Raw genomic sequence first — 72,089 nt, 5'->3', positions numbered from 1 at the left:
TTTGTTGATAACCCAATGCTTTCTTCAAACATTGGGTTGTCAAAACATAACTTATTTCAAAACGTACATGAAAGTATTAATAGTAACATAATGATATGGATGATGGCTAGACAAAAACATTAAGTTGATCTGGACTGTATAGCTCAACAACACCTCCTTTCCCCAACAATTATCTCAAAAGCTATCACAATTCTGAACTTGGGCAAGGCCTTCAGGCATGTTCTGAGGCAGAGACAGAAATGCTTCCTTCATGAAACAGACATGCAAGAATTATTTTTTATATAAATGAATTAATGAAAAGTATTTACCTTGGTGAAAGTATAGGTTTTAGTATGAAAATCAACCCCACCTCCAAATAGAAAGAAGGAAGGATGGAAGGAAGCCTATAGGCACTAGAATATTGAATCAGCACCAAAACACATCTATAGCTAATCGTATCTGAGAAGAGATAGGGGTTTTCCCCAGGGTTTTAATTTGTCTGTTAAACAACAACATACTTGGCAGCAACAACTGTAGCCTTTTAATCTATGTTTCCCTTGGTACCAGAGGAAGTGCTAAAATTAGATTTTTTTTTAAACATTTACAAAGCCAACAGGCCTTGACTTCAAACTTGCGAATAAGTGGTAATTAGCATGATGCCTAGCTGAATTCCTAGGAGGATGTTATTATTTTAATTCACTGAGCTAATTTTAAAGTTCTTTTTTGAACTCCTGTATTGAATTACTGTAAACAACTAATTTGGAAACTTGGTTTTCAGCAATAGGACTGGTGCTGGTTGCTGGTATATAGATCTCTGGAGTCTCTCCGCTCATGTTTTCACCTCAGTTTTTACCATGGAGTCAGCTGTGTCAAAAACATTAGCCAGAGGCTGCCTCAGACAGCAAAAGTTTATTTAATTAATTTATTAAAAACCTTCCTATGCCACCCTGCCACCAAAATAGTGTCCCTAAGGCAGCCAACATCAAAACATTTCAATATTAAAATATCAAGACATTAAAACAGCATTTGAAATATAAGTGTATATAAATTTTTTTTTTAAAAAAATAGATAAACGTACAACACACACAACAAAACATCCAAGGAGGAAGGTCAGCTATAGTTAGTTGAGGAATGCCAAACAAAATATAAAAGTCTTCACTCAGTGGAAGACAATGACAGAGGAAAACTGTCAGAGACAGCTGTACCTGAGTTCAAGAAGAGCAAAACACTCCAAACTGAGTGTGAGTTCTCACCATCAACCTCTCTTGACTAAACCTTCCGCTGTGGAACTGAGGGGCAAGTCCCCTAGCCCTGCTTGGTTTTAAACAGGAAGTCAACCCTGCAAGGTAAGACCACTTTGCAAAATGAGTTCCACTAAACATCTATTTGGGTAGTTATGACCAAAATGGGTCAAAGTACTGGGTTCAGACTGAAGCTTGCAAATTCCCAAGGAACACAGAAAGTTATACTTCAAAGAGTTTATTAACAGAAGTGGAAAAAAAATACAGACAGAATTGTCTAGATAGGAAAACAAACAGAACTACCTAGTCTACCCTAGCGCACTTGAACAGACTTTTGGGGCCAAGCTACAAGTGACGAACGACACTTGAATGGCAAGTGGATTGAGTGGAGCACAAGTGGAGAGCAAGTGAACAGGGAGAAATACACTTGCCATTCAAGTGTCGTTCGTCACTTATCGCTTGGCCCTCAGTCTCACAACCCAAGGTAACCTTTGGGGCTAATCTAAGAGTCCACACAGAGTTCCAATCTCAAACTCCAGAGACACAAATCCTGGGCTGGCACCAATCCAAGTAAGCAGATCCAGAGCACAAAAGCAGGAAGCAGAAATCCTTCAGCAACCATACAAAGTCCAAAATAAATAGGGAACAAACTTTAATTAAAGGTTTCCAGGTGGTCTCCAGCACCATTTCCAGCACAGATTTTAAAAACTGTTCCTCTAGTTAAACAGTCAACTTTCACATAACACAGAACAACAACTAGAACCAATCAAAGCACTCAGATGAGCAATAGCACTGCTCTACCCAGTGATAAGGATGATTATATAATCATTACAAGATTATCACTCAGTAATGATGACATATTTGGTACTAGTCTCATTTCCTTGGTCTGCATTTTGTAGTGTTTTGTAATTTATGACTGTAAATACAATCAAATCCATTTCATTCTGATGAATTATATAACATCCTATTAAGAATATATTGCAGTCACTTTACGAACATATGGGGAGACTAGCCATTTGAAAAGAATACTAGTAAATAATGGATTGCAAACGACAAGGTATAATTTCAAGCAAAACACAATGTTATTAACATTGACAGGTAAAGTGTAAGAGCAAGCAATGATGGGGTTTTGAAAGATGACTCAGTAAGTCAGTAAATATTGAATATTCCTTCCCCTAAATTGGTACGAAACAAGATAGATTAAATATAAGTTGATAGAAGTACCCATCACAGATAGAGTAAAGGAAAAGCAGACTAGTGTATAAATATGTCACAACAAGCATACATTTATCTAGATATTTATATCATGCTTTTGACCCAATGAGGCCCCCAAAGTGACTTACAACATCATTCTCTTCTCCATTTTATCCTTACTAGATTAGCCCTCTGGGGTAGGTTAGGCTGAGAGACTTGGGTTGCCATGTCTCCATAAAGAGTCCAGTAGCACCTTTAAGACTAACCAACTTTATTGTAGCATAAGCTTTCAAGAATCACAGTTCTCTTCGTCAGATGCATCTGACGAAGAGAACTGTGATTCTTGAAAGCTTATGCTACAATAAAGTTGGTTAGTCTTAAAGGTGCTACTGGACTCTTTTTGTTTTTGCTACTACAGACTAACATGGCTAACTCCTCTGCATCTATGACCATGTCTCCATACCCTCCCTGTGAGAGGGGGGACCTGGTTCTCACCAGCACACGGATCTTTGTGCACACCCATGTGATGGCATCACTTCCAGAAGTGACATTGTTGTGTTTTGTGTGGCAATGCTCCTGTGCTTCTGTTTGGGGCCAAAATCAGCCTTTGCAAAGCATGGGAACTCTACTGTGTGAAGCATGATGATGTCATTTCAGGAAGTGATGTCATCATGCCTGCTGGGAGCATGCCTTCCACATGCTTGCCCAGATTGATTGCTGGTGGTGGGTTATCTCTAGGTGGTTTGCATCCTTCTGGCAATTGCCAGCAATCAGCAAGCAATGGAACAAACCACCAGGAGTTTGCCCACCACCAGTGGGCATCTGGGAACCTTATGAGAGACAGAGACTGGCCCAAGGTTACCCATGAACTTCTGTGGCAGATGGGGTCTCCCTGATCCTATTGTTACTGCTACACCAATCTTGCTTGACCAGAGGGGAAGCCCAGTTTTACTGTCATGCTGAATTGGCACCTGCTGTGTCAGCATTCCCAACTATGGAGTAACCCCCCCCCCCAAAGAATATCAAAGAAGCTAGTATAGTAAAGCTGGCTAGATCCATCTATCATATTTTTAAAAAATCCTGCCCTTCTTCTAAGAAGCTCAGGATGACGTACGTAGTTCTCCACATCATTCTCACAACAACCTCATGAAATCTGCTAGGCTGGGAGTGAGTAGCCTCAGGTCACACCATGCCATCCTAAGTACAGGCCAAACTAGACGGCACCACATCCCTGAGTTGACTATGGGATAAAGTCACTATCTTACAGCTTTTTAAAAAAGTTTGAAAACACTGCAGGGCCTTGATCCCGGTGGAAATCACACTACAGTGAAATGAGGAGCTCCTGCCCCCTCCCCCCACGTACGTTTGCCAAGTATCTGGTTTTTGCCTGGAGAGTCCATTTTTTTATTGAACTGTCCAGAGGAAATGAGGTTAAAATACTGGACGTATTTTTGTGCATGAGGGAGGATCAGCTGGCCTCTGGCCTACCAGAGCTGGAAGCAGCACCAGCAGGCCTTCCTGCATCACCCTCCTCCTCCCTGCCTCCAGGCCACCTGCCCAACGACCTGTGCATCAGGGAACCTGCCAGCCAGACCGCTTGCTCACCTGAGCATTGGGGAAACAGCCGGGAAAGTGGCTGGCTAGCCCACTCGCTCAGCCACCTGCATGCCAGGGAAGCAGGTGACCAGCCCACGCACACACCAGGGAAGCAGGTGACCCGCTAGCACGAGTGATAGCATCGCTTAGTAACATCATTGCACTGGAGTTGGGAGCATGCACATGAGGAATAAAAGTTGTGTGAGTGCCAGGGCTCCCATCCACTGGTAACTCTACCTCTGTACCATTTTCAGGAGCCAAAACAAGTGCTTGGCCAGTTTCTGCGATTGTTTATGTTCTTAAAACTTACTGTAAGTACTACATATAATAACTGAATGCCCCTAAACTTGTAAGTGTAATTTTTGAAGAAGAAAATGGACTTTCTTTTCTGTTGTGGTGAGACTCAGGTTCTTTGATAGAGTGATAGGTTGGATGTAAGATACAAAAGGCTGAGAATCACTGCTCTAGACATTGACAAGTTAGATCCACGCTGTGTCCTTTTGATGTTTTCTGAGCCTATGGCTGTAACCATTGCTGCTGTACTATGGTTTGCTCCTAGGGATCACATTCCCCTGGTGGGGTTGGAGGATTCTCCGCTCCCAGCCTCTGCCCTCCCCTCTCACTTAGCTAGTGTGTGTGTGGGGGGGGGGAAAGACTCTGGAAATGGGCTCAGGAGCCCCAGAGCGCACTTCCACATGGTCTGGCAAACTTCCTTGTTGCATCGGGAATGTCTATCCCCCAGTCTAGTGTTACCAAATCAGCACCGTGTGGGGGCCTTCACTTTCTTGTTGTGCCATGAGTAATTTCATTCCTGGTGTGACCAAGTAGTCCTTCAGAGCGCAAGCTGTGCACATACGCAACTGTAAGTGCTCCACATGTAGCCCTCCCCCCACAACCCCCCTCCAACAATTTCAAGCCACCCAAGCCTGGCAACTCTATTTGCTCCAAATCATGACTGACAATCAATTCCTGGAGAGTTGGGGATGTAGCCTGGAAAATGCAGAGTTTGGGGAGGGACCTCAGATTACACTGTCCAAAGATGCCACTTTCTTCAGGGGAACTGTCCTCTGTGGCCTGGAGATCAGTTGCAATTCCAGGAGATAGCCAACCCCCACCTGGAGGATGGCAACCCTATTCCAGACAGAATCCTTTTCTCTATTGCAGATGGAAGAAAGACTGGGAAGACACGGGGAACAGGGTGAGGTGGAGCTTGTCTTCCACTGAGCTTAATGGATACCTATCAGGAATCCTGTTATACAGTTAGAGGCAATGGAAATGAGCCTTTTCTTTCCACTCCGTTTTTTAAAGACACATTTTTTTCATTGCAGGAAAATTTGACATGAAGATAGATAAGTGCTCTCTGAGAAGAATTTTCTTCAGCAGAATGAATTTGTCATAAAGCTATTTCCCACCCATTGAGTGTTTTTCTCACTGAAAGCCTCTAAATAACATTACTGAAAAACTAACATGAAGCCTCTGGGCCCAGTCAGGCCAGAGTTTGACAACTTATATGCTATGTAAAAGAACTAGCTTTCCCTTCAGGTGGCAAACAAATCTGAAGTAGCAAATGGCAGCTAAAGCTGATGACAGAGACTTGTTTTATATTCATAAGATACGCAAGACAAATCTGATCTTCATATAACATTTCTATTCTTAAACAGGTCATTAAAAACATTTCTATTCTTAAACAGGTCATTAAAAACAGAACATCTACTGATTTTTATGCTCTTATACCAGAGTATCTCTGAATAGCAATTCTTTCAGAAGATGAATACAAAGCTGGTAGAATATGTGAACTTCTTCCAGCTGCCTGATTAAGGCTGAGAGGACTTTTTGGGTAAAAAGACTGACGAATTTGGCCTTGGAAGATACTAGTGTTCCATTCCTCGCTCAGTCTACGAGAGATAAGAACACAGGAGAGCCATGATGTTCACGCAGGAGTCGATCAGATGCCTCTAGGAAGCCTTCACAAGACACAGCCCCCTCCCATCCATGATCCCTAGCAATGCATAAAAAGAGGCATCCGATTCCTGCCTCTGGTACTGGAAGGAGCAGATATCCATCATTACTAGTAGCCTTTGATAGTTCTATCCTCCATGAATTTGTCCACTCCCCTTTTAAGGCCTTTCAAGTTGGAAGCCATCACCACACCCCATGGCAATGGCGTCCATAATTTAACTATACGCTGTGTAAAGAAGTATTTCCTTTTGTCTTTGGCATGTTATTATTTGTCATTCTCAATTTGTATCTGTGAAATAGGAAGATGTGTGGGATAATTATTGACAACACTTTGCATATTAAAAATACTACAAAACAATTAAGAGTCAAATAACTTTTGCAAGATCTTAACTAGAGGTGGGCACGATAAAAAAAATAATGATCAAGCTGATCATGGATCCGCGCGGGCGACAACCCCAGATCACCGATCCACCCCGAACAAGTCCCATTTCCGATCCGGGATTGGGGATCGGGGAGGCCAAAGCAGAGGGGCGCCCCCCCACACACTTAGAGCAGAGGGGGGGGGAAAGTTTTTAACCCGTCCCTGCCTCTCCAAATAGAGAGAGAGAGAGACACCCCGTCAACATGTTTCAGCCAGCTTTTAAAAAAATAGCAGGGATAGAATCCTCCATTCCTCCCCACCAGGTTTTAAAAGCAAGCAGCCAGTCTTCCAAAAGCATATTTTAAACAGGAAGAAAGTAAAACCAGGATCCACACGGATCCTCGCGGATCCTATGGTTTTTTAAATAGGAAAAACACAAATGAAACATCAAATCAGATATCACAGCCAAGTCCACAGACTGAAATATAAAAAACCCAGATCCAAAAATATTTGGCGCTGCCACAGTGAAAAAACATGAATCTGAGACATGGATCCTCATGAATTCATATAATTTTTACATTGAAACAAAACAAAAAGGCTGTCATATTTTAGATCTTTTGGTCCTGTTTGTGGCATTGGACATGATCTGGGACAGTATACTGGATTTTGGGTGGCCCCATGTAAAAATCAAGAGGATCCATGAGGATCCGTGCTTTTGAACCATGTTTTTGCACCGTGGCGCTGCTACAAAGTGGTGGATGAATGATTTTTTTGGTCCCATTTGTGGATATGGACATGATCTGGTTTTGTATGGTGGATTTTGGGTGGCCCCACATAAAAATCAAGAGGATCCATGCAGATCCGTGCTTTTTTAGCATGTTTTTGTGTCGTGGCAGCGCCACAGATTAGTGGATGCATGATTGTTTTGTTGCTGTCTGTAGACTGGGACATGATCTATAATATGACAGCCTTTTTGTTTTGTTTCAATATAAAAATCATATGAATTCATGAGGATCCGTTTAAAATCATCTGGATCCAGTTTTTACCCACTCCCTTTTAAACACACACACAGAGCCGTGAATGAGGTTTTCCCAAAAAATACAGTGTTTTAAAAGCAGGTTAAAAACAGAGAGTGACAGACAGAAAAACAGCCATTCCTCCTACAAAGCCCCATTTTTTTAAAAAGCAAAAAAGGTTTGGAGTGCCCATGGCTACAGAACACCCCCTTCCCCCTCCCTCCCCTGGCTGTCTTCTCCCAACTGGTGAGTGCATTGCTGCTCCGTAGAAGGAATCCCTGCTGATCAAGGAAAGCTGGGCTTCCATTCAGGTTGACAGAAGGAGGGGAAACACAGCTCAGGCATTCCCCTGGCTCCGTTGCCAGGGCAATAGATTACTCACGCCAGAGTGTCTGTATCCCCGATCTGAGCACGGACACCCCGATCCAGGCCCCTCCTGATTGCTGGATCATTGGGCATAGCTGATCACGATCTGCTGAGTCATGATCGCGCGATTGCCATTATCGTGCCATTATCGTTGCATTGCTGATCGTAATGCAGATCATGACCATCTCTAGTCTTAACTCAGAAGTCAGTCAGTGCAATGGCTCAGGAGGACAAGAATATGCTAGGCATAATAAACTGTAGATGTAATTCAGTGTTACTAATTCCATGACCAATGGAACTTAATGTGCAGCTAAGCATCAGGGGCTGCAATCCTAAACATATTTACCTGATTCAATTTAAATCTTAATACATGCTTCTGAATGAAGATAGTTATGCTAGTTAAGAGGATTTGTCAACTAAATTACAAAGCCCAACGATTTTCCTTGCATCTCTCTGGCACCAAATGAGATTCACAGATCTCTTGTAGGGTGAGAGCAAAAGAATTGCTTGGTGGTAATTATGTTAATAATCTTAGAAATTAATTTAAGGTGATATACAAGGTGTAAAGTCAATTGAAGCCAAATTGGGTAGTTTTACTTCACATTGTGGGTAAATTCCCTTATGCATAGTCTCTTTCTAGTTACATTCTCCTCCAGTTGATTCATTCCTCTTACATGAATTCCGGTATTTCCAAAGTAAGCAAAAGTTGTTTGCAACTGTTATCATCCAAAACCAAAGCACAGCCCCTGGAATATCTTTTATTAGGACCAACAAAAACAAACAGTGCAAATGAGACTGCCTTATATTGAGTCTGAACATCTCTCCTGGAAGCAGCTCTCGAGGGTTTCAGGCTATGACTGCCTGCCAAAAACCTTTTGTAGGCAGGAACATTTGAGGGACAGAGACTAGGGGAAACAACATTGCACAATGCTGTGACATCACTTCTGTGTAAGTGATGTCACAGTATTTACCAAAGATATTAGGGGAACTCCTAGAACATTACACAATGCCATCTCTCAGTTTTGTTCTCTTTGTTCTGCTGAACTTCTGCAGAATATTGCCCACTGCAGTTGGTAACGTAGTAAACAATTCAAGCTTAAGAAGTCTTTACCAATACTGCTGCCAGAAATCCTTTAAATTGAGTTGTGGAGATTAGTCTGAGGATATTCTGCATGCAAAACATGGATTCCATCAAGATATTCTTGTCTTGTCTTTCCTTTCCCTCAAGGAGCAAAAATCACCATTTTTTAAAAAAAATTTCTCCTTTTCATTCCTTACAACCCTGAGAGGACAATTAGGGATGAGAGACAAAGGGACCAGTACAAAATCATACAGAAATTTTCATGGGAGAGTGAAGTCCTGGTTTGATAGTCTAACCACTATACACACCATACTTCCCCCAATGAAAATGTAATTCTATAGAGCTTGCTGCAAAGTACCATGCATAGAATTTCAGCCTTAATGTTACTTGTAATGTTTATAAAATTTTTGTTATAAAAATTAATGAATATTCAATTTCATTTTATTTATGAAGAATTTGAATATTCATTTTATAACTTTCATTTTATAATTTTTCTGTCTGAAAAGAAATGTTTGCAGCATTCAAACAAGCACATCTCACTAGCTCCACATATGATGTATTTTACAGTGCTGTTATTTCATGTATGGATTCCATAGTTTGTACTTCCTGGTATAAATAAAATATTGGGAAATAATTGGGGATAAAAAGCTCAAGTAGAAAATCTGCTGGCCACTGGTTAGAGGTAGCCAAAGTTTACACCATTAAGTTTTCAGACCCATGAACTTGGTACAATTATTTGCCACAACTTGTCATGCATCATTTCCCATATTTAGAGCCCACCATAAAAAGGCAGATTGATATTTTAATGTATGTTTGGACGGAAAGAAGTATTTTTTGATTAAATTTTACTTTGGAGGCCTCATTGACTCCTAAGCAGCAAAACTCTTGATAGTCTGCTATGAATATGCACATATACACACACCTAAAGATAGCATCTGTTTTCCAGACAACTTGGTCTTGCTGCAGATAACACACATAAGATTATAAACTCTAAAAACACACATTTTAAAAAGGAGTATGTATGACATTCCAAATAATTATTTTAAGTAAGTGGTAAAATTGGATGTCTTTTTACAACTGTTGTTCTTTTCCCCAGTACTTCAGAGTTCTGGGCTCTTCCTAAGAGTCTTTTTACAAGAGACTCCTCGGCGTGTGTTCGTCAAGTGCAGGGAGATGCAATCTTAGCTGGGAAGCATAGTTTAAAAAGACAGAGCTGGCAGAGAATGTTCTTGAGGGTTTGTTAATTTCATCTTTGCCTCCTAGAAGGCTCTGTCACAATTTCACCTCTCCAGTCTAAAACTGTGTGGGATCGCAATCAGAGGGCAGCAAGGAATAGGCTGGAGCTACCTTCCAGATCCAGGCTTGGACCTGGGGAGGTTATAATGGGGTGAAGTTTCTCTTCTGGCATTTCACAGCCCCTTCACACAGCTCCAGTGTATAGCAAAGCCTTTGCCCTGCTGCTGGCTCTGTCTTTTTAAACTACCCTTCCCAGCTTACATTGCATCTGCTGACATTTGTTCTTCACATGTCAGATGTCTCATGTAGAGACTCTAAGACATTCTGGGAACTCTAGTGTGAGTGTTTTGTTGAAAAACTGAGTTCTGTGCATGTAAGTCCTGTTCACATATTGAGGGTTAATTGTGGTGAATATTCCTCAGCACGAATCATGAAAGTTATGATGTGTATGAAACTCTATTTTCATACCCAAGATCTGTAGAATTTCAGATTATATCCTATATATTATAACTCATTTGCACAGCTTACCAGGCTACTTCCAGTCTTATAGTTTTCATTCACAGGAAACCCCCAAGGTTTCTGCGCACAAGTGATGACTTTCTGTCCCCGGCAGAAAAAAAGTAGAAGTAAGTTATGAGCATAAACGTAGAAATATTTATGAACTAATACTAGCAAGGAATATATATATATATATATATATATATATATATATATATATATATATATATATGTATAAAGTGTTAGCTGAAGGAATGGATATTGGTGTAGGGTTCATTTTTCTTGTGCCAACTTCATCCGCATGACTTGTCATCTTGCTTGCTTCTTAAAAAACTCATCAGTCTAAGATTTCCAGTCTAAGAAAGTGCAGAGTTCATTGTTGCTTTTCATCTTATATAAAAAGGGGGCTGTGTTTTTTTCTCCTTCAAAGGCTTGCTTTGTCAATACAATCTCCATTTCTTCCACTAGCCGACAGTATTATCAGTGTTGTACATTCTCTTCACCTCTGGTTCTCTTGGGGATCTAGAGATGCTTGGAGTTTTAAGGAAAAGCTGATCTCACAGTCGCTGCAGCTTCCTGAGTGATTTTGACACTGCGGCAGTTTTGATTTTTCCTACTATTTAAAACACTGAGTGTTTTAACAGTGCATTAGAAACTGATAGTGTTTTTGGGACTCACATTAACTTTTCTGAAAGGTTTTTTTGTGTGTGTGGTTCTCACATTACTACTCAACTTTACAACAGCTCGAGACTAAATGAAAGTCATCCTCAATTAGGAGCATTTGACAGCTATGGTCCAATTTTTCCTTTACAATAGAGTAGGAAGAGCATGCGCACAACAGGTAAGGAGCTTACCCCAGCCTTAAGTAGTATTAGCATTGTGTAACTAAATGCACTGTCAGGTGCAGAGTTTAGTACTCCAGCAGATTGTCAGCTGAGTCATTGATTGTTAGCACACTAACAGTGAATTGGGCCCTCCCACCCATTCTGAGAAAACTCATCTGTATTCTCCAGCAAACAAAAACAACAGCAAAGAACATCGGCATCTGTAAGAAGGACCAAATGCCCAGAATTCTCTTCTGAACAGCAAGCATGCAAGACACCAGTGAAAAGGCCAAAAGCAGGTCATAAAATTCAAACAAGCAACTTGTGAATATTTCCATTGTTTTGTAGACAGTTTACTTTCTAAAACTTTTTTTTGTCACACACTGGAGCACTCATTTTATCTCTACTGCTATATATATATATATAACTGTGTAATCTACCTTGTGTCTCAGTGAGAAAGGCAGATTATAAATGACATAAATAAAATCTTTAACAGTTTTTTTTAAAGCTGTGCTTTCCATGGTCATAGATCCAGAGAAGTTAGCTGTGTTAGACTGTAGTTGCAAAATACTAAAGCGTCCAGGAGCACCTTTAAGACTAACCAACTTTATTGTAGCATAAGCTTTCGAGAACTATAGCTCTCTTCATCAGATGATGGAGAGCTGTAGTTCTTGAAAGCTTATGCTACAATAAAGTTGGTTAGTCTTAAAGGAGCTACTAGACTCTTTACTATTAAAAAAGCTGCACTCTCTTATTAAAATTAGCCTATCTTCCAACTTAATTGAAGGAGAGGAAAACAATGTAAGTTGTTCACTTCCCTGATATCTGGTTCAGTCTGTGGCTATGGGTACCAAAGAGGTCATCATACAAAGCAAAATTGTCTCATATTTTCTTTAGTAGTAATCAAGTTAGAGTTCTACCCTCAACATGGAGATGTTGGAAACACTACTAAGGATGGCCTTAATGGAGTAAAATGCCACAGACCCCCAACCTCCAAAGCCACCAGCTCCTCCAGGATAGATAAAAACTGTTCAATGGATTTCAGTTGTAATGGTGCCACATGAAGGTGATAGCAACCCTTCTATGGAGAAACCTCCATAAAATAATACCACAGAAGTCATCCTTCGAAACTTCTATTGTCTCCTAGATAAATATGATCTATCATGTGGGGGTCATTTATAATTCTGTGATATCTCCATAAAGGTTGTCAACCGTAGTAAGGAAGGGCACAAATAGGGTATAATGCCTCACAGAACACCTTAGAATCCTCTAAGATTGTTAAGTTCTGTCATTTGGATGTCATTTTTGATTTGGGAAATCTTGAGGTGGGTTGGCAACCACTGTAAAGAGGGGCTTCAGAGAGGAATACTGCCACAAGCTCCTACCTCCAAAGCCACCATTGTCTCCAAGATAAAATCTGTCATATGGAGTTCAGTTATAATAGAAAGAGAACTCCAGATGTGAACTAGAGGTGCTTGCAACTATAATATGGAGGGTCCTCAATGGGAAATAGCCCTGACCTGGATAGCCCAAGTGAGCTTGATCTCATCAGATCTCAAACGCTAAGCAGGGTTGGCCTTGGTTAGTATTTGGATGGGAGACCGCCAATGAAGTCCAGTCTCACGGCGGTTGGCAACCAGTATAAGGAGGGGCCTCAATGGAGTATAATACCACAGATGGCAACCTCCAGTGCCACCATTGTCTCCGAGATAATTAAAATATGTCATATTGATCTCGCTAGTAATTGATTAAGATCTAAAGGCCCCACCTGGAGATTTTGATAACCTAACATGAAGGGCTCAGTGGGGTATAATTTCAGAGATGTAATTCTTCAAAGCCAACTTTTTCTCCCAAATAATTAAAATCTGTCTGATCTCTGTCTCCCACTTAGAGGTGTGGGCAACACTATTATATTTTCATTTCTAAAATCTTGTTCTCTGGTGTCTGCAATGCTTCCCACTGTTTTTGTTTGTTTGTTTGTGGTACTGTCATTACTTTTGTGCCCATTCTGGCTCGTTCTGTGGTGTTCTGAAAGCCTTTTGGCACAGAAAGGGATAAAAAAAGTGTATCAGTTCAGTGTTTTCACTTCTAAAATCTTTTTTTCTGCAGTGTCTGTATTGCTTCCCACTGTTTTTTGTGGTACTGGCATTTCTTTAGTATCCATTCTGGCCCATTTTGTGCTGTTCCGTGAGTGTTTTGGCACGGAAAGGGTTAATAAAAGCAAGCGACTACAGTGTTTTCTCTTCTAAAAATTTTTTCTCCAGCTTCTTTAACACATTCCGTTGCTTTTTGTGGTTATAGCATTCCTTTAGTGCCTGTTCTGGCCCGTTCTGTGGTGTTCCAGGACCCTTTTGGCAGGGAAAGGGTTAATAAAAGCATGCCAGTTCAGTGTTTTTATGTCTAAAATTTTGTTCTGCATTGTCTGTAATGCTACCCCCTCCTTTTTTGTGGTACTGGCATTTCTTTAGTGCCCGTTCCGGCCCATTCCGTGGTGTTCTGGGAGCATTCTGGCAGGGAAAGCGCTAATAAACACGTGCCAGTTCAGAGTTTTCATTTCTAAAATACCGCTCTGGAGTGTCTTTAACACATCCCACTGTTTTTTGTCCCGCTATTTGTTTAATGCCCGTTCCAGCACATTCTGGCCTGTTCCGGCTTTTACCCCGTCCCTTTGGGGTTACCCCATGTAAAAATCTGGAGGATCCATGAGGATCCGTGCTTTTGAAGCACATTTTGTTGCCGTGGCAGCACCATGAAGCAGTGAGTGCATGATTTTTTTGGTGCAATCTGTGGCAATGGACACTATATAAGACTGTATGGTGAGTCTTTCATGACCTCACATAAAATCTGGTGGATCCATGAGGATCTGTGCTTTTGAACCACGTTTTTGCACCATGGCAGCGCCACAGAGTGATGGGTGCATGATTGTTTCAGTGCTGTCTGTAGACTAGGACATGCTCTATAATATGACTGCCTTTTTGTTTTGTTCAATATAAAAATTATTTGAATTCATGAGGCTCCGTTTAAAATCATCTAGGTCCAGCTTTTACACATTCCCAGTACTAACCACTGTACCAAGGGTTTGTTTGCAAACGATAGGGCACTAATACGGAGGTGCCTCTGTCTCTTTAAAAGAGAAAGGGAGGCGTGGTAGAGCGTGTGGAATCTGCGGACGGCTTCAAAGTAAATTTAGAACGCGAACGTTGAAACTAATGGTGTGAGACGAGTCTATTGAAGAGGGTGGGTGGGGAGCTAGGAAGGAAATTAGGGACGAGCCCAAAGAAGCCAGGGGAGGGGGGGGGGTTACAAAGAGCTGCGTAATGATTGTGTTCCCCCCCCCCCGCCTAATTAGACTGTTTCGTTCTTCAGCTAGTCTTGAGTGACAGCTGTCTCTTTCTGTATTATCCGGAAGGGGCTGAAAATGTTAATTATTTCTTAGTCTCTGTTTTCGGAGCCAGGGAGTTCTAGACTACAGGGCTCTGAAGGATAAAAAGGTATTTCACGAACGTGTTCTCTCTGTGGTGAAAACCGTTGTTCTGGGTCGTTTTGGTAGCTCGCTGAGGGAGAAATGGGCATCCTCCAAATTTAAGAGAGCATATTATATTTTTTCAATACTTTAGAATGGCATGAGCGCCCTTTACTGATCTTCCGCCCCCCCGCTTTAAAAGTTGCTGAGCTATTAACTATTGTCCATCAGTTAATTTCAGAACAGAAACTAGGTCTAATAGCCTCAAGGCCTTTAAAAACCAAGAAGAGCAGGAGAGTATCCCTTTAAGCGACACTTAAATATCAGATAACGCCCCCTCCCCCGCAACAACAATCAAGTTTGAAGTTTAGAGGGGAGCCAGAGATGGGAGATTATTGCCCAGTGAGAGCTGTTCGCAGACTGTGTTCAGTCAGTTTCAGAGGGTGCTAGATCAATGTGATAATAATGATTTAAATGCAGTTATCTGACTGAGCCTATTAACTTTGTTAGCATTGTACAAAACCTCTCAGTGCTGAAGCTAAAGCAGTAGTGAATTATGATGTCTTAAATCTCTAAACTGCTGGCGCAGGCATGGACCTTGTTAACAGGGCCTTAATAACAATTTCTGGCTGATACTAGTTGGCACTTCCTTCTTGCAGGACTGAGCCATCTTGGCATCCGGTTTATATGTATTGCTATATTTTGTCTACTGCACATTGATGTGGTCAGAAGGGCTGTCAAACTTCCACTTTGTACGTACACATTTATTATAGAAAGTCCTGGGACTGGATTATTGCTGAGGTCTCCTGGTTACAATCTGGTTGCCACCCTCCCTGCCAGGGCTATTGGGACTTTAAAAGCTGCAAGCTATTCTATGTCTCTGCCCTTCATGCCGGGCTCACATGCTGAATTTCTGCCTTTTATTGGGCAGCTGAAGGCACAAGAACCCTACTTGGGGGAAAACAGTAATCTGAGGTTATTGATCGCATGAAGAAGTACTGTGATATTCTCTTCAGTGTTGCTGTTGGAGTGGTAAAAGGTTGTTTGGGCTGTTCCTGGTACAACCTTTTTGCCTTTGGAGTTTAATTTTTTTAAAGAAAAGAAAAGAAACACCCTGATCACAAATGAATGGGGGTGGGGTGCTTTGTTACAGTTCTGGGTTTAGTAGGGTAATGTGAGTTGTTTAATATTAAAATCACTGCCTAGCCTTCCTAAGAATAAAGTGAACTAATCCCATGTATACCATGTTCCTCAAAGAAAGGTTGGGGTACAAATGTCATTCATATAATTTAATGTATGTGCTAAAGAAGGTAAACCTAGAAAAGCCCTTAAGCAGATTCCAATTAAGAAGTTCCTGGTAATGAAAATATCACAATTACAAGTAAAAAAACTCCTTCAAAGTAAGCCATTTTATTCAGTGATATGTACTTGCAGGTTGATGTCAGCATATTTATGAACATATATCTTGTATCCAATCTCCTACAGGGTGAATTAAATTAGGATGCTCCCATCTGACTAAAATCAAGCTGGCTACTTTTATAAGGATTCTTTGGAACTGAATTGTCCACTTGTACATATACAGGAGATAATTCTCTTCTTCCAAAGAACATGAATCTGGTATACTGAAGTCAGGATGGAGAGAGGTATCTAACAATTTAATCTATTGCTGCTTCCACACACGTTGGATAATGCATTTTCGTTGCACATTAGTGATTGTTTGCAACAGGATTTTCCTGTTTCACACAGGAAAATCCAGTTGCAAACAATCACTAATGTGCATCGAAAGCGCATTATCCAACGTGTGTGGAAGCAGCCTATGTTTATAGCTATAATTATCAGTTGGTTTATTGTTATGCTACGAGGAATTCATAGCCTTGTTAAAATTGATAAAATTATTAAGATATTAAACCAGCTTCTTCCTTAGTTTGCATGCTGAAGCACAAAATTTTGTCACCTTGAAGGTGGTTTCATTAAAATGGTCAACAAGAAGGAAGGCAGTATAAAATTTATCAGACCTGCCCAGTTATTTAGATAGAATTGGGGTAATATATATTTGTTGAATGTCCTTATAATAAGAACAATACAGTAGCAAGTGTATGACTGTCTTAGCCATGCCTGATTGGCAACAGTAGATAAGTTGGGAGTACAGAATACATGAGCATCTCCCTTCCAGGAGGGCTGATGGCCACATATTAAAGCAGGCCAAAGTAAAGACTCTGCGATATTTTAAGAATTTTAATTTATGTATTTATTGATTTATTTATTTCACTTTTTAGCCTGGTCTCCCGCAAACAGACTCATAAAGGTAGTCTTTTGGGGCAAGCTTTTTGCCACAATTCCTGTCCACTGGAGCAGATGAAACCTATACTCTATGAACTTTAAGAGCTGTATCCCATATTTGTTCATTCTTCCTTTAGCTCCTGAGAACCCAACATGCTGTAGGGCTAAGGGATTAAACCTGTAAAGTTGTAATTTATCCACAACAGCTCTCACCCATCCTGAGTTATAATTATCTGAGAGCTAAACTACAAATGATAAATTACATGAGGACACACACATGAAGGGAGTCACAATGTTAGCTGGGAAGCTGAGTTTTAAAAGACAGATCGGAAGGCTTTGTCAATTTCCCCTGTCTACAGAGTCAGCAAAGACAGCTCCTCAGAGGGTTTGTTAATTTCCTCTTCGCCTCCTGAAAGCTCTGTCAGTTTAACCTCCCCTTCTAGGTTGCAAAGAGGAAATAAACAAACCCTCTGAGACAGGATCTTTGTGGATCTGTAGAGAGGGGAAATTGACAGAGCCTTCTGATCTGTCTTTTAAAACTCAGCTTCCCAGCTAACATTGCAACTCCCTTCATGTGCACATCCTCATTCAATTCTTCTCTTGTAGTTTAGCTCTAAGAGAATTAAGGACATTAATCAAGGGGGGCTGAAATTTAACTTGAGCCAAAAGCATATTTCTTGAAACCAACCACATGCTTTGAGTGGAACCAACCCCAGCTTTCGTCTGAGAAGGGCATTGAGCACACACTGTGGATCCCGCAATATGGATCTAAGAAATTTGAACTGGATTGCTTCCAAATAGGGAAAATCTCTGAATAAACATCTGTAGCCATACATAAGTTGGGATAACACCTTACCTTAAAAAACTTTAATTACTTAATGTATGTACTCTGGTTTCTCTTCAAATGGTGTAATTCTGTGAAAGTTCTTATTGGTAGCACTCCAGTCCATACCCTACAAATAATTGTCAGAGACAGATTGTTCTAGAGAACAGTTGGTCATTTTATTTTCTCATTCTGGAATCTAGAGAGATACTTCTGGTATAAAATACAAGAACAATATGATGCAAATATGGCAATGAACAAAGAATTCAATATGTATGCTTCTTTAAACAGAATGATGTTTATTTTGTACTTTCAAAGTGGATTGAGTGCTGAGAAGGGTTTTAGCCTTTATGATAACCCTGCTAGATGTCCATGTTTAACATTTTGTTTTGTGTTGTTTAACAGTCCAGTTCTGGTGTTCACTGGAACATTGTCTGCGTGAAGTATATTGTAAGGCTGGCAACCAAACAAAGCACTTAACGGCTAACCACTTGTAATCTGCAAAGAACCATCTTTTCTGGCCTTGCCTTAAAAGTGCAGTTCTGGACATAAGAAATAATACAGGGTGATTCTTGTAATGTTTGTGTTAAAAGTCTTTCCATCAAATGTAATATATGAATACCTCAAGTACATTAAGGCCTCTGATTCTGTAGTTGCTGTCTATTGATTCAATTCTATTATCTTGTTGAAGGAATGGGCTCAGAAACATCCCTGTTCCTTCTGATTGCCCCCCCCCCCAGTGGTTGGAAGAACCCCATGGCTGCTCCAAACTTCAGCTTGGCAGCGTCCCCCTTCTCCTCTCTTCTCAAAGGTGGCAGTTCCAACCTGGGTAACCATGGACTGCCACCAATGATTCTTAGGAGTATCTCCTGCCAGACAGAGTCATACATCTAACACTTTGTACCCATGTTGCTGTTTAGATGCCCCATGTAATTGCTGTACCTCCTGCTATCCTCCTGTAGTCAGGTGCTAGGTGATCTATTGCAAGTTCACACTTTAGAGCTATTGTGCTCCAGGGATGTCAAGCTCCTCTGCTGTCTCTCCCTATTACCAAAATTTAGCTAGCTTGTCTGAATAGGTGTGGTAAGTTTTCAGAGATTAAGCTTAGAAAGCCCAAAATATAAGAATGTTTAATAAATGATTAAAAGAATACACATGTTCTGTTCAAGTTTTCGGGCAAAGCAAGGGAACAAAGAGAAGAAAGGTGAAAGGCCTCTTGATTTAGGACAGGCAAGCTTTACTTAAAGATGTGATAAGTTAGAGTTCATCATTGCCTTAGCTCTCCATGTTGGGGCTCTCATTGTCCCCTGCCTCATGGGCAAATGGAGTCCCTAGGCAAAATCTTAGTCCATCATGGTTTACGCACATCTGAAGAGCTGCCCAAAATGGAAGAAGAGTATTCTCTCTACTGTCTAGAGTTTTTATAACCTCTTTTCCTCTTCGCCTGTACTCAAAAGGAGAGAAAGTCTTCTGAGCTTTATGGCTCAAAGTGTGGTTTACTAGCAGGGGATGAGGTAGTAAGCCATTAGCATAACTAAGAGCTTGACGGTTCCTATCTTCAAACTCTCTTCTGCCAGCTATCATTCTGCATCAGTCTCCTGTCCCCGGACAGAGCAGTACAGTAATTGAAACATTGGGGTGAATTCTTGGGTGGAGGGTGTTTCTTCACAATCCTCTTGTTCAGTTAGTTAATTAGATTGCAACTATGTCTTAACAGCTATTTTTTTAAAAAACAGGTAACCTCCACTGTGTTACAGGATCAGTGGGAATCTTAAGTGTGGTGTCCCACAACAAGATGATTTGTTTTTGAGCTTGTGCTGAGAGGACTGGAATTGCAAATCTGTTTTTCAGAATAATGTGGGTTACCAAAAGTATGTACAGATTGCAACGACAACAGATTTGCCTGAAGCAGGCTGGACTATACAACACTCTGTTTCTTAAACTCCAGCATTTTGGGGCTAATGCTGATAGTTATTACAGTTTGCAAACTGTCCGTGGTGTAACTACATGCAACGTAAGTATTAAATTACTTCTCTGTTGTTAAGGTTGTGCATACTAATTTTCCTTCATGCTAACAGAAAAGACCATTTAATTAGTATTGTATCATACAGTTTCTGAGGGCAGCATTCTGTTCGTTAGATTTCTGTTTGTTGCTTTAAAAAACTTACTCCTGCCACATTCATTTGTGTGTGTAAATGGGACTTGATAAATCTGACTTTTAAAGAAAATGCATACATGACTGAGTACTTTAGGAAAGAGGAGGGGGATATTTTTATTCTTTGCATGTTATCATATGTGAAACACAATTTTGTAGATGGAGAAAAATGGGCAATTGCTATGAGAATATGTTTAGAAGCATGAACAGATCTGGAAATTTTATTTTTCTTACAGATGTGTGGCAGATCAGCCAACCACAAAACATTTAAGAAGTTGTTGAAACATTAGATATTTGGTAGGAAACTAGGTTAATAGTACAGAAAATCAGCTGGAACAGCAGTAGAGTTTTGGATAGTTGTCCTTGAAGCTGATTCGTAATTTTCACTGTGTGAAAACTTTAACACAGCCATACAGAGAAGTAGAGAAAGTTAACTAGTTTTACCATCTGCATGTGTCTACAAGGGATAAGGGCTTAAAAATTGGGTTTGGCACGATATTTTACTGGAACAAATTGTTATCGAGGGTGAGTGACTGACTTCAAGGCTGTTTATTTTACCACGTGAGCCTAACTTGAGTCTTGTATTTTAATAGGTTATTAGCAAGTGCAGGGTTGGTCAGGCTACCTGGTATGCCACAGTTGGATTCTAATGCATGTTTCCTGTTAGGACTTGGAGTTTACCTGCTCCTGTCTCAGTGTGATAAAAAATGATTTTCCTTAACCCCCCACCCTTCACACTGCAGATCCCCCCTTCATCATATCTAGCATAGTTTCTAGGGTTTCCCTGAGCCCTAGGAATTGTGCCTCAGTAAGTGCAGGTGGTATAGCAGAATTAAGAGGCTGAAAAATTCTGGTTGTGGTGTTCCACTCACAGACTGTAGGATGCAATCTATAATGAGTAATCACCAGTTTTATAACAGAATAGAACAAATCTACAATAGCGTAAAAGGGTGCCCATTAATAGTAAAGTGTTTCGAATTCCTGGAATCTATAAATCAGCCACATTTCCCCCCAAACATTAGTTTTAGTCATTACTTTGTTAATTTTGATATTCTAAGAATGTTAACACTCTAATTGTATGAGTAGGTTTCCCCAATACAAAATACATGGCTCATAATGGATGTCACGTCAGCTGTCAACAGAAGAAGCAGCAATACAGTTTATGGAATAACATGTGACACACCACATGGAAGAAGGCAGCGTGATATGGAAGGTACTTTTACTATTAATTCTGTTTTACATAGACATCTTCTGCACACATAGTTGTATTTGGAGCTCTGAAGGAGATTTTCAATAGCATGTTAAAATTCAATTACAATCAATAAGCAGTAAAGTAACATAATCAAAAAACATGAACAAAAACATGATTTTAAAGCTGTGGAATTTTACAATGTGAATATTACATTCTTGTAATACAAAGCACTAAACTTAATTAAGCAGTAGAAGCAATGCAAGCAGGTAACAAAAAGATATTTAAATGATCTCTTAAAACCAGGCAATCTAACAATAACAAAATGAGCTTCACAATCTTGTAGCAGGTTGTAAGCATCACAGATTTGACAACATGTTCATGTTCTTGATTGGCAGAAAAGTTGGTTGTGCATACACATGCTGCTGCCTTGTGGCTTCCCTCTCTCATTTCTGCTGTAGCCAGCACGACTCCTTCCAGTCTGCTATTTGCCGCATTCCTTAAGAACTTAATAGTACCATCCTAAGCAGAGTTATACTCTGCTAAATCCAGTGAAGTCATTGGTCTTAGAAGGGTATCGCTCTGCTTAAGATGCACTGTAAGATATTTAAACATCACAGTGAGTGACTTGCAGAGGAGTCTCCATCTGTGCCTTATGGCTGCCTGAACCTGTGTGTGTTAATAGAAAAGGCAGGCAAACTGTCTAAATCAGAAATAATTGAAGCATGCGCATTCTGGCAGTGCTTTACCATGGCTGTCCTTTCCTGTAAAACAATTTCTGGCCAAAGGAGAGAATCAGGCCAGCCAGTCTCTCCCACCCTCCCTTGAAACTTTGCTTGTTAGATAAGCCCTGTGCTGGCTGGAGGCCAAGAGAAAGAGGCAGAGCCTTGCCAGAGGTACGAGACTCTGGGTGCGGGCACAAGGGCACCTGCCCTGTATTTATTTATTTTTTTATTTACATCATTTATAGTCTACCTTTCTTACTGAGACTCAAGGCGGATTACACAGTTTGAGTTAGTACAGTCAATTTAAAGGACATTTCAATAAACAATGTAATAGGATATATAAATGCAAATGTGCAAGATTGAAAACCAGGAGTTCCAATTTTCAAGACTGAAAACCACTATAGAGTTAAGGAACTGTTGAAATCCAATACAGAGTTAAGGAAATGCTGAAAAAGAGTATAAACAATTCTAAGCCTGGCATATTAAACAAACAGAACTGCCTAGTAGGATCAAACTTCAAGCAACAGATAGTAGCACAGTAGAGGGAGAGTGACTCCGGTTACTTACGTGGAAACCAGGAGTAGTACAACACCTGTTGAACAATGCTAACATGAACCCATCATGTCTGTATTCCTGGACTGCTGTATGGCTGAAAGTGAACAAACTGAAACAACCCAGACAAGGCAGAAATGATGCTGGTTGAAAAGGCAGAGATTTTGAAGGACGTTGTGCTTACCACTTTTGATGGGATTCAGTTGACCATTGCTGACTCAGTTTAAGAGCCTAGGGCACCTTCTACAGGTGCCACCCTTCCAATGGACAAAATAAACAACTGCCTGTACACATGCATTCTCTGTTGTGGCCCTAACTTATGGAATGGCCTGCCTGACGAGATCAGGTAATTAAGACTATACTGTAATGAAACATTTCAGAACAATGCTTTGCTAAAGTTACTGGGGCTGTAAACTTTATTTTCTATAGTCTTGCACTATGTATGACCCTTCTATATAATTTCTGCATTGTTAAATATATTGTATTAATACTTAAAGCTTTGTTTCAGCTCCATTTTTAGATTTCTGCAACCTAAACCTTATTGCTTTGTTAATTGGTTGTCCCATCCTGTTGATTATATTTGTCTCACACTGTGTAATTTGCCTTGAGTCCCAAAAAGAAAGGTGGACTATAAGTAACATAAATAAATAAAAACTTAGTTATGACTTTGAAAAGGGGCACAGGTCTGTCCGTAAGAAAGCTTTGGTGACATTTACTATAAGCAATAAGTGTCACAATCCTTCTTGTGTCTGCTTCCTTCAGCTGCCAGCCTCCCCCATTCTGGACCAGGATCTCAGTTCTTAGAGCTGGTGCCACCATTGAGGCGGGCGCCGCAAGTGCTGAGGTGCCAGAGGGGGTGCCTGGGGTGGAGGCAGGCGTCATGGAGCTGGTGTGCCTGGCCCGCAGCTGCTGCAGCTGACCAACCCCGTGCCGCCACTAACACACTCCCCTGCCTGGGCGCAGCAGCCGCGGGCCAGGCACAGCAGGCATCTGGGGCGGCAAGCGGAACCTCCCCAGCCACCCGCAGCGCCCGACTGGGAGTGAGGGCAGCCTCCGCGTGCCATCCCAGCCACCTGCTGGCCAATGGGGCCGGCTTGCTATGTGATGACATCATCATGCCGTGACATCATCAAGCAGTCTGGGGGCACGCGTGCGCACTATGTGCTCACGCAAGTGGGGGCAGCCACAGGCACCAGAAATGCTGTTGCTGCCCCTGTCGGTTCTGCATGCCCCAATGAACCAAACACAGAGGAGAAAGTCTGTGTTTAAAATTAAACCTCCCAGAAAACAAAGAACTCTTCCCTTTCCTGGGTCTACTCTAGAGTTGCTGCTGCCATCCAAGGATCATGGGGATGAGCAGGGATCTGTATTTGAACTTCCCTCTTCTCCCCACATTACCCGCCCAAAAGACCCTGAAGTATTCAAATGGAAGAGTGAATTGTTTTTTTTAGCTTCTTACCCTCTTCCCTCTGTGTTGGAGTTGTTCTTCAACCCCAGTTGTCAAGTAAAACATGTTGGAGCAGCTTTAGACAATGTGGGCAGGGCTTTTCAAATATCTGGCACTATAACCCCAAGATCACAGCTCTGATAAAACTTGATTACTTACACATTTTGGAATTCCTGGAAAGGTCTTTCAATGCTGGAAGGCTTTTATTTCATTGAAACAGTTCCTTCTATACAACAATAAACATTAGAACATATATAGCACTTTTCAGTGTTCAGAATGTTTAACATGCATGTTTAGGATTGGGAGAATCACCAGGCAAAACAGAATAGTATGCTGAGGCTAAGAAAGGTCTCTGCCAGTGGCTCCCCCCCCCCACCACTTAAAGGTAGTTTCAGGCAGGTTGCCATGTTGGTCTGCAGTAGAACAGCAGAATTTGAGTCCAGTAGCCCCTTAAGAGACCAGCAAAATTTTCAGGGTATAAGCTTTTGAGAGTCAAAGCTCGTTTCATCAGATACAAGGAAGAAGAAGGGAGCTTTGATTCTTGTTGGTCTCTAAGGTGCTGCTGGACTTCCTTAAAGGGAAACTGCCACATTTCCAGCTGATGAGGTAAATTCCAGAGCAGCTTAGGGGTAGAATGAGATGGTGAGAAAAGCTGAACAAACTTCAGACCTTTTTTGTGGAACCTTTATTTTTCCTATGGGAGGCTAGAAGTGGTGAAGAGACACCCATGGCATGTAACCGTGCTTTTAAAAGGGGACAAGATGCAGCCTGATAAAGCTTCAACTACTCTTGTGGCTGTGATGGACAGTGGCTGTGAGAGGAAAAACCAGACAATGACAACTCCTTTCCCCTCTTTGTTCTGTGGTTACTGTTGCCACAGCGAAGAAAATACTGGTAAGACTAGCCACTGGAAGAGGGCGCTGTGGCTCACTCACACCCTCAATACATTATCTTGTTGAATTCTGGCAAGAATACTGTTAGGTACATATTTTTATCCCCATACAGCAGATGTTGGTATTTTTATTCTTTTATTAAAACATTTATATCTTGCCTGTCCATTTGGCTCAAGGCAGCTTACAATAATGGTTAAAGATAATTCCTAAATTAAAACCAAGAAAAAAATAAGACCCCAAATCTCTTCCTCCCACTTTAAAAGATACTTGCTATTCACACCCCTTCACAAGCCCGAGCAAAGTAGCAAGCCTTACAGTGCCTCCTGAAGATCTCCAAGGAGGGAGCTCCCCTCAGCTTCTCAGGGAGCCCATTTCATAGAGCAGGAGGCATGATGGGAAAGGCACGGGCATGGGTTGATGCCAGATGGGCCACCCTAAGTGGTGGGCAGCCAGCAGATGGGTACCTGAGGACCATAGTTGGTGCATTGGCACATATAGAAGGAATGGTCCTTCAGATATGTGGATCCCAGGTTGTGAAGAGCATTAAAGGTCATGACCAGCACCTTGAATTGGACTTGGAAATAAACTGGTCCCAGTGTAGCTGTTTCAAAACAAGGTAGCTGAAATTGTTGGGCTGCTGCATTCTGGGCTGCCATAGTTTCCAGGTTGTCTTCAGGGACAGTCCCATGTACAACATGCTGCAGTAATCCAACTGTGTGAATACAGAAACATGGATCAGGGTCTGGTTGGATCCTCTGCTGAGTTTACAGATGCAGAGGAGTTAGCTGTGTTAGTCTGTGGTAGCAAAATCAAAAAGAGTCCAGTAGCACCTTTAAGACTAACCAATTTTATTGTAGCATAAGCTTTCGAGAATCAAGTTCTCTTCGTCAGATGCATGGTACAGAAACTGGTCAAATATAGAAGAGGAGGGGGGAGGAGGGGAGGAGAGAGAAGATGCAATTAGGGGGGGAGAGGGAGGATGCAACCAAAACATTCCTTTGCTAGTAAATGTAAACATCTCCTTTTGGCGTGGAGGTCAGTTGGCTTGTGTGAGGCTTCAAAGGAGTTTGCCGTGTTAGTTTGTAGCAGCAAAACAGTTAGACCATCCAATTCCAATGTAGTATAAGCCTTCGATAACCACAGCTCTCCCCGTCAGATGCATCTGACAAAGAGAACTGTGGTCCCCGAAAGCCCACGCCAGGTGCCACTGGGCTCCCCCAGACCCCGCCTCTGTAAAGGAAATCTGTTACCTGTGATAATGTGATAACCATTCATAGTCCCTATTCAGTCCCAGCTTGACAGAGTCAAATTTGCATATGAATTCCAATTCAGCAGCCTCCAGTTGGATTTTGGTTTTGAAAGGTTTCTGTTGAACTACAGCGACCTTTAAGTCTTTGATGGAATGTCCTGGTAGATTGAAGTGTTCTCCCACTGGTTTCTGGATGTTTCCATTTCTAATGTCAGATTTGTGTCCATTTATTCTTTTACATAGAGGTTGGCTGGTTTGTCCAATGTACAGAGCAGAAGGACATTGTTGGCACATGAGGGCATATATCAGATTGGAGGATGAGCAGCTGTAAGAGCCAGAGACAGTGTAGTTGATGCCATTGGGTCCTGTAATTGTATTCCCTGGGTAGATATAAGGGCAGAGCTGGCATCTGGGTCTGTTGCAGGGCCTGGTACCTGTGCTGGTGACTCTGCTGGCCGATTCATGATTGTGAGTGAGAAGTCGTTTAAGGTTGGGGGGCTGTCTGTAGGCAAGGAAAGGTCTTCCACCCAGGGCTTCTGAGAGAGAGGTATCATTTTCCAGGATGGGTTGTAGCTCACTGATGATACGTTGGATGGGTTTGAGCTGGGAGCTATAGGTGACAACCAGTGGTGTTCTGTTGTTAGTTCCTTTAGGTTTGTCCTGGAGCAGACTGTTTCTGGGTACTAGTCTGGCCCTGTTGATTTGTTTCTTCACTTCATTTGGTGGGTACTGTAGTCTCAAAAATGCTTGTTGTAAATCTCTTAAGTGTGAGTCTCGGTCGAGAGCATTGGAGCAGATACGGTTGTAACGTAAGGCTTGGCTGTAGACAATAGACCGAGTGGTATGTTTAGGGTGGTAGCTGGAGGCATGTAGATATGAGTATCGGTCTGTTGGTTTCTGGTATAAGGTGGTATTTATTTGTCCATTATGTAGTTGTACAGTGGTGTCCAGGAAGTGTACCTGTTGTGTAGAGTGGTCCAGGCTTAGGTTGATAGTAGGGTGAAAGTTATTGAAGTCCTGATGAAATCTCTCAAGGGCTTCCTTCCCATGGGTCCAAATGATGAAGATGTCATCCAGGAATCTTAAGTATAGTAGTGGTTCCAGTGGATGGGAGCTGAGGAAGCGTTGCTCCAAGTCCGCCATGAATATGTTAGCATATTGTGGTGCCATGCGTGTGCCCATGGCTGGTCAAATATAGTTCCTCCCTCTCCCCCCCCAGTTGCATCTTCTCTCTCCTCCCCTCCTCCCCCTTCCTCTTCTATATTTGACCAGTTTCTGTACCATGCATCTGACGAAGAGAACTGTGATTCTCTAAAGCTTATGCTACAATAAAATTGGTTAGTCTTAAAGGTGCTACTGGACTCCTTTTGATTTTGCTGAGTTTACATGTGAGTTCCAAATTGTGGCCTTTCTGATGCACAACTCAGTATTTTAGCATCACTGCTATGCCACAATCTGACATAAAGATCAAGGTGAATTTGGTTGGTTTAACGGGTTGTTGAGCAATGTTTCTCACTATCTAATGCAGGCAAGACTTTAAATGGTGAGTAATAGGAAGGGTGACTAGGGTCTTCATGAGAGCATTAGTTGCCGAGCCCTGAAATATAGAAGAACTTATGCTAACCAAGCCCACATTTTAACATGGGATAGTACTGCTCTTTTGTGTCTTCCTAGCACAGTCACTTCTTAAGGGAACTGAACAGGTTATAGTAAAGGTTTTCTGCCTTTCTACACCATAACATAATTATCATTATAAAATTAAAAGAAGCTGACATTTTAAACTTTCTGGATTCTGCAGGAAATGCTATGTTACACATTTTCTGTGAATAGTCTCTTATTGCCAGGACTATTATTCATCATAGGAAACGTTTTTTCCAGCAAGGAAATAATGGTTCTCACTGCTTTGGGAAACTCTAATTAGCCCCAGTTGAAGACAAATGCACCATGAACAGAGGTCAAGTGATCTTTGACCTTTCGCATTTCAAAATGTTTAGTTTGAGTTATTGTTTGTCTGCAGTTGTTGCAGTTCTCATAAATAAATAAAAATCCCTTTTTAAGATGGATATTTTCTTCTGATGGGTAGTCCAAGTAAATGGAATTAGGTCTGATCATTCTGGTCTAGATTTATTTATTTATTTGTTTGCTCGTCCTCTTTTTAATCACTTAACTATTATCTTACGATAACTTATTAAATAAACACAGCAGGAAGCATTCTTTGGGCCAGTGTTGGACAGAATTTAGCTTTATGTTGTTTACCCAGGTATTTAACTTCTGTTTCCTAAACAAGGAAAAGAAGCTGTTATCTTAAGCATACTTACTAGGACACAGAATACATTATAATGTTGAGACTTGTTTCCAAGTTGGTATAAAAAAAATCACCAACTATGTTTTTAAAAAATCTACAGATCTCAGACACCAAGGGGAATAATTGTTCTGTGTTTGCATGAGTGTGGTTTCATGATTCCACCCTTACAAGTTCCTAGAATGTCATTGTTATCCCTAATGATAGATTTGTGGATGTGAAAGGAGCCAGCTGGCCATATAAGCACTTTTTAAAGAGTCCACATGCGTACTTGTCTTCCTGTCATTGCCACCTGGCTTGTCTCATCTTACTTGTATACTTTCTCTGTCCATACGGTCACCACAGTGTACCTTCCTTCAGCCATAAAGAGAGGTAGCCAGGATAAGTCTGTAATGCCTGTTGTGTAAATCCTAAATGGGGCAGGCTAGGTGCTTTCAGATACGTGCTGCTGATACATCCCAAGCCAGAATTATTGTTGCCATCAACCCTCCATTTTGGCAGGTCGGCCTCCTTTTAGATGTAGACTATCTTCTTTTTGCTAGCAACAGAGTTTCTAACCATTAGCTAGAAATCTCATCTTATTTGCTGAGGTCTATTGCACCTCCAGGAACACATTATCCATGCCCACTATCTAGCTATTAGATCACTCCCGAGGCTTTTCAGTAATCAATCAGGGCTCCTACTCACTAATGATTTCTGCTGTGTTACTCCTTTGTCATAGTCAAGAGCCCTGAACCACCACCATCTCTTTCAGCCTGTGCAGTGAGTCCTCAATGACATATCTACAAGCAACCCTTAGCCCTTCTCTCTTTCAAAGCTCTGAAGGAAAATAATCTTTTGTTTTTAGCTCAGTGTCATTTTATCCTATAACTGGTGCTAGAATCTATCCCCAAAGTTTCTTTGATTGACCGTAAATCAGCTGCTTTGAGGCATGTATTCAGTAGATATAAAAGTGTTTCTAATTAGTTGTCCAATTGCATTGCTTCGGATTATTTACAGTCGGGATTCCTGCCTTGGGAACTTGGCATTTCCCTAGACTACACAAATAAGATAAAGCAGGGACCATAGCAATCATTTGTTCTTCCGCTTTGGTCTCTTGTACCTTCTTGAATGGAAAACATTGCATTGTGTGTGAAGCTGTTTGGAACATTTGATTCTTATTACGGAAATTCTAGTGTTGGTTAGTTTTGTATGCATGATATTATTTTGATGTCTTGAGTTTCTTCATTCTTCTGAATGGCAGGCTTAAGTTATTCTCCTCATTAAACTTTGTTTCTGATTTCACTCTGTTCAGATTATCAGCATTCCTTCCAAACTTGTGCAGAAGCTTTGGAATGTGTTCAGCTGTGTTCATGATGACATGTCTATCTTCAGGAGGAGTCTCTTTGACCATGCATGATAATAGTATGCATGATAATGTGATGGCTGAAGTAGTTAGGTGAATCTTGCTGTCAGGGCAGTGTGTGAAGTAGGTAAGAGACCCTCTTTCTGGCCAGAGTCCTGTTATTTCATTTGCCTGTAGAATATTCCTGTTATCTGATTGCCTTACAGGATAGGATGTAGTCTGACTGCACAGCATATGAAGTTTTAATTCTTTCTTGTGATATTTCTGCTGTCTCTCTTTGTAAAAAAATAGGCCACTCTGGGAATCTCTTTGTCTTGTATCATTTTTCCTTCCATATGTATAAAATATTCATATTTTGCAATTACTTCTCTCTTACATACTGCTTTACTTGCTTGTTACATAGTTAATTTGGTCTGCAGTCTGTCTTCTCTTTCAAAGAAATGACTATTAACTTATAAATTAGAATTTGCTTTTTGCCTTGAGTGATGATAGTGCTATGCTAGAAAATAAAATAAAAACACCTAGGATTACAACTACTTATAATGATGTACTAGCTGTCATCTGATCTTTTGAATTAGAGTCAAGAGACTCCATGATTCCATATAGCTATTGCTAAACTCATTTAAACCAAAATCTAAGGACTGGTTTATTTCAGTGCTGTGAACTAGTTACTCAGCCAAGACTAGGGTCTCTGCACATTTAAATAGCCATGTCGGAAGGATTGCCTTTGCCCATATATCTGTGACTATGCCAGCTATGAGGGATGAGGGAGGCACTAACCAGAGAGTGTCTTTTCCACAATAGGGTTTAAACCCTGTTTAGAGCATAACTTCAGAATTCAGAGGGGTTTGTCTAGAGCTTTTGTTATTAGCATCAGCAGAAATGTTGTCCTATTCTTTGGTTTCTTCTGTTTAGTGACTCATTTTGCTCTCATTTGCTTTTATTTTTCTGTAATTTTTTTTTAACTTTAATAGTTCAATTTTGATATTCTGGTTTCTTTTATTGTAATATTTTAAACAAAATTTTAACCTAGAAAAGTGAGGTATAATTAATAAATTATGGTGGAAACATTGTAGGTAGCAACCCCACATGATATTTATGTTGCTGTATCCATTCCTAGTAGCATCCATGCAAGAATACTGTATAATGTTTTATGCACAAGGTTGCTTTTTAAAAGCCTTGGGCAATTTCAGCTGGTCCAGAATACGCTGTGATCTGGAACTTGCCACACATATCCTATTTCTCTAGTCCTCAGAGATATTCACTGGCCTGTAGTCTGAGGCAGAAGACCTAGTGGCTGGTCTTTAATGGAGTAGGCTATTCAAATAACTTTTCTCCATCGGAACGTGGTCATCAACTGATGTAGTCATCAAAGGCCTTCACTTGGGTGCTGCTGCTTTCTTTCATAAGTCAGGCAGGTATCTGTTAGACATTAGGCCTTTTTTTGTGGTTGTACTCAGCAGCACTTCCTCTAGACCGATATTCTCTTGGGGTTGTCTTTTTAGACCCCAGAAGTCTATCTTGTTTAACTGAGTCTTGGAGTATAAATTTGTCTGTGCATGTTGAGGCAGTGGCTTATATTCCTGGCACTGTAATTTTTATGAGCCAGAATTTTTATGTTAACTTAGTGGTTTACAAAGCAAATAATAAAAACAACATCAGTTGCTTGCTCCTTGGGGCAGATAGACAGTATAAGTATCACATTTTAATTTAGCTATAACATTTTTGGAAATAGACATTTATATTGTGTGTGTGCATATATATTAGTTCTCCTGTATTAAAATGTTTTTACTTGGAACTAAGTCTTGTAGCTGTCTTTCAGAGCTGATTAAAATACATTGAAGAACTTTTGGATCTGCTTACTCAAACATGCAACTATATTGATACTGTTGTTCTTAAACCATAGTTTTATGGATAATGCATGGACAACCAGCAATTACAGAAGTTAGCTGCAGGCCTTGAAGCTACAAAAATTTAGGAGCCAGACTTATTTTTAAGCCTTCAGGATTTTATATTTTCATGGCCATACTTATTTATTATTGCTACCTAATTTATTATTGCTCTAATTATTTCTACCTCAAAACCTAAACCTAAATGCTTCAGTTTCTTGTCATTTATGCATGGTTGCCATTTTGTGTGAATGATGTCTTTTTGCATGTTGATCCATCTTCAGTATACACAAATACAGTCCTTGAAAAAGTTGGGTTTCCATTCATGTATACCGTGCATTGTCCCATTCACACTAAATGACATCTGCATTGGGGTGATCACATATAGTACATGCTCCCCGTGTATGTGGTTGGAATGCCTGGATCTTATAATGTAATACAAAATTGCGCTGAGACTCAAAAACCAAAGTGATCTCATCAGTAATGATGCCAATTTAAGCTAGTGAGACTTGGAAAGTCATGCTTGGGGTGAACATCCTTGTTAATATAATATTGTTAGTATATTCCTATGCAATTTATCTTGAAAATACAATGCAATCCAAGATGATTTGTTTCAGTGTTTCTTCTATATTATTTAGGAAGTTAAAACATACTCAAAAATGAGAATGAAATAAGTGGATTACACAGAGGAAAATGATATTTTTAAAAGCTTATCATTCTAGTGGATTTCAGTAATGTAAGCAGAAAGCTCAGCTATAGGAAATAGAAAGATATACTTAATTAGATTTATGTATTTGTTGTAGATCATTATATTCCAAGAGCTAATGGCATTTGAAGACCATGTGAGGGATACAGTGCTTATGGCAGTTTTTCACTTACCACATTTAACTTCATTAGTGTCTAGGGCAGAGGCCACAGTGTGGCAGCCGTGGGCACTGTGGCACCCTCCAACCCCTGCCAAGTGTTTTTAAAAAGTGGGCAGAGCCAGGTAGGGCTTGCAGAGTTTCTGATGTATAATGCTTACAGTGACTTTATGTAAAGTACTTTAGCTGTGCAAATGGTGCACTGATACTGTAAAAACACAGTGGGACTTGCTTCTCAATAACAGGGCCGCAGTGCTAAAATGCTTGCTTAATGTACTTAACTGGAGCTTCTACTGAAGTTATCAGATTTTCCCAATTTTAAATGTATAATTCAGGCAGAAGTTGATAATACCGTGAAACAGAATTAGAAAGCACAAGCAAGGAACCTACAAGGACTTCTGGGGCATCTTGTTTCCCCCTCTCTTCTATTTTCTCTTTCTTTTCCCTAAATCCCCCCATAGCATCCTACAGGGTGGGGGATACAGGGGAAACTAAAGTTTCTTCTGCAAGTCCTAGGACTCTGTCATGCACCCGGGCTCTTCCTGGCAGCCAGAACTGCACAGCTGGGCTGACAGCTGGCACCAAACAATTGGGCCAAACTTGGCCCAGCAGCTGGAACCACACAGAGTTTTTCCGGGGAGAGTCTGCCACCAGTAGATGGGAAAGAGGGAAAGCTGAAGATGGGCTTGTGCATTCTAATTCTGTTTCATGTTCTTTCTTGATACAAACTTCCACATGCCCCTAAATATAATGCTCCTGTATAAAGGCATTATAATTTTGCATGTTTGGATACTGAATGCTAGATATTTTTATATCAAATGAAAACATGCCATACAAATGTGGGCCATGAGAAAGAAGTCAAGGTTTTCTAGGAGGACTTGGGTTCAACATGCACAGTAAAAGGGGAAATACTGTTCAGGTTTCATGGGATGGAGTGATTGGACTAGGATTCAAATGTGGGTTCAAATCCCCACTTGATCATGAAGGTTACTGGATACCGGTGGGCCAGTCACTCTCTAACACGTCACAGGGTTGTTAAAAGGATAAAACAGAAGGAGGGGAAACCATGCATGCCACCCTAAACTCCTCGAAGAGAATGAAATATGACAGATCGATTACTTAATTTGCTGGGCATTGTAATTATCTTACAAAATATCTTGAAAAATTTTCCAAACTTTTTTCAATGGCTTACTTAAATATGCAGTCAACTTGTAGGTAATACCAATAATAATTTAATTCATTTTGAGATAAGTTTACACTTGTATTATATATGTCACAAAAGAGAGTATTTTGGAAGGGAAAAAGAAACCCTTAATGGCTGATGATCCCTTGACAGCAACCTCTCTTTCCACAGCCAAAATGAAACATCTCAACTTGTCCTTTGCAGCCTGTGGGTTTCTGGGGATCTACCACTTGGGGGCAGCAACTGCTCTCTGCAGACATGGTAAGAAGTTACTGAAGGCTGTGAAGGCCTTTGCTGGAGCTTCTGCAGGAGCTTTGATTGCCACCCTTCTTTTAACGGTGCCAGAAAATATAGAGGTAATTGAAAAAGAACATCTAATTTTAAGAAAAGAGATGCACAGTTGCATTTGATAGAATCAAAACTTTGTAACAAAGTGATTTAGTTTTGCTGGCTTGTTCCAGATAAAAAGATAATGTAGAAAGGATAGATTTATGCAGTGTGTTTTGAATTTGTTGGAAATGTTGTGTGAATTTCGTGGTTTGTATATTGCAAGATGGAGACGTAAACCCAAGTTGGTGGATGTTTCCGAAATTTGTTTACATGTGTAATTTTGGTTGAATTACTGTATAATTCCTGCTTAAGAGTATGTATACTTGTTGACAAGGAATGCAGTAGTTTTCCAGGAAAATTTGACTGGGGGCTGTAACATGTCTGGTAAGTCAATCTTTATTTTTAATGCTTTAGATTTGGCATTTTTTAAAATAAGGCAACACCTTGCTATGGTTGCCATATCACCACTGCCAATTGGTGTGTGTGTGGGGGGGGGAGTGCTGATGACTTACCTTTACATGCATGTGTTCTGAGGAGCCTTGTGATTATATCATTTCTAGTGCAACGCAGAAGTGATATTGTTGTACCTGGGTCAATTCTTTAGGAATCAACTCAAAACATTTGCCCCTCCCCGCGGTGTGATGCTGGAACTTCTGAGTCACACTGGAAGTAGCGTCATTGCAGGGTGCCGTGCTATGCCCTTCACTCGCATTTCCCAGGCCTGCCTCCTTTCACCATTCAGCTAGTGATCGGTGGGCAGAAGAAGGGATTGCTGGGAGATGGCCTGCCATCACTGGGCACCTGGTATTCCTATTTAGTTATTCTGATTAATGTTATCTAGTACAGGTACTCCTCGTTTTAGAAAATGTGACGGCAATATATAATGCTGCTATCCTTAACTTTAACTAGTTTCATGGTGAAATCCTAAGAAGAGTTAGTCCAGTCTAAGCCCATTGGCTTAGACTAGAGTAACTCTGCTTAGGATTTCACTGCTTGTCTGATGACAACTGGATAAAGGGTGCAGAAAGAAAACATAATTCCACCAACCTATTGCTCCATTTTATGGCAAAAACTAGTGGCTTGAAGGCTATCATCATAACAACTATACAGAAAGCTTGTGGTTTTTAATTCTGCAAAGTTTTCTTTCACCTGTCCACTAATCAGGAATATTTTGGGAAATTGTTGGACCGTCTCAGATATCCTTGCTTTTGGAAATTGTGAATAAAGAGCTTTCTGTGGTTCTTTTTCTAAAGGAATGAATATACACTTGGATGAATGATTTAATTCTTAAACTTCCCTGTTTAACATGAGAAAGAGCTTGTACTTCCCCAATCATTTATTTTATTTCTCAAGCGAACTTAAACATGATTAAGTTGAACAGAACTTGGGGTTGAAATAACTGTCCACATCACTGGGATAAAAATATCTCCTTCAGAAATAGAACTTGCTGATTACAAGTACATCCCTCATTAGCTATATACTGCATAATAGTATTGAATGTTAACAACTTTTATGACTAGACAGTTCAAAATAATTGCCATCTTCTTTAAGATGCTATATAACAATGTTCTTTTCTATTATTTCCCTCTGACTGAACTGAATCTTAGTTCTTCCATTGCAATTCTCATCAAACACCATCCCAAAATTTTATATATGATCAGAATTCCCATGCCAAAACTCTGATGCTTAAAACTCCACTCTAGCACATTTGATTGCTGTGCATTATTTTCTTACTTAATTCCACTGCCAGTAGCATTATTCACGCCTCCCCCGCCCCCACACACACATACACCAAAGGCTTTTGTAAGTCACTGGATAGAAATCACTCCCTTTCAACTAATATTTTCTCTTAAATTTCAGTGCGGTGGATATTGCCCATATGCTATCTGCAGCTGTTTGAGCTGATTTTGCATTTTTATGAGCATTAAAGCAGTCTTAGTAAATTACAACTTCTAGCCTGTGACATTAAAAATAACTGAAAATTGCCACCTACAGTTTTTTGTAATTTAAATCGGCATGGTTCTTTCAATATATTCTAGGGGGTATTTTTGCTCATGAAGGATCTGAAATAGCTTCCTGTTCAGCTTCTGTGCTTTTCATTATGGAGAATTTCTGGTAGCACTAAACATTCCAAGTAAAAATAGTGATTCTTAGATATTTAAGAATAATAGTAGGAGCACTTTTAATAAAGACTATTATGAAAGACCTAAATGTTAAGACTGTATGGTAAGAAAGCAAATTGGTCAACCTTCCATCTTACTAGGAAGATCATAAGTTTGTCACATATGTCTAGTTCCTACGAATTTTACAGCAAGAGTCCAGTACAATCTCACTTTAAAGACCAAGGTATGAGCTTTTGAGAGTCAAAGGTCCCTTGCGTAGATAAAAATTTTACAGTGTGAGAATCTTGCTCCTCCGTTGGGTTTACTCTAGTCAAGGTAGGTACAACTGAATAATTCTACTTTGCATACAATGGCTAGGTCCAATCTAGAGATCCCACCCTCCACCCCCTGCCCCTGCTTATCTGGCCAGTGGGGTGGGGGGGAATGCACCTTCTGGGGTGCTCCCCTGGGTGGCACAGTGTGCTCCCACTTACATAAGTGGCCCAATTCGGCCTGAATTGAGCCTGAATTGGTCTGAATTGGGCTCAAATCAGGCTGCTGCATAGCACAGCAGCAGTCCTGCATTCTGCAGTAGCTGGATTCGGGTTGATTCAGGGCCAAATTGGACTCAACTTGGCCCCTTTGGGAGTACAAAAGTGCTTCCAGGGTAGCCCGTGATCTGCATGATGATGTCACTTCCCAGAAGCGATGTCATCATAAAAGCCAGGAGCCCACATGCAGAGCACGCGGGTGACAGGGGAAACTATAAGGTGAGTGCCAGGCCTCCGATCTCCTGCTGGGGGGGAGGGTCGGGGGGACCTGGCAACCATAGACAATCTATAAATACAATGCCCAGGGACTAGGGCTCTCTATTGTGTTTGTCAGTAGGAAATGTGAGGTGTGTCTAATAGGAAGGGTCTATGAAATCACACTTATATAGTACACTTATAGAAGTCTGGGAAGTCTCCATGCATATGAAGTTCTAGTTCACAGCCAAGAAAGGTGAGATTATGGTCTGAATGATATTTTGAATTAGGAGCTGCCTGGCCATTTTTCTAAGCTGTAAGCTCTGGTTACTTTGGCAAATGTCCCTTTGCATTTTGTTCAAAGATAAACTTCTAATCCTCATGATCACTGTGGTTTGTTAGGAGGTATAATGTCAGTGTGTTCTGTGTAGGCATGCTGCAAATTTCACTACAAACATTTTTGACAGTTGAATTTACTGTCATGAATGCCTACTGAGCAGGCTTGCATCAGCTTTTTGCAAAACTGCCCATGTGCAAAGTCATTGCTGTTTTAAACTGATTGGCAGCTGTTTGCGCCACTAAAAACTACTTGGATAAAAACTAAAAGGTAGGTTTTTACTAAAAAAATAGCATTTATTTGCAGCCGTATTGGTGTGTGTTAGGCCATTGTTGTGACAGATAAGACACTTACACATGTGCTTTGGGAAAAATTGGCTGCAATTTTATTGATTACAGCCATTGTAGCATTGGCGCAGCATAGGGCATGGATCCTGTCATTCGTGTCATGAATGGGGGCTGGCTTCTGGCCATTCGCCGTCCTGTCCCATGGGTCCTCGAGGGCTCCTTGCAGGCCTCAGATATGGGAGAGTGGGGTAGGTTCACTCCACCTACATCCCCTGCTGGCTCCCTGGGGTTTAGCCTCAGGTGTTTGCTTGCTTGCTCTCTCAACAGGTTGTTTGCTTACCTGCTTGTTTGCTCAGTCTCTCCTCACCGGCTCTCTCCCCTTTTTTCCTCTCTGGTCTGCATTCAGAGCCCTTTTTTAATCCCTCCCCATATCCCCAGCCCTACCTCCCATCCCCAGCACCCAGGCCAATCCTGTGGCCAGGGGTTGGAAGGCAGCACATCAGAAGCAGGGCTTGGACATTGGCCCACCATTCTCTGCTTTGTCTGTGGCCACCAGCAAAGAAACCAGAGCCTGCCCCACCACACTGTGAGACCTCAGGGCTTCCCTGGTGGGGAGGCAGTTGGGCAGCTGTGGTCATGTCCTCAGGCCCTTTGGCTGGCAGGACATTGTGAAGTGGCCGTTTTCTCCCCTCTTCCTTTGTGGATTGGTTTCCTTCTCCCCTTTGGAGGTTGTGGCCACCTGGGGGTTTGGGGCCACCTGGATGGGAGGTGGTGCGGCAGCCCTTTCTGGCCATGTCAGGGCAGTGTGCCTGAGCTGTACTGGCTCCTCCTGCCTGGGATGGACGGAGGCCACATGTGTCAGTGGTGAGGCTACTGGAGATCTTGGCAGCACTGAGGCTGGCTGCCCAGGTGCAGGGAGGGCTGGGCCCCTGGGTGATGAGGAAGCAGCAAATTGAAGTCAGGCAGAAACGGCTTGTCCCAGCCACAGAGGAGCTTCCCTGTGTGTTTCTGAGACAGTGTCTGGAGCAAGAGCCAACACCCTGAGGCCGCTGGGCAGGGATACCCCCAGCGGCTGCCGTTGCCACTGGTAAGTTTTGCCCCCCTCTGTGGCAATGGGGTGGGGTCATCTGTGTCTCCCTGGGGAGCCAGGGTCAAGTCCTGGGTGCCAGATACCCAAGCCCATGCCAGTCCCACATGGAATGGTAGCAGGAACCAGGAAAGGCTATGAGCCCAGCAAGTAGGCTCTGCCTCCCCCTTCATCTGTGTGCCCTGATAGGATATTCAGCCAGAACCTGAGGCACCTCCTCGTTTACCCCCCACAATGACAGCCACACACTGCTAAAGAAGCCAGCCCTCTGCCTTACCTTCCCAGCTGAAACAGCCAGCTGGTGAGTCAGGGCAAGCCCCCATTATGACTGATTTATATGAATTTAATTGTCTATGAACAGTTGGCTGCTGAGTGGAACAGTTATTCAGCAAGGACAAGGGCTAACTTAATAGTCATGTGTAAGCATGAGGATGCACGAAAGCCATGAATGGGTTGATAAACAGTCAAATTTGAGAGCCAGTTTGGTGTAGTGGTTAAGAGCGCGGGACTCTAATCTGGAGAGCCGGGTTTGATTCCACACTCCTCCACTTGAAGCCAGCTGGGTGACCTTGGGCTAGTCACAGTTCTCTGGAGCTCTCTCAGCCCCACCCACCTCACAGGGTGTTTTGTTGTGGGGATAATAATGGCATACTTTGTAAACCACTTTGAGTGGGCATTAAGTTGTCCTGAAGGGCGGTATATAAATCGAATGTTGTTATTAAATTGATAATTGAAAAATCAACTCCCTGACAAACAGGATGTGAGCCATACTGATGGGTATTCAAGCATCCCTAGTGCTCTATAAGTGAAAGTAATGATAGGTAGGGGCAGAGTTTAAAGAAATTCCTTTTGCCAGTGTTTTCAGATCACGTTTCTGTTTTCTTTCTGATTTTTGATTCTGATTTTGTTCTGATTCTAATAATGAGTAGACAATGACTAGAACATAAACCAGTAGGTGTCTCAGACTGTACTAGGAAGTTAATGAAGTATCCAGCTGTGTGACTCTGTTGCACCTAGGGCTGTGCACTTCGGTATTCGCTTCGGGTAAAAATACCCAAACCGGAGCTGATCCAGAAAGATCCTGGATATCTGAACTGGGTGTGACATTTCTATGACTTTCGTTCTTTTTCAGGATTGTTAAATCTTCAAGTTATATCTGTTTTGACATATTTTAATCAAGCATTTATCTAACTGAGATAAACATTTGTGTATGTATATGTATTTCAGGAATGTATACAAGTTACACATACATTTGCAGAAGAAACTAGGAAACAATATTTGGGAGCACTAACGCCAGGCTATGATTTCATGACAAAACTTAGGTAGGTTTTTGGTAAGTGCTCTTTTGAACTTAGTTTTGCGTGAAAATACTGCTGAGGAGATTCTGTATAGATGGTTCTTTGCAATATCCGTGAGAGAAAGGAGCATTCTTTCCCTCCTTAATTATTTAGAAGGTCTTTAATTATTAAGAATGACTAATGTTTATCATTCTCTTTTTCTTTAGGGGCAGCATTGATTCAGTTCTCCCTCCTAACGCTCATGAGATAGCAGAAAATCGCCTCTTTATATCAGTCACTAGTGCTAAAAATGGAAAAAATCATTTGCTTTCAAATTTTGCCTCGAGAGAGGATCTTGTTAAGGTGGGAGAGTTGCATATCACTGCTATAAATGAAAATGCATGAATGTCTCCAGGGTCCAAGAGTTTGGATTTTATTAACTGTGGCTTGAGCAATCTTCATTTTATTCACTTGAGTAACTGTGTTTCGAAGGACTGCTGATGTGTTTAAACTACAAACTGCATGACCTAATATTTCTGTAAACCTTAATAACTGGGGCCTTTATTCCTTGAGAAATAATAATCCCTCATCCATTTTCTGCATGTATGTGTAAGTAAGCAGGGCATTTTCCCTCTGAAGAATATGATATCTGAAGGCCAAGGCTTGTATTAGGCAGAAAAAAAGAATGAAGAGTTGCATCATTTCAGTCTAGTAAAGGAGATTCATGTACCAAAGGAGGCTTCCACCCAAACTCTTTTGCTTTCTCCCCTCCCCCTTTTGGTTGATAAAATTGTGGATCCCCATTCAGGATCCTTGACACATCTAAACTGAATCAGGACCAATAAAAACAATATCCAAAGCAAGTCTTTACCTTAACCACATTTCTCCTCTTCCCTCTCCACGCATAAACAAACACACTTGAAGATAAAGGTGAGCAGAAGGATTTTGGACTTTGACAAGCAAATCTACATTAGTCCGAAACAGATGGCTATTGAAGCCTCTTTAAAGTATCTCAGATGGAGTAATTTCCTATGTTTTTAGACTGATAATCTGGAGCACGTTGTTCAACTTTTGCATATAAAGGGCAGAGGCTAGCGAATGTGGGTTCTTATTGCTTTCCTTGAGGTAGTTTAGACGATCCAATGTAATCTTTCAGAGCAAGATTTTACTGAAAATTCAAGAGCTGATGTGATTTAAAGCCTTGCTCCATTATCTAGCACTAAAAACACATATTTTCAAATGAATGAGGATGGAACAGGATGTTGGGAAGGCTGTTTTTCATGAGACAACTGTGGTTATAGAGCTGACCTTGTCATCAGGCAAAGGCAGCAGATTCATGAGAGACAAATTAGAAGTGCATATGCTGCATCATTTGAAAAACGAGTTAAATTAATAATAAGAATAACAACCATTGGTGAAAACATAAAGAAGATCTTAATACATTAAAGTATTTTGACTCTTTTTTGTTTGCCTTTCTTCTTTAGGCTCTCCTAGCCAGTAGTTTTATTCCTTTGTATGCAGGAATCAGTGCAGTGGATTATCAAGGAGAGGTTTGTATTTCTGTTTTTTAAAGTTGTTTTGTTTTTGCCAAAATGGAAAATTTGGTAATCAGATGAAATACAGGACCGAATTTCTGTACCTCTGTATATGTCACATTGGTAGCATAGTAGCCCTGAGACTTGCTTTGATGTGACTGGCACCCAGATTGTATCCGTAATGTGTAAAAGCACTTCTGACACTGAAAATAACCACATCATCTGGATGATTAGGTGCCTGGAAATTCTACAACAGATTGTCTTGTGCCAGAAGACGAACCAGCTCAGCTTCTTGATGGGTAAAGAAAGTGCCATTGTGTTTTTTATTCCATTGTCTAAATAGGCAGCTCAGCTATAGTAAGCCGTGCAATGAATCCCTTATTACAAAAGATCTGGATAGAGCTTTTCTGTAGTTCTCTGCACATATCATATGCACATGTAGAATCAACCCATGGAGAAGGAATGGGCACAATTGTGCTGGCCCTGTCCTCTGCCAGTGTACAGTATTTGGCTCATTAGCAAACTGTACACATGGAGAAAGTGCACTTCACACACGTGCAAGCTTACTTTGATCGGGAACATTTGAAAAGCAGTACTTCCATTTATGGGGACATTGTTACCTGAATAGGTAGTCTCCTTATGAGTTGGGGGAAATTATCGTACGAGAAGAAGCAATGAGAGGGGGTAACTAAGTGAGATTTTTCCACCAGTGTATACCTGGATCATTCCTCTAGAGTAGAGATGGGCATGGACCGAAATACAAACCAAAGTTTGCCATGAACTGGGCCGGTTTGTGGTGGTTCATCAGAGCCCTTTTCTGATGAACCACGATGAACTTTAGGCCAGTTCATTTTTTGTTTTGTCACTGCAGACAGCCTGGCACCATCAATCAATTTCCTAGGCAACCGGAGATCGGCTTTCTGCAGTAGAGGTGTTCACCTGGCTGTTTTTCAGCTGACAGGAGGTGTTTGAAAGCAGCAACACTTTTCTTGCCTGCGAGAAAATGTTGCTGCTTTCAAAGGGACTTCCGCTTTTTTCTACTGAGAGGAGGGGCATCCCCCTCTCATCAGATGAAAAAGGCAGCAAGAGTTTGAAAGCAGTAACACTTTTCTTGCCACGCAAGAAAAGTATTGCTGCTTTCAAGCCAGCAGCTTTTTTTCAGCTGATGGGGGATCCCCCTCCCATCAGCTGAAAAGTGGCAGGCATTTAAAAGGGGGAAACCAGAAGCGCAAACCCCTCTTTTGCAGACCTGCTGCTGCCCTGAAAGTGATGTTTTCATGAACCAAACGAACCAGTTCACGCACTGGGGCAAGTTCGTGAAAGTTCATGGTTTGTGAAATGTGACGCACCACAAACCACATGGTTCAGATTCTTCCTGGTTCGTGCCCATCTCTACTCTAGAGAACTCTTAATAAAAACAGGTGGATGTTCAACAGTGATAGTTTTTTTTATTAAAGGGATAGCAAAAGCAAACGTACAGGAAATCGCACACACCATGCACACAGCGCTAACTAGAAAACAGGGAAGAAAATGGAAAGGAGTGCAGGGCTGGGTGACATTCACCAGTCTAGAAGATAGGGGATGTCTGTAGCATAGCAGCTTTGAGCAACCAATGTTTTGTGGCATGAATGCTTCATGGCTGAGACATGCATCTGAGGGTGGGTGTAGGATCCAAGAACACACACGGCTTGTGGCTGGGCAGCCAAATCATGGTATGTAACATACTCTGAGGCATGACTGGGTGTCTCAGCCTCAAAGCAATAACATCATGCTTGGTCCGGATGTGAAACAATAAAATTGGGGAAGGCTAGCTGGTGCCTTCCTGGGAGGAACTAAAGATGAGGGAAATGATTGCTGACCCGTGATGGCTGGATAGGTGGGGCTTGTCAGGTCCCTGAATAATGCAAATTGGGAGAGTGAATAAGGGAAGATCAGCAGGGTGTGGAAGAGGTTATCTCAGGAACTCCTGGAATATTTCTTTTGTTTTATAGCTTTGCACATCTCCAGGTCTTTCCTATCACTCACGTGCCAGGAATTTTCCAACTCCTGGCCGGGGTTGGCAGCCATCTTCTGCCTTATCAGGCAGCACTTCTATGTTTGAAACATATGAGGAGAGGGGCTTATGATATAGCCATATTCATAAGCTGCCCTATCAGCATGAGGGTCGTGATCAACTGCTAACAACGTTTGTAACTTCTTCAGCCTGTAAATGTAGTGCCCATGAGCCAGCATGTTAGTCATGCATAAGCAGGGGATGGAGCCAGCATGTTCATGCCCAGTTCTTCTCTTATGTCTGTTGAATCAGAGCACATACAGGTTGTGTGTATAGCTAAATAGAAGTTCTCTCCAGATCTTTTGTAGTAAAGGATTCGGGATAGGGTTCATCACAGATGAGATGCCTTTTTAAGCAGAACTCTGTCCCCATGATATTATCCAGATAATATCAATAGATTAGAAAATTTTACTCCCCCCCCCCAAAAAAAAAATTAGTTTGGGGGCCATGGCCAAAAAAGGCTCTCTCTTGGGTTGCCACCTGCCTAATCCCATAACTGCGTTTTAACTAAGCATTTTACAGTTCCATTTATTCTTGTAACGTATGTCATAATTACTAGAAATAAAATCAAAAAGTGCATTTCAAGGTAAAGTACAGGGGCGGAAAGTATAGTTATTAGGTTGTCAAGAAGGACAATTACCTAGAAAGTAAGCTGCTTACCTGCTGCTTCAGCCACGGATAGCTAATGGGAGGTACTTTGGGTAAAAAAAGGCCAATTACTTAGACAAACCCCAGCCCTAAATGGCTTCATGAGTCACACATGCTCCCTTTCTCTCCTCAAAAGATGTGGGCTATCCTCTCTTGTGAGAGCAGGGAACATGCTTCCATAATCAGAGCAAAAGATCCCACCTGCTTTATGAGTATAGGTGTTGGATTATTCTAACTTTGCCCAAAAGTTATCAGCTTTGTTGACCCAACTGGCAACCAACTCATTCAACCTCGTCCACTGACAGATGGCTTCCAGCGAACCGTCACTCAGCAGGAAATACACTTTGAAGGGCACCAAGTACTGTGAGTTAATTAAGAATGGGATACAACCATATATGTTTTGGAAAAGCCAGTGAAATAGTTTAGGACTTTTCATGCACATTTGAAAAAGATGGTATTATTCACCAAAAAGAATGACTGAAATATAGCAAAAGGTTGTTTCTGTTTAGTATCCCCAAACATAGTGTTTGTTTTGAAATTTTGTAACAGGAAGTTATGCATCCTGACACTTCTGAATAATCTGTTCTTTTTAATATATTTGTATGTAGTAGGAAAGCATGTTGGTGGAAGACAGAATAATAGGCTATGCTGAATACTGATGCAGCATAACTAAATCCAGTTTCACTTTCTGCTAGAAATGGATTGATGGTGGATTAACCAATGGCCTCCCTATCCTGCCAGTGGGTCGAACTGTGACAGTTTCTCCCTTCTGCGGACGACTAGACATCTGCCCACAAAACAAAGGACGCATAAATGTTTATGTTAAAATTGCAAAGCAAGATTTCATGGTAAGATGTGCAACTGAAAATGATGTTTGCATAACTCCAGAATAGTTTTTGTCTAGGAAGTTTATTTGTTTACATTATGTATAGTTTGCCTTTCTCACTTAGAGCCAAGCTACAAGTGATGAATTACACTTGAATGGCAAGTGAACAGACTCATGTGTATTCCTCCCTGTTCACTTGCCATTCACATAGTGATCAAGTGGAGTACAAGTGAATGGCAAGTGAACAAGGAGGAATACACGTGAGTCTGTTCACTTGCCATTCAAGTGTAATTCGTCACTTGTAGCTTGGCTCTGAGACTCAAAATAGTGCAGTAGGGTTTGGATTGCAGAAATCTGAAACAGCTGAAACAAAGCATAAATTAAGCAATTAAACATGACACGTTAAATAATGCAAAAATTACATAGCAGAAGCATACTTACAGTAACAAAGATCAAAGTAGTATAGTACCCACTCCATATCTATTTACCAATGCAACTTTTTGAATAATTTCATTTCAGTACAGCCCTGTTACCTGTGCAAAAACAGCACTCCTGAACAATTCCGCTTTGCATAGTTTGCAAAAATCTAGGCAAGTGGGAGCCTTCCTGACCTCATCAGGCAAGCCATTCCATAAAGTGGGGCCACACCAGAGAATGTGCATGTAGAGACAGTCGCTGATTTTGCCCATTTGCAGGGAGACACTTTCAGAACACCATGCTCAGCTGAATGACGCTGTTGTGGTGGAGCATGAGGAGAGAGAGGTGGTCCTACATATGTGAGAGACCAAGGCTATGAAGGACTTTGTGATAGCCAATACATTAAATTGAACCTGGTAAATAATGTGCAACCAGTGGAGTGACTGAAGAATGGTTGTAAAATGCAGGCTCTTAATAATAGCTGAGCGCCTTCTGCACCACCTGCAGTCTCTGAATTGACTTTGGGGAGAAGCTTATGTAGAGTGTATTACAGTAGTCTAGTCTTGATGTTACTGAGGCATGGAAATCAGGTGGCCATCTTTCAGGCTAGACTGGGTTGGAATAAAACGTTTTTTACAGCTGCGTTAGCTTGCATTTCCAGCAACAATGCTGGATGCAGTATAACCCCTAGGTTTTTAACTGGGTCAGCAAGGATCAGTTGAAGCTCAAAGCATCATGTCCTTCAAGATGTCTGCCTTCCCAACCAGCCTTCCCAACCATCACTTCATCTTGTGTGTAGGTTTGGTTTCAATTTATTTGCTTTCAGCCATTTAACCTGAGCAGTCAGGCAGCTGCTCACAACCAGTGGATATGGATAGAGATATGTAAAACTTGGTGTCATCCATATATTTATCAGATACAGTTCCAAAGCTATGAACTATTTCTCCTATAGGCTTTACATAGAGATTGAATAACATGGGGGATAAGATCGTGCCCCATAGAACCCCGCAGAACAACTCCCACACTGAAGATAACTGGTCTCCAATGGCAACCATTTGAGTCTGATCCATGAGGAACGATTTAAATCAGTCCGGGGCACATCTCCAGATACCTACTTCTGCCTCCAGTCACCTCAATACGATAGCATGATCTACTGTACAAAAACTGCGGATATATCAGTAGGAGCAGCAAAGCAGCATAGCCTTTATCTACATTCAGGCAGAGGTCATTAGCTAAAGCCGTCAGAGCCATCTCTGTTCTGTAGCCTGTCCTGAAACCAAACTGAAAAGCACATGAGGTATCACAGAAAACCTGAAGTTGGTCTCCTACTGATCTCTCAGTCACTTTGCCTAGAAAGGGCAGATTAGAGACCTGGCAACAATTGGCCACATCGTTATGGTGAAGGGATTTCTTTTGTGATGGATCAGTTAGTGACTGATTTATGATAGTCATCTAGGGCTCATGAATGTGGGCCTTACATAATTTTAGCAGCTAGGATGGGCAAGGCCCAGTGCACATGGAGGTGGCCTTCACAGATTTGAAAATCCTATCAGTACCCTTCACAGTAAGTGCATCAAAATGGTCCAGAAGCAGACCAGATGATATATTAAACATTCCGTCTGCCTGACCTATATTACAGCCAGCATCAAGGGGCCAAGCTACACATGACGAATGACACTTGAACAGCAAGTGTATTTCTCCCTGTTCACTTGCCCTCCACTCAATCCACTTGCCGTTCAAGTGTCATTCGTCATGTGTAGCTTGGCCCAAGGTCAGAGTGTATTCATGTTATTTTATCAGCAGAAAACCTTGCAAAGATGTCTCAGAGTGGAACTACAAGTGACAAAAGGCACAGGTTGGACACTTATCAGCTTCCCTCAAGTTTTGATGGGAAATGTAGGCATCCTAGTCTTGCAGCTTGGCTCTCTGACTGCTGTCCAATGGACTTTTCAACTGTCACTTGTCCAACATTCCGCCAAGCTGCCTACATTTCCCATCAAAACTTGAGGGAAGCTGACAAGTGTCCAACCTGTGTCAGGCATCACTTGTAGTTCCGCTCTCAGTTAAATGTATGTTTCTGAGACATTAAAGGTTCAGTTTAAGAATCAGCAGATGTTGAGAAACCTTAAACATTTGGGCTGGTTGTGAATGGGCTGATTAAAAGTTGCTGAGAAAAAAATGTTTCTTAGCTGTTATCACTTCTACTTCATAAGTCTTCCAATGGGCTGTATGGCATGCTCTTGTCAGATTCTGTGTGAGTTTTCTGCATCATCTTTCAAGATGTCTTTCAGACATCTTGGGACTGACTTCCACCCCTTAACATAGCTTTAACAGCCCTAACAGCATATATTTGGAATCCTAAGATCCCTCCAAGCATCTAGGAAACCAGAAGGCTCCATGAGTTTAACTAGGCCCCATGAGTTTAACCAGGCTTCCTTTTTTGCTGCGTGTTGATGCCATTTTCACCTTGCCTTCAGTAGATAATACCGAGAGCATAGCTGAAGCCAGATCTCCAGTCCTAAAATAATAATAAGAGTTGGTTTTATACCCTGCCCTTCACTACCTGAAACTCAGAGCAGCTTACCTTCCCTTCCTCTCCCCTCAACAGACGCCCTGTGAGGTAGGTGGAGCTTAGAATAAGACCTTCCTCAAAGGTTCAGTGCAAAAGATTAAGACCAGGGTGTGACTTCTTTAGTGTATCAGGCCCTTCACAATTTGAGAGAGGCCTACAGAGCCAGAGAGCCTACAGAATCCTGGACTAGCCCTGGAGAGGAGCAGTCAGCATAAATGTTGAAGTCACCCAGGACAAGCAGTCTGGGCATCTCTAGCACCACATCTGAGAGCACCTCTGCCAATTTGGGTGATGTATAACAGACCTGGATTTCATAATTTTGCAGTCCTTTATATAGATTTCTGAGCATGTAACTTTTTTTTCACTCTGTCCAGCTCAGACGACACTAGGTCATTCATGCATCAGCTATAGAAACACATCAATTCTGCCAGATAATTTTTTAAAACCTGCCCATTGCTTTGGTTGTAGGTATTGTTGCTTTTGTTCTACCCAGGCTATATATCCAAATGACAGCACAAAAAAAAAAGCCATATTCAGGCGTGATACCAAAGCAAATGCTTTCACATCACATTTTAAATGACTGTATTGCATCATTTACCACCCAGGCAAGGCCCAGATCAAGAATCTACACTAACTGTGCCACTCCATGAACAATTTCCAAAAGTCAGCCCTGTTGAAGAGTCTTAAATAGGATTATGAGTAGATCTGCTTAGGCTGGCTCTCAAAAGCACTTTTATTCTGCAAAGAATAAAGGCCAACTTCGAACCCAACTCCTTTTTGACAGTCTGTAAAGTTTTTTTTAACCCTAACAAGCAGACAGCCAATAACAACCATGCCAGGTAGGCACACGCTTATTAGCAATGTATCCAGGCCTACTCTGCCCACTCAAGCACCTTATTACACTTACAGGTAGTACAGAAGGTTGTTACTAAAAAAAAGTCTTCTGAAATGTCAACATTTTTAAAAGTTCTTAACATTAGATTTGTCAAATCGTCCATCCAGTCTGAAGCTTACTGATTAACTTTAAACCCTGCCCTTCTCTCTCATCCTAACCTGCTTAACTATTAGTGCAATCCTGTGCAGCCTTACTCCCATCCAGGGCTTTTTTTCCAGCTGGAACGCAGTGGAATGGAGTTCCGGAACCTCTTGAAAATGGTCACGTGGCTGGTGGCCCCGCCCCCTGATCTCCAGACAGAGGGGAGTTTAGATTGCCCTCCGCGCCGCTCAGCAGCACAGAGGGCAATCTAAACTCCCCTCTGTCTGGAGATCGGGGGGGGGCAGGGCCACCAGCCACGTGACCATTTTCTCCAAGGGCAACCCACTGAGTTCCACCACCTCTTTTCCCAGGAAAAAAAGCCCTGCTCCCATCTAAATTCCTTGATTTCAGTGGGCTTAGACTGGAGTAATTCTGCATAGGATTGCACTATATGTGACCTGCCTGAGCCCCTTGGAGGAAGGGTGGGATAAATGTCCTGGACAGAAGGGCAGGTGTTAAGGGGCTGATATATTTTTATTTGAAACTATCCTTGTAGGCAGTTGAGTAGTTTGCAGGAGACTTTGGGTGTGCTATCTCAAAATGTTGACGGGTCTTATAGCAGAGGTTGGCTGTGATAAAGTTAAGAGTTCAGCCAGAAAGAATGGCTTCATGAAAGAAATCACACTGCTAGGTTACACTCTGTATGTTCATTGCTCCACAATGTGGGTGTTAATATGAAGATAATACATATTCCAAACTGCTATTGATTTCAGTGATTAAATTCTTATTTTTGATAAATACAAATGATCATATTGCTACATAGCAGAATTTTCTACCACATAGTTATCTGATAGTCTGTAGTACTGCACACATGGTAGTAATTTATTGTTTCTTTACACATTCATATGCACAGTGGACTTTGAGACCTTTATCAAGTGGGCTTCTCTGTGGTTTCCACATTCATTGTATAGTTGTATGCAGGGCTTTTTTTCTGAGAAAAGAGGTGGTGGAACTCAGTAGAACTCAGGACTGCACAATGATGTCACTTTGGGTCAGCTGGAACAAGGGGGGAGTTTTTTAAAGTTTAAATCGCCCTCAGTGAAAATGGTCACATGGCTGGTGGCCCCGCCCCCTGATCTCCAGACAGAGGGGAGTTTTGCGGTGCGGAGGGCAATCTAAACCCCTCTGTCTGGAGATCAGGGGGTGGGGCCACCAGCCATGTGACCATTTCCAAGAGGTGCCCGAACTCCGTTCCACCACGTTCCTGCTGAAAAAAAGCCCTGGTTCTATGTGTTACTCTGATGAAGTAGGAGAAAATTAGGGATAGTTTCATTTCAAATTAGGGCTAATTCTGTTTTCCTTGTGGACCATTTATCATTTTTATGTATATCACTGCTGTGAAAACTGTTTGCTAACAATCTTAAATTAGGTACACACACCTTGAAATCATTACAGTCAGTTATCAATTATTACCAAAATAAAAATTTCTGTACCCAGAGGGGAGTACCTTTTCCATTTAGTGGCACCATCTACAGAGTACAAATATAAAGTGCTTGAAGGAAAATTGGGGTGTCAAGCTGCTTGTTTTCAGGCAGACCTTAAACAACTCCTTTTCAGTGGGTGAATACAGAATAAGATCATATCAGTATGGCCAGATGTTAGGCAATGTTCATTATTGCTTCTGACTATATTTAGAGTAACACTGTTTGTGAGAGTGCTTCCTCAAAATCATGGAGATTTTATGAGCTGGTTTAGGGCATGGATTGTCTTCTTGTGACTTACCTCAATCACTTGAAATCTCTGATGCAGTCTGTATCCTTCTATGTAGTCATATAAATCTAACCCAAACAAATTGAAAATGTTATGCTGTTTTGATTAAGAGTAAATACTCATGCTCTGTTTTAAAAAGTGTCCCTTCATTTGTCTTGCTTCTTGGTTTCAGTTATCCATAGCCAACCTCATACGACTTCACCAGGCTCTGTTTCCACCAAGCCAGAAGAAAATGGAAGCGCTGTACCAAGATGGATATGATGATGCCATACTCTTTTTACTGAAGGAAAACTGGTTTGAATAGATTATGTGTGTTGAAAATTAACAAAGTCTGATGGCTGTCAGAGCAAAGCTACACTATGTGGAGCCCAAGGGATTGCTGTCAAATTTCTGTTTATCTAAAACGACTGCCATAGGAATTGCATCTGTCGCTGTCAAGCAAGTGTTATATATAGGTGTGTTGGCTAGAATTGTAAACATATTCAAATGCAATGGAATTGTACTTATGCAGTAAGTTACTGTTTTGAGCAAAATAGTAAGCAAAGGTGTGTCTAAAGGATGTCTATTACAGCATCCAGTGATAATTCAAGAAATGCTAAAATATGTTTGCCAGCATTAATTAGACTTCAGATATTTGCTCTTGAAAATCTACAGAGAGCTACATACTTGTGTTCTTTCAAAAGTAATCCTATTTGTACATCCATTAATTGGCTTATTCATTTTTGCTTTTTAAATCTGGTGGGTTTTTTTTTAGTGTACTCTGAAGCATGAACTCTAATTACAAAGAGGCTGTGGGAGACAAAACAGCTTAATTGCATATATTTTAATTGTTACGCATATGTGTTTGTCATTAGTACATCTTGTTCTTCAAATAAGTTGTAGACTTTTTTGTACACTTTGATTTGCATAGGTTTTATAACTCGGCCTCTGTATGCAAAGTGCTTTGCAAAGAAAAATGGCATTTTAAATGTCACAATACTGGACCCTTTCCATACTATATACTGTGGCATGTTTTCTGTAGAAATATGGAGTGTTCTAAATCAAGCAAAGGAAGTGAATGGCATCATCTGGCAGAAGAGGACTGAACATGAGGAAGTCTGATAGAATGGAATACAAGTATTGCATGGAGTCTTGGAGGAGGGGAGCTGTAGGACAAAGGTTCTGGAGGTTGTGACAAAAAGAATAAAACGGGGGGAAAGTGCTGGGGCCACGCATTTCTTCTGGACCTGATACTAGCTTGTGCCATGCATCCCTCCATGCACACAATTCCATTCCAAACATACAGTCTCATGAAAATGAAAGAGAAGTTTCAGTTTTGTTTCTAAAATTATATAAATTGGCATTTTCATGCTAATGGCCTTGCATCCCCTTGCTTGCTCCCCCATAAAGCCAGCTCAGCTGTGGTGCAGTATGCCAAAGGTGTTAAGATGAGCTACACTCCAGAACTGCAGGAACTGATACTCTGTCAGGCAGAAGGAAAACTACTATTGCCTATTGGGCATTTTTGGTGTTGATTGGGAGTTTGTTACCTGGGGATATGCAAGCCAATGGGCAGTAAAAACATCTATTGCCAGTAACTGTATGAATCTTGTTTGTGGATGGAATCTACAGTAACAACAGTTGAGCTCAGCTCATACTCTTGCCCTAAGTTGACTCTTTCAGTCAGAATTGGAAAGCAACATTGGCTCCTGCCTCTGGGGAAGCAAGATCACAGAAAGCTGCCCTGGAAAGGAGAACTTTCCTGGTGTGGTCAAAATGCTCAAATTGCAGAGGAGAACTGCTTCACACACATGGCTTTCCCAAGTAACTGGAAACCCACAGACTTTGAATTCTTAGTGGCAATCACACTACCAGTATAATTTAAGAACCATTTTTGCTTAGGTTGTATATTACGGCATAATTTATTGGATTTGTTGATACTTATTTGTGTTTGTCAACCTCGGTGTTTTCTGTTCATTCAATCACGTGTGACTGCATTGCCGCAATTCCTCCAAAACTTGTGTGTGTATACAGGAAGATGATATGCATAGACAGATTCTTTTACTGCTGCTAGTGCAATTCTAATTGCAAGGATACAAGCACTTAAAAGCAGATGCTTTTGCTTTCTCTCTAGCAATAGGAATGTTTGTGGAAAAAACTACAGGTAAAGTTCCAGTTGCTCTCTCAACTCTCTCCCTTGAACACAAGGCTGACTCCAGGTTAGGAAGGGCAACCTGGCCAAGATAATCACCAATAGCCACCGTATTATAGGCACATTGCCTCTTCAGTGCAAATTAATTTTTCTCTCTCCAATAACAATGTCGGTGCAGCAAGCCACTGCCCTCTACTACCTAATTTTGTAAAACCCAGTGGGCTTTTATCAGAGGTGTTTTTTTTTAATTTATGGTAGATTACACTTTTATTAGAATCACTGGATGCAATTATACCCATAACCTATAGAGTGTTACTCTTAATACAAATTAACTTTATCAACTGCATTATTAGATCTAACTGTGCTTGGATTAGACAGACTTAAGACAGTGTGATCACTCAGGTTTGTGTAAACTTCTCTCTTAAATGATACCACAGAGCTTTGCCATAGGTTCAGACTTCCCTATGCCATTTATACTTTTTCAGCACCAGACCCTGAGGTCTGATTTTGTCCTAAAATACAACAAAAAGTTATTAACTTCTTTCACTTCTAAGGCTGAACTCTATTTGTTGTCACTATTCACACAGCAATTCCATACCAGTTCAAACATATTGGGTTGGATCTCATTAATTTATTGTGCTAACAGTGGTACCTTCCTTCGCTGCAAAGAAACTTTCCCTAGTGCAAAAAGCAATTCTGCTACGATCTGGCAGTGGGAGAAGGAATCTTGCACTGGAGAAAGACACTACTGTTGTTATTATTTATTTTAATGAATTTATAACTCGCTATCCCTGCAAGCGGGCTCAGAGCGGGTAACAACAAACAAAATCATATTTAAAATGCATTCAATATATTAATTATATTAAAACATTAACCATAAAAATCAGGGCAAGAAGCTGCAAATTTTAACAGCAACCTATATGCCAAACCTGCTCTAATACATCCCATGGTATGGGTTATGGTATGCTTGTGTGGTGGTCTGGCAGACTCAGGAGGAGGGGCTACATTCTCCACTCAATAGTAGAATAGATCTGTGGGCTCTACACACACACACACACCAGTTATAGAGTTAGTTCATTTAGCATGCTATTAATATAGAAGTCCAACATCATAACAACAATAACAACATTAGATTTATATACTGCCCTTCAGGACATCTTAACGCCCACTCAAAGCAGTTTACAAAGTATGTTGTTATCCCCACAACAATAAGCACACTGTGAGGTGGGTGGGGCTGAGAGAGCTCCTAGAAGCTGTGACTGACCCAAGGTCACCCAGATGCACTTTCAATGCTCTTTAGTGATCATTTGGAACTGGGTTTTCGTGTGTGAAACAAAATCCACTTCTAAAGGATAACTAAAGTGCATTGAAAGTGCATTATTCAACATGTGTGGAAATGGCCAGAGATAAAATAGCCAATAGCATAAAGCAGAGATATTGTAACCCAAGAGTCAATTCAAACATCCAACAAACAGAACAAGGATGAGATGGGTAGAAAGCTGGTTCAGGAGTCAAGTGCTGGAAGCCACAACTCCCCCCCCCCCCCCCGCCCCCTCAGCCAGCAGACCAGAGGTAGGACTTGACCTCCAGGTCCACCAGCAGGGAAGCCCTCCCAACACAAGCCCAGCCAGCCTGCTGCCAATTGACTGGCAGGGAATTTGAACTGCCAGCTGCTGTGCCACCCACCCAGAGGGTGCTAGGAGCCACCATGCCCTTATTAATGGCAGCCACTGTGCTCCACAACCCTCCATCCTTCACAGGCCACAAACTGGGGCCTCAGGTAGGTCTGGGGTCAGGGCTTAGCATGTATGGAAAGAACCTCCATGGAATGGGGAATCAAACCCAGCTCTCCAGATTAGAGTCCCATGCTCTTAACCACTACACCAAACTGACTCTCATATGCTTAACTTCTTAATTTAAATGAATTGGGGTTGCTTTATGAAAGATCCCCACACCCTGTATAATCTCTAAGATACTCCACATGTCATGTTTTGGGGATTTTCCATGCTGACTTAGTCTCAGTTTATTCTCACTCTATACTTCACCAGTTTCCCTCATGGTACTCTATACTTTAAGAGCCCCGTGGCACAGAGTGGTAAGCGGCAGTACTGCATCCCAAGCTCTACTCACGACCTGAGTTCGATCCTGGTGGAAGCCAAGTTAAGGTAGCCGGCTCAAGGTTGACTCAGCCTTCCATCCTTCTGAGGTTGGTAAAATGAGTACCCAGTTTCCTGGGGGTAAAGTGTAGATGACTGGGGAAGGCAATGGCCAACCACCCTGTAAAAATTCTGCCAAGAAAACGTCGTGATGCGACGTCCCGCCATGGGTCAGTAATGAATGACTCTATACTTTAATTAGTCTGCCTTTCCAGTTAGCCCTGGCTCAAGTCCTCTCGTTCTGGCACACATGCTACAGGAATACCGGCAAGCCTAAAGCTATGCCCTGCTGTTTTTCCAGGTGCCTCTGCCACAAATCTCCCTGCAGCATCCATTTCAGTAGTTGAACTCTTGGGGCCCTGTCAGCTAATCAACAATATTTACATTGCAGATCAAGTTTTTGTAAAAGGAAAACAATTGAAAAAGCCTTCAAGACAAGGCATATACACATCATGCTCTATCTAAAACCTGTTTGCATAATGCTAAATGACTTCTATTTGTCATGGCAATCGTTATGTTGGTACAATGTCCTAAGGCTGTGATGCTAACACAATACCACGGAGAATCACCTAATCCAAGGGTTCCCTGCTCATATGGCAATGACAAAGATGATGCATGAAGAGCTTTGTTTTGTTTCAGAGAATAGACATTTTGCCTTAATTGTTTCAAGCAATTAATTTAATGAGCTGATTCACACATGTCTGTGTCAGTTGGATGTTCACCACATGATGTCTGGCTGCTGTTAGTGTGGCTTGAATAAATCAGTATCAACATACTATCAATGGTGGTTCTTTCCATACATGCTAAGCCCTGGCCCCAGACCTACCTGGGGCCCCAGTTTGTGGCCTGTGAAGGATGGAGGGTTGTGGAGCACAGTGGCTGCCATTAATAAGGGCACGGTGGCTCCTAGCACCCTCTGGGTGGGTGGCACAGCAGCTGGCAGTTCAAATGCCCCGCCAGTCAATTGGCAGCAGGCTGGCTGGGCTTGTGTTGGGAGGGCTTCTCTGCTGGTGGACCTGGAGGTCAAGTCCTACCTCTAGTCTGCTGGCTGAGGGGGCGGGGGGGGGGGAGTTGTGGCTTCCAGCACTTGGCTCCTGAACCAGCTTTCTACCTATCTTATCCTTGTTCGGTTTGTTGGATGTTTGAATTGACTCTTGGGTTACAATATCTCTGCTTTATGCTATTGGCTATTCTATCTCTGGCCGTTTCCACACACGTTGAATAATGCACTTTCAATGCACTTTAGTTATCCTTTAGAAGTGGATTTTGTGTTTCACACACGAAAACCCAGTTCCAAATGATCACTAAAGAGCGTTGAAAGTGCATTATCCAATGTGTGTGGAAGCAGCCTTTGTCACGGCTTTGGGAGTGGCAGTTTTGGCATTGGGCATGGGTCCGTTTGGAGGGAAACGGGGCTACCCGCCCATTTTCCCCATACTTGAAGATATTCTTAAGGGATCTTGGGGGCATTGCAGAGACAAACCCACTCGGCAGCTGTTAGGGCATACTCACTCTCAGATTGCAGGGGGATCCATGCCAAGGTTTGAGCTTATGTGGAATCCCATAGCCTGTCACCCCATAGTTTCCCCTTTCAGCAGGTGGACTGAAGGGCTGGGGCAGGAGTCATCAGTCAGCAAAAGGTCAGCTGATGCTGCAGATCCATGCCCTGTGCGGCACCAATGCTCCATAAGCTGTAACCAATAAAGTTGTAGCCTTTTGTTAATTCCAACAAAGTGTATGTCGGAATTATCCTCACCCCTTGACCCCTCTTGACGTTGGGCCCACAACTAGCACTTGTGTTGGATTCATCAAATGGCAGCTATGTACTTGTGAACCAGACCAATTTTTAAAAGAAAAAAGAACAGGTATATAAGCCATAATAAGTTATAGGAATGGTAACAGTATCCTGGAAAAGAGATAAGGGAAGCTTTAAATAGTAATATTTTAAACAAGCTTGTGACTTAGTTTTATAACTTGCTATTGCTACTTATGCTACCTGTATAATTATTTATTGATTTGATGAAAATGGAAAATTGGGAAGAATTCTATAAAACCAAGGAACTTCCTGTTTACAGAACAGCCAATAATGCCTTGTGCATTTCTTTCTCAGATTTCTGTTCTGTAGCTGATATTTCCATAGTCTCTGAAGAATGGAACTTATGTGGCTAGTCATGATTTCAGGGAGGAACATTCTTTTTTAAGCAGGTTAGTTTTTTTAAAAAGACCTAAAATTTGACCAGATATCCAATACATAGATAGCAATGTAAGAAGATCACTGAGGTCATACATCTTTAGTGACCTCTATTACTGACAAGGTGATAGCTACAACAGAAAGCAATGTTCTTTCAAGGCTAGGGCATTAGTTCCCAGACAGAATGCATTGAAATCCTAGTGTCTGGAAAGCTCTGATGAATCATTGTCTCATCAATGCATTCTCTCATTTCTCAGGAGTGATTTCATCAGTTTTCTGTATTACTGCAAAGCGTAAATAACAGAATACTATAGATTCCCCCCCCCCCCCAAACACGAGTGAAGTTTTATATATTGGACTTATTTCCTTCTTTTTAGATACAGACATACCTTACATTTTCTAAGGCTAAATCACAACGGTATGCTCTTCTAATGCACAGTTTCCAACTGACTCCCTCCCTCCTCATTTCTCCTCCCTCTGCCTTTGGGCGCAGTGGTAAGAGCTCTTCTTCGTACATAGTCCCCAATGATTGGCAGGGCTGACAGTGATAGGCAGGGTGCTGCCACAGCGAAGCAACAACGACCTCTCATGCCAATAGTAAAATGAAACAAAATGCTTCGGCGCTGCACTCACTGTAGATTTAGGGGAAATACTATGAGGCTGTGGTCATTAGGGCGATGGTAGCCAAGTCCCTGAATCTGCTCAGCATGGCAGTGGTGGCATTGCTCCACACCTCTGCATGCCTGCCTATGTTTCTGTGTGTGTGAGAGTGCAAAGGGCTGGTGGGTGGGTAGGTGGGTGTGAGTGGGTTTGCAGGCATGAGTTTGGATGAGGGGCTCTATGTGGATGCATGTGGGGTGCATGAGCCCCTGATCCCTCCCCTCCTCCTTTGCTCTCTATTCTGCAGCTTCCCCTCCTTCAGCCCCTTCTCCCTCATCTCCTGCCTGACTTGCTCAGTGCCCTGAACCCGCATCCTGCCCATTTCTTGGTGGCCCCTGCTCTGTCCACCAGGTGTTCCAATCCCCTCTACAGTTTTATTTCTTCCAGCCAAACTTCCCTAGCAACCTGTACCACCACCATTGTTTGCTGCTCCTGGTCAGCAGCAGCTCCGAAGCTGGAGGAGGTGGCAGCAGTGGCAGCCTTGGGAGGGCCACCACACCATGCCTTGCCGTGCCTCCCTGCTGCCTCCATGGCCCCTCAGAAGCCTGGCACAGACTGCATGCAGCCCTCCTAAGAACGTAGAGATGGCGGGTAGTCCTCCCACTGCGGCCCTCTCGCCGCTGGTAAACAGTATTGCGCTAAGCCTCCCTGTTGTCTCTGTGGTGGCACAGACCTCCCATGGCCACATGCCAGGCTGCAGCATCACTCAGGGCCTTCTTGCTGCCTTTGCAGCATGGTGTGATGTTCCCCCCTGCCACTGTGGGAGCAAGGCCTCTCACCAAGCCACAGCGCTGCACTGCCTCTGCAGCCCCTTAGAAGCCTGGGGCAGACAGCAGGGAGGCCTGGTGCTGCCCTACCAGGGGTTCACAGCAGCTGTAACTGTCGACAAATGACTTCTTCTGGCGCAGGCATACCTGCAGATTCCTCAGTGTGCCTGCACCAGGATAAGAAGTGAGTCGTCGGTAACACGGTTAGCCTTTTATATCTTAGGATAAGCATCACAAAGCAAAGAGACCAACAAGGCCTAGACATTTCCTCTGGGAAAGGTCTGTCTCTTTCTAAGCCAAAACATCCAGAATCCACTCCTTCTCTCTGAAGTCCTGGTAGCTATTTGATTTTGGATGCCTTCTCTTTCCTAATTTTTGTTAATGCCTATTAGAGTTGTCGACCCAAATTGGGGGGGGGGCTCCTTGTGTGTTGGGAGAATTAGCATACAGGGAGAAGCAGCGAGAGGGGGTAACTAACATGATTTCCACCAATGTATACCATGATCGTTCCCTTAGAGAACTCACTGAAAGAACCAGGTAGATGTTCAACAGGAATGGTTTTATCAGAGGGGCAGTAAAAGCAAGCACACCGGAAAACACACACAACGTGTACACAGGGCTAACTGGAAAACAGGGAGGAAGGGTGAGAGAGATTCAGGAAAGGACGATATTTACCAGTCTAGGAGAAGAGGATGTCCATAGAGAGTAGCAGCTTGAGCGACTGGCACTTTGTGGCAGTAAGAAGAAGGTGCAAACATAATCTGAGGATGTGTGGATGGGTCCCAGATCACACGCACAGCACATAGCAGGGCACTGCAGTTATACTGTGAAACGTACTCTGGGGCAGGATCGCATGTTCTGCCCCAAAACAAAACTTAATGGTTGTCTTTGAAGGTAAGACAATAAGATGGAAAAGGCTTGAGTATACTTGAGCAGAACTATAGGTAAAAATAGTGATTGATGACACACAATTAGCAGAAGAGAAGAATTATCAGGTCTCTGTTTAACTCTGATTAGAAAGGAGGGAGAGGGAAGATTAGCAGGATGTGGGTGATTAACTCAGGAACTACTGGAAGACCTCTTTTGTGTTTATATCTTTGCACATCTCCAGAGGCTGCTGGCCAATTCTGCCTCATGACTCATATTCCAGTAATTTTCCCCTACAGCCAGATTGGGAACCATTCTGCCTAGCCAGTCAATGTGCCATGTGCTTGAGACATATGAGGAGAGGGGGTTTATGATATTGCCATATCCATAAACTGCCCTTTCAGTGTGAGGGAGGGTTGAACTGCTAACATGGGGGGTGGGGCTGATGTTCTCCTGGAACCACAACTGATCTCCAGACAATAGAGATCAATTCCCCTAGAGAAAAATGATCACTTTGGGGGCCCATTTTCTGGCTGCCACTTGTCTAGCATCATATGGCAGGAGCATGTGAAACAGAGCCTCCAAAGATGACCGGAGTGAACAGGTAGGTAAAACACTGATATACAAAAATGAAAACTAAGTCCATCCAACAATGCCTTCTTCTGAGTTCCTTCACCTTCTGAAAACCTCTCTGAGATAAAATACACTTGCATGCTTCGTTAAAAGCGAGGAGCAAAGGTCCCATGTTCCCCCACTGACAATTTTTTCCAAAGTACCACACCACCATGGAGAATTACCTAGTTCTAGAACTAGAGATCCCATTCCCCAGTGGGGGAGGGGATCCCCCTGTTCCCACCTTTCTTCCCCCTGCCACCACTTACTTGGCTGATGGGGGGGAAAGGCGATGAACGGGTCACCTGGGTGCACTCCCAAAGCTGGCATAATGACATCACTGACATCATTGTGTCACCCTGAGAGCACTCCCACGCTTCATAGTGGGCCTATTTGGGGTCCAAATCGGCCCACTGTGAAGCACGCAAGTGTTCCCCCACCTTGCATAATGATGTCACTTCCAGAATGACATCATTGCATTAGCACAGGACTGTGTGTGTGAGGAGCACGCCAGGAACATTAAGTAGGTAAATGCCAGCCCCCCCCCCTTGCACCAGGAGGGTAAGAGGACCTGGCAACCCTATCTAGAACAGCAAGTTTTGAGTCCAATAGCACCCTGAAAAACAAGATTTTCAAGGTATAAGCTTTTGAGAGTCAAAGTTCCCTTTGACAAATACAAGTAAGAATAGAGATCCCTGAGCCTTCATATCCCAGCCATTTCTAGACGTCACCAAGGTAGAACACTGTAGTCACCTGAAGAGTAACTCCCTAGAACCTTCTATAAGAGTAGTGAAGTGGCATCACAAGAAATTGGGGGCCACCTTTTCCCTAGGTCATCTGTAATTCTAGAGCTGGGTTTAGAAGGAAAATGAGGGAGGAGTGATGTTTGCTTGAACACTGAGGTCAGCACAGGTTTGCCAACTCCCTGTTGGGATAGTCCTGGAGATTTGGGACAGAGGGGCTTTGGAAGGGGAGGGTCCTCAGTGCATTGTAATGCAATAGGATTCACCCTCTAAAGCTGTTTTCTCCAGAGGTACTGATCTCTGGGAGATCTGTAGACCCCACCTGGAGGTTGGCTGGCCCAATCAGGGAACAGTGGCCAAGCTGGCAGGAGGCAGGGGGATGCAGGCAGCAGCCTGCCAGCCACACAGGGAAGTTGTATCCCTATGGAAAAACACATTTTACCCCTTTTTACCCCCTTAGGGGGCGAATTTTTTAAAATCCCTTCTTAGTTGGTGTTTACATCATGAAAGGAATGTTCTCCCTAAATTTCATGTTTCTAGGTCCAGAGGTTTGGGCTGAATGATGATAAGTCAGTCTCTGGACACTTGTCTTTATATATAGCGATTATTTTATCTTGCTTACTTACTCATGTAAATTTATATGTTCATCTCCCATATATGAGGCTTTAGCCATTTTGTGTACCGTAAAATAAAGGATATGAAATATTTTGAGATTATGAAATAGTTGACAGAGTCAAGACAGTAACTTCCAACTGAATTTCCTTCCCTTCTCCAGAATGCTGGAATTATTCCAGCAAGGATTAGAATGAAGGGTAGTTTTCTTGACCTCCAATTGACCTTGAAATCATTTTTGGCCAATTTTCTGGCAGAATAAGTTCCAGGAAAATGTTTGACACAATCAGGGCCTATCCTTTATTTAAAGAGCCATACTCCCCATCCACAGTTGAGTAGGGGTGTGCAATTTTTAATTCTCCCCATTAAATAACTGCAAATGCCTATCAAGCATTTTATTTAGTCTTTGACAGGGATGTCAGGAAAAATGCAAGCAGTTTGAAATAGAGCATTGGGAAGTTCACCCATCACTGCGCAGTAGTCCATGGACAAATATACCGTGCAAATATTTTCCATTGACTTTCTTTTGAAGTTTAGAATAGAAATGACTTTTTTTTGTTACACATGATATTATAACTGCAGATGTTTTCTGTATATGAAAATACATTGTGTTCTGCATAGGGATTCCAGCCTCCAGGCCGGGCTTGAAGATCTCCGGGAATTAAAACTGATCTCCAGACTATGGAGATCAGTTCATCTGGAGAAAATCTCTGCTTTGGAGGATGGACTCCATGGCGTTATAGCCCTCTGAGGTCCCCTCCTCTCCCCAAACCCTGCTCTTCCCAGGCTCCACACCCAAATCTATAGGAATTTTCCAACCTGGAGTTGGACGTGGCATGCCAACGACGTTGTCACAAAATACAACATAACATTCAACATTGTGGAGATGTTGTCATTGTTTCCATGCTGTAATCTGGTGCAACAGTGTAATAATATCAAGGTGCATGAGACAATGTCAATTCATTCAAAAATTTCACTGTATCTTGTCATGTAGACTACTGCATGCAGGGATATACTTTGAGAAATGTGATCATTTTTATTCAAATCATTCAGAAATTGTTCCATCTCTGTGCATGCATAGCATTAACCACTTTAAAATGAGTGATGAAAATGAAGGGTTTGAGAGGTGATTATATATTAACTTGCTGCTTGTGTGTGTATCAAACTACTTATGAAAAATGAAAATGGAAAAGAATGGCTAAATATGCAGTTAAAACTGATCATTGATAGTTAATATACAGAATAAGATAATCTTTAACTTTTGTATTTTGAATTGTCTACTAAAAAGGAGTAAATACTAAAAATCAAATTTATAATATCGTGTAGATCCCTAAATGCTCTCCCAACCATTACAAAAATAACCAAATTTCTATTTCTATCTTAAGGCTTCTTTTAATTCACACATATCAATTTTCTTTCCACTACAGGTAAGCTGGTGAAGAATTTATTAATGCTTTCTATTGAAAAAGAAGGTGAAACATACTATACCTCCCATAAACTCAAGGCTGCAGTTTTGAGCATATAAAACAAGAAATTAAATGAGATTTTAAAAATACTATTTTATATGTCTACAAGTTTCCATATTTCAGTCACCATAAGCTTCAGGGGTTTGCTAGATATCTAGAATTCATGGCAATAACTTGTGTCTGATTCATAAATTTAAAAAGAGATTCAATGATGAAAAAGAAGAAAAAGAAGGGATTTGGGCAAGTTAAAACAGATTCTTATCTTGCTCTGCCAAGACTAGGGGAGTCAAAGGATATAGTTTTGTAGCTGCTAACCTATCACCTTTCTGAGCACTAAATTCAGTTTTAAAAAATTAGGATTGGAGAACTAGCATCTTTCATGCCTTCAACTCTATAAATATGTGTTCAGCGCTTGGCAAAATCACTGATGTTCTGGGATATCAATGGATTATCTAGTTTTTCTCACTGAAAACAATCCAAGAAGGAATCTAAGAAACAGATGGGCCTGAGGGAACGTAATTCAAATTCTTTAACATGTGTCAGAGTTAAGTCAACTGAAAATAGTTCTTTTTTCCTTGACTATATACATGCCTGAGTAAACAGGAAACTTGTTACAATTGCTTAGCTGCATAAACAAAGCATCTCTTTAACTAAATTTACTCTGTTTTGAGAGGTTGCTAATCATATCACCTCATTTTCAGAAAAGTCCAATAACGATAAAAAAAGATTTTATAGGTTTGGTTTTGAATGCAAGCAGAAAAGTGCCCAAGCTATATCATATCTTTTAAAATGCTGAAAACAGATCATAAAAGAAGACAATGTAGTAAGATAAAAAATGCAATGAACAGAGCAATAAACTACAATCCTATTCCCTTTATAAAAGCACCACATTGAACCTTCCCATTATACTGCCTGATTTCCTTTATTAAAATATCCTCCTGAATAAGGTTCCTGAGTGCCCACTGGTGGTGGATAACCTCCCAGTGGTTTGTCCTATTGCCCATTGATTGCTGGTAATTGGCAAGAGGTGGCAAGCCACATAGTGATCTTTGGCCCCTGGCAGGCAACCTGTGGAAGCATGCAACAAGCGCGCTCCCAGTGTAACAATGTCACTTTCCTAAAGTGATGTCATTGCTACTAGCTGTGGGAATGTTCCCACAATTCACGAGCACCAATTTCAGCCTCAAATGGGCCGATTCTGAAAAAAATCAGCCCTGCGTGAAGTGCAGGATCACCCGCACACCCAGTTCGATGATATCACTTTCCAGAAGTGATTTCATTACATTGGAGTCTGGAAGCAATGATCATGCCTCTGGCGATTAACAGGTCCTCCCCGCCCTCACCAGGAGCCTATGAGTATCTGGCAATCCTACTCCTGAACATTTCTGTTTTGTACGTTCTGCAGAATGATAGAAGTATAGGAGCCTTTCTGACTTCCTCAGACGGGCCATGTTCCAAGGTGGGAGCCCTAACAGAGAATGCTCAAATATAGGCAGCTGCTGATCTTACCCTAGCAGGGTGGCACTTTCAGAAGGTTTTACTTCAAATTCCAGAAGGCAGAGGGTCCGTGACTATCAGAGATCTAACCATCAACTCCCACTGACTGAACATGTAGTACTAACTAGCATTTAGCCTCATATGGTGCTAACAGGTCAGTTTTGTATACATAGAGATGACAAAGATTGTTACCAGAACTGCTCTATTTGAATGGGGAATTAGCTCAGCAGTCTGTAACTAAAATTAGCGCGGATCTTAACCTATGTTTACGGAGGTCCTGATTCCAGACACTCTAGTGACAAAGAGGCAGACTACAAATAGATTCCAAACACGTGTATTTACTAACAATGTGGCGTAAGCCTAAACTTGCACAAGCATACAAGAGAACATACAAGATCTAAGAAATACAGAGTAGGAAATGCAGAGACTTTCGCATTAGCAGGTTCCCAACGATGGTGGGGAATACTCACAATCCTGAAGCGAAGCAGAGACACAACAGCGAGATGGCCCAATGCCAGCACTGGGACCACAGACGGACAGCAAGGGATTCTGGATAGGATGGCACGCGCACCATGCGGTCTGGGAGACCGGCTTAAATACCCTAAAACGTACCCTGGGGCAGGTGCTGTACTTGGTGGTTCTCACAGTTTAAAACAAAGGTTCTAATGGGTTACTGAATGGCTTGGATGGGCCACTTTGGTAATCTGATTGTGATAAGTGACACCTCAGGAAGAGGGGACAAAAGAGGGAGGGGGAAATCCGAGTGGGCTGAAAGGATGTTCCAGCGGACAGGGCTTGTCCTTTTTTTTTGAAAAAATTTTTATTGGGTTAGAATCAAATATTTAAACATTACAATCAATTTTCCCATTTCCCAATTTCTAACCCCCTCCCTTTCTCCCCCCTTTTTTGTTGACTTCCAACAGTTTTCCAACCCTTTGTCCCTTTTCCCTTACTCTTTATATATACCTCTATCTTACAAATATATATTCTCCCTTTATTCTAAGCAATACTTCTTTAACTATTTTTAATGCTCTGTACCCTGACTATGAGTCCCTTTTTCCATAGTGGATAAACAATTTATCCCATAATTCCATTTTCAAATATTTCTGCATAACATAAACTATATAAGCCATACATTCATATAAATCAACCAGCTTAACTTATACTCTGTATATTATTCATTCTATCTTCTTCTTTTTGTTTTAGTTATATTTGTTTACATTAATATTTCTATTCCCTTCAATCATACATCTATATATGATATCAATCAATTTGACTCATATATACCTTCAGATAGACATATTCAGTTTGGTACATTGTACAGAATCAGAAAGAAAATATTATCAGTTAGTCAATCCTTATAATTAACCATTATGATTAATTGATTTCTATCAATATTCTATTTATCATTCTATATATATCAATCTAATAACATAACTGCTTAGAGATTCACTTTTACCTTCTTCCCCCCGGTAAAGTCACCCCCCCCTGCATTGTATTATACTTCAATAGTTCTCAAACTGCCACAGTTCTCCTCCCACCTCCCATTTCTTCTCCAAATATTGTTTCAGCTTCTCCCAGTCTGTGTTATACTGTCCTGAGTCCAGATTTCTCAGTTTTCTTGTCATTTTGTCCATTTCTGCCATATACAGCAATTTGTAAATCCAATCTTCAATAGTTGGCACTTCTTGCACTTTCCATTTTTGCGCATACAAAAGTCTAGCTGCTGCCGTCATGTAAAATATCAACGTCCTATGATGGGCTGGAATTCCCTCCATTCCCAAGTTTAGTAGCAGGAGTTCTGGGTTCTTATTTACTTGAAATTGTAAAATCTCACTCATTTCTCTTATTATTTCCCCCCAGTACTGCCTAGCTACCTCACACGTCCACCACATATGGTAGAGGGAGCCCTCATGCTTCCTGCATTTCCAGCATTTATTAGAGGTGTTCAAATTCCCTAGCGCAATCTTCTTTGGTGTCATGTACCAACGATAAATCATTTTGTAAATGTTCTCTTTAATGCTAGTACATATCGTTGTCTTCATTGTAGTCTTCCACAAATATTCCCATGCCTCCATTGTTATTTCTTTGTTGAAGTTTATGGCCCATTTCACCATTTGTACTTTAACTATTTCATCCTCAGTATACCATTTCAACAGTACTTGGTATACCTTGGATATTCTTTTCTTGTCCTCTTTAAGAAGGGTCTGCTCTAGTTCCGAATTCTCTATTCGTATACCTCCCTTTACAGAGTCCGAGTTATATAAATCTCTTATCTGTCTATACTGGAACCAATCATAATTAGGTAATAGTTCCTCCTGAGTCTTTATTCTGAGTTTAGATGCTTCAATTCTAGTTATTTCTTTGTAAGTTAAGCATTGTTGCTCATTATCAACAGCTCTCGGATCTATCACCTCATATGGAACTACCCACAAAGGGGTTCCTTCTTGTAAGTAAATTCTATACTTCTTCCAGATTGTATATAAACTTCTCCGTATATAGTGATGCAGGAACATCGAGTTCACCTTTACTTTGTCGTGCCATAGGTATGCGTGCCATCCAAATATTTTTTTATATCCCTCTAGGGCTAGTAGTTTCTTGTTCTTTAACGTCATCCACTCTTTCAACCACACTAGGCAAATTGCATCATGGTAAAGTCTTAGATTGGGCAGTTGCATTCCGCCTCTTTCTTTTGCATCTTGTAAAACTTTCATTTTCACTCGAGGCTTCTTGCCTGCCCATACAAAGTCTGATATTTTCCTCTGCCATTTTTCAAATTGCTTAGAGTCTCTGATGATTGGTATTGTCTGTAGCATAAACATTACTCTTGGTAACACATTCATCTTAACTGCTGCAATCCTTCCCAACCATGACAAATTTAGTCTGTTCCATTTAATCAAATCTCTCTCTATCTGAGTCCATAATTTTTCATAGTTGTTTTTGAATAAGTCTATATTCTTAGCAGTCAGTTCGATTCCCAAATATTTCACCTTACTTGTTACTTCACAATCCGTTATTTCCATTAACAATTGTTGTTTCTGCTTAATCATGTTTTTACATAATATCTTTGACTTCTTTTTGTTAATATAAAAACCTGCCAAGTCTCCAAACTCCTTGATCTTATCTATCACTTTTGGCATGTTCTCCAATGGGTCCTCTACAATTAACATTATGTCATCCGCAAATGCTCTGACCTTATATGAATAGTCTTTTATTTTTATTCCTCGAATTTCTTCATCTTGTCGTATTTGTATCATCAGGATCTCCAATACCAAAATGAACAACAATGGAGACAACGGGCAACCTTGTCTTGTTCCTTTACTTATAGTCAATTTCTTAGTCGCTTCATCATTGACCACAATTGCTGCAGTCTGGTCTCTGTAAATTTCCTTAATTGCTCTAATGAATCTTTCTCCCAATTGTAGCTTTTCCATAGTGGCAAACATAAAGTCCCAGTTTAAATTGCCAAACGCCTTTTCAGCATCAACAAAGAAGAAACCAACCTCTTTATCACAACGCTTATCATAATATTCAATAGCATTAATCACTGTCCTTAAATTGTCTCTGATTTGTCTGTCTGGCAAAAAACCTGCTTGTTCCTCCTCAATAACTTCCGAAAGCCACCCCTTCAGTCTCTCCGCCAATATCTTCGCAAAGATTTTATAATCGTTGTTAAGTAACGATATGGGTCTATAATTTTTCACATTGGTCAAGTCTTGGCCCTCTTTGGGGATCAATGATATATTCGCTTCCCTCCAGGTATCTGGAATCCTTTGATCCCTTAAAACTCCATTAATCACCTCTTTTAGGAATGGTGCCAGTTCATTGGCCATTGTCTTATAGAATTTAGCTGTAAGTCCATCTGGCCCTGGCGCCTTTCCTAGATTTGCAGATTGTATTGCCTTGCTTAGTTCCTCATCCGTTACTTCGCTGTTCAGTTTATTTCTCCAAGCTTCCGAAATTACTGGAAGTTTCATTTTCTCCAAATATGACGCTATTGACTCTTTATTTACCTCTTTCTTATTGTACAACTTAGCGTAGAATTTGTAAAAGGCTCTACTAATGGTAGTCTGTTGGACAGGGCTTGTCCTGATGTCATCAGCTCTGGAATGCGGAGGTTTCTTTGAGATGCATTCTCTAAGTGCTTGGCATGGTCGGCACTTAGTTCCTTCTCCGGGGCGGCTCCTAAGATATGCAGAGCGGGGCAAGGTGCTTTCGCTGCGGACGTGGTGTGCCCGCTTCGCCGAAATGGCTTCTCAAAGCAGTCTTCTTCCCTGGGTCTTCTGGCTGCCTGAGAACATGGATGCCGGCTGGGCATAGCTGGGGCTGGTTTGCAGGCTGCCCGGTAGCGAGGGCAGGCTCGGCGACCGGCCCGCGGGAGGCTCCAGGCGGGAACTGACCAGGGAGCGCCTAGCCAGGCTCGCTGGAGGTTTCCCCGGCAGGCGCCCGGCTGCTAGCAGCAGCTTGGGCCCATATGAGGCAGGCTTCCATGGAGGCAGGGGAAACAGCACACAAAACACAGTCCAAAGCAGGGAACAGGCACGGTCCGTGGTAGATGGCTATGCAGGCACGGGGCACACTTGTAATAAAGTCAAAACACACACTGGGAAGTCCAGATATAAGTCAGGGCAGGGCTGCCCAGGAAAAGAGTCCTTTGTGTAGTTAACCAAACATGGAGTCAGTAAACTACACAGTCTATTGCAGCAGCAAGGTAATTAACATGCAGGCAGGAAACTGACACGTGTATTAGAGCACACATGTGCAAAGCAGTCTTTGGTGCAGTGGTAAAACAGCAATGCAGGAAACTTTAACACAGTCCATGTCAGGCCTTAAAGCAGGAGAGGGGGCCTACTTGGCAACAAGATGTACATGGAGGGTCCAATAAAGTGGCTTGCTCTGGGCCTAAAAATCTTAACTACCTTACTTAATGGTCAGTGCCACAACAATACCTTATTACATGGCCTAATTAGAAATTCTCTCTTCATTTTCCAGTCAAAATGACTACTTTAGGCTTTCACATAGATATGCCTGATAGTTTCCCAAATTAATAAGTATCTGCTGGCCACAAATTTTTGTGCAGTAACATATGACATATTAATCAGGAAAGAAATTTGTGGGTTTTTGAAAAATTTCATTTGTCCTTATTGTTTAAACTAAAAAGCATAGGTCTTTTGACTTAATGATAATAGCAGGGTTAAAAACAAGGTCCTCTGCAATGATGAATGTAAGAGAGGTTTCCGTTCATTGCGCCCCAAATGCCGCACCTGATCAATTATGGCACCTGGCATAATGATGCCTCAGCAGTTTAATACTCCCAGGTGAGTAGCTCAAATGGGTGGCAGATGGTGCCTAAACTAGCTGTCACAATCCAATAAATAAAGGTCAGACCAACATCTGCTTGGGCTACTATGCTCTCACCAACACACAAAGAAGATTATTTAAATTTTCTGTTAATTATTATAAGATGTTGCCCCATGATATAGATCAAAATACTTCACTGTAAATCACTGCTTCTGAGCACACATAGTGTTCATTATTAAGCTTATGCAGTTTAAAAGATAGAGCTGTGGATCCTGGTGGCATTTTTTTGTGCTTAACACATCCTTCAATGTGGTTCCTGCTTAGCAAGAATGCTGAGAAAATGTCAGGATCATCATTTAGACAGGCCAATGGGGACAGTTCTTCCCCCTTCATATTTCAGATCACATTGGGTTATTCCACAGAAGTACCAGTATAGTGATGAAGGTGCAAGTTAACCGCAAGGAATGTTTTAAATGCATTAAAATTCTTAAATATATCAATTAGTAGGGCTTTGGACTTTGCTAAATCTTCTTGCTTCACTACTAAAACGTCTGCTGTGGCACCTTCGGAAACAGAAAAAAGTAACCTGATACTATAAACTATCAGAGGTATATTTAACAGGCGCAAGAACATCTAAGCTATTCCAGTACTGGGAGTGAACAGAACACCACTCCTTTATTCTAGTCACTACTAATTCAGTACCATCCTAGCTCTAGCTTGTATTTTCATCTAGCACACAATTGTTGGTGATACAAACTTTTTTCTGTGATCTTAGTATTATCTTTTTTCCTCTATCTGTTTTTAAACAAGACCTTCAAAGTCTTGATAAAAAGTGCATCTGATCAGTAACTCCTTGCCTCTATGTTCCATTTGCACAGTTTTGTAGGGCTGGGCATTAGCGTTGCCAAGCTTGGACATGGCTTGGACAGAGGGGAGGGACATGGGGGGGGGGGGCGCTGGTGATGCGATTATGTCACTTCTGGGGAATCATCAAAAATTCTACCACAGGGTTTCTGGTGATTCCTAAAAGGGATGGATATCACTTACAGATTTCCCCCAGAAGTGATATCATAAGTTTAAATTTTTTTTCTCCCACTGCAACTCAGAATGGAGGCAGGAAGAGAGGGTTGCTGGTGAGAGGCCTTCAACCATAGCAGGAGGCCTGGCGTTCCTAGCACTTAGAACCTCATATATCCCGTTCTTAATATTCAAATTTGGCCATCAGAAATATTCAGAGCAGCCATTGTTCTGTGCAACATGAGTATCACAATCTGTAACACACACACACACACACAGCACAGAAAGACAGAACAAAAAATGTCCAATAATAATAGCAGACAGAATGAAAAATGTAATGACTAAAATGAACTGAAAAAGAAGAAAATCCATTTTGTATGGTCATCTTTATACATTTGAGAGGCACAGCTTAGCACTTGGTAGATATGTGTGGTGTCATGGCCATGTGGACTCCTAGGGATGCCAGGTCCCCTTACCCTCCGGGCGAGAGGTGGGAGACCTGGCACTGACCTTGTGTGCACGCAAAGTACACGTACGCTCCTGGCCTGTGTGATGACGGCACTTCTGGGAAGTGATGTTATCGCGCAGGCTATGTGCTGTCCCTGGAAGCACTCCCACACTCTGCAGTGGGCCGAATTGAGCCTGATTCAGGCCACTGCGGAGTGCAAGAGTGCTCCCATGCACAGTGTAATAGGCCCTGGAGTGCTCCTGCACTCTGCAGCAGCCTGATTTGGCAGAAATTGGGCTGAATCTGGCCCATTTCAAGCCAAAATCATCCTACTGTGCTGTGCAGGAGTGCGCCAGGCCGCCTGGGAGCACACCCAGGAGGTGTGTTTCCCCACCTTTCCCCCCTCCAACCAGGTAAGCAGGAGCAGTGGGTGATGGGTGGGAGTGGGGGATCCCCCACCCCCAGTGGGGGACTGGCAACCATAGTTACATATGAGGCCATCCGCACACAGGGAGACCTTTGCATTTGCTTATCCCAAAAGGGCCGTTTGACTTGGAATACTCCACACTGGAATGGTCTCCACTGATTGATGGCCTTTTGCCTAAGGCTTCCAGAACTTTCTCACACCCATTGACTCAAGTTTGCTAGAAAATAAGCTGAGTTCCCAAAGTTCTCTTCCCAATAGAGTTTACCCAAGTAAGTCAGTCTTAAGCATGGGAAATGTCATCAAGATATGATGAGTTACAAAAGTTCACGTCAGTGTTCTTAGTTACAAATGTTTTCCCATTAGTTGTTTGCACACTCGTTCACACAGTCACATACGTCTCAATTCCATGGATGGACTTTCATGAGTTTGTCCCAGTTCCTCCAAGACCGGGGGATGATATCCCATGTTGCACCTCATCTTTGTGCACGCACATGGGAAGGAGAGGGCAACTTGCTTGCTTTT

General features: G+C 41.8%; 1 protein-coding gene across 7 annotated transcripts; it reads left to right on the top strand.

Annotated features, from left to right (window-relative positions):
- The first annotated feature begins 14,703 nt into the window (after positions 1-14,703).
- On the top strand, positions 14,704-52,954 carry PNPLA4 (patatin like phospholipase domain containing 4). Of its 7 annotated transcripts, none has more exons than XM_054974817.1 (9): positions 14,704-14,842; positions 19,675-19,931; positions 21,159-21,285; positions 33,881-34,065; positions 39,826-39,920; positions 40,103-40,238; positions 41,360-41,425; positions 44,807-44,959; positions 50,845-52,954. In XM_054974817.1, exons 2-9 carry the CDS (start codon positions 19,773-19,775, stop codon positions 50,974-50,976), a joined length of 1,053 nt encoding a protein of 350 aa, XP_054830792.1. In that variant the 5' UTR covers positions 14,704-14,842; positions 19,675-19,772; the 3' UTR covers positions 50,977-52,954. The 7 variants fall into 7 exon arrangements, with proteins under 7 accessions (XP_054830792.1, XP_054830791.1, XP_054830793.1 ...); XM_054974816.1 differs by having other exon boundaries at positions 19,654-19,931; XM_054974818.1 differs by lacking the exon at positions 14,704-14,842 and adding an exon at positions 15,201-15,566 and having other exon boundaries at positions 19,769-19,931.
- Positions 52,955-72,089: the final 19,135 nt, after the last annotated feature.

This window comes from Eublepharis macularius, chromosome 3, assembly GCF_028583425.1.
Source record: "Eublepharis macularius isolate TG4126 chromosome 3, MPM_Emac_v1.0, whole genome shotgun sequence".
Lineage (NCBI taxonomy): Eukaryota > Metazoa > Chordata > Lepidosauria > Squamata > Eublepharidae > Eublepharis > Eublepharis macularius.
Note: the sequence above shows the minus strand (reverse complement) of the source record. Positions and strands in the feature narration are given on the sequence as shown.

Bases quoted from the DNA above. Each gene is read 5' to 3' on its own strand.
- PNPLA4 (XM_054974817.1), top strand. From the start codon at position 19,773: ATGTGGGTTACCAAAAGTATGTACAGATTGCAACGACAACAGATTTGC. The intron at 34,066-39,825 runs GTAATTGAAAAA...TATGTATTTCAG, and splicing joins CGGTGCCAGAAAATATAGAG to GAATGTATACAAGTTACACA. The intron at 41,426-44,806 runs GTTTGTATTTCT...ACTTTCTGCTAG, and splicing joins CAGTGGATTATCAAGGAGAG to AAATGGATTGATGGTGGATT.